We start from the raw sequence: 70,303 nt of genomic DNA, 5'->3' as shown, positions 1-70,303 counted from the left end.
CTGATTACTTCATTAACAAAATGTGTCCCATTGTCTGATCTTATCAGAGTGGGGATGCCATATGTTGGAATGAAATGGTTGCACAAACATTTTGCTACTGAGATGGCGTCTGCTTTTTTCACTGGATAGATTTCTGGCCATTTTGAGAATACGTCTATGATCACTAGAGCGTATTTTGAGCCTTGGCATTCATTTAGCTCAATAAAATCCATGTGGATTGTATGAAAAGGATGAGGTGGTGTGGGAAAGTTACCTCTTCTCGGTCTGAGGTTTCCCTGTGCATTATGTTTTTGGCAAATCATGCATGTTCTGACAAATACTTTTGCTGAAGTTTTGAAATCTTGGGTGTAGAAATGTGTGAGTATATCCAACATCCCTCCTGTCGACATGTGAGTAGAACCATGTGTCACTAATGCTGCTGTTTTGTGTAGGGATTTTGGTAGTATTGGTTTGCCATTACAAGTCATCAAATCATTTTCTAGCTGTGCTCCACATTTTAACCATTTCTTTTGTTCTGTAGTTGGTGCGGCTTTTTGTTCGTTTATAAGCACATCAAGTGGTATTTGCATTGAGGAGTCAGACATTAATGTGTCAATAGTTTGTTGTGCTGCTGCTTTTGCGGCTTGATCTGCGAAGTTATTGCCTTTAGTGACCTCTGAGTTGTCTTTCTGGTGTGCAGCACATTTACATAATGCTAACTGTTTTGGCAATATTATCACTTCCAACAGTGCCTTTAAAAGATTTCCATGTTGCACTGGGTTGCCAGTAGAAGTAACCATCCCTCTATTCTGCCAAATCTTTGCAAAATGATATACAGCTGCAAAGACATACTGGCTGTCAGTGTATATGTTTATGTCTTGTCCCTCATGCAGTTGACAGGCACGTGTAACAGCTGTAAGTTCTGCGCTCTGTGCAGAGTGTGAGGAAGTTAGTGCTTTTGCTTCTAAAATTGTGTCTACTGTGGTTACCGCATAACCTACACAGTTCCACCCAAGGCTATTTTTGGACGCTGAACCGTCTACAAAGATATTAACGACACCAGCCTGTGGGGTGCTGTGAAGGTCAGCGCGTGGTTTTGTTTCCTCATCTAGCTTCTTTATACAGCAGTGTGCATCACCATCTTGCAAAGTAGGGAGAAGTGTGCTGGGGTTTAACCGTCCACACTTCTCAATTCTGATGTGTGACTGTGAAAGCAAAATGCCTACATAGGAAAGTTGTCTTGCATGTGTCAAACATCTAAGTCGGGAAAAACTTTGCATTGCTTACAGTTCATAGCTCACGGCTCTAAAACTAGGCATCACCAAATCATATGCCTAATCATTATGTGTCACTGTGATCCACAAGTATGATCATAAATTTGTTTTCCAAACTTACAAAACCAATAAACAAAAACAAAACAAATTGCCTATGGCATCAAGGCTTTGCGTTCATATTAATTGAGTGTAAGCTGCTTTCTTCATTGCAAGTGTTTGTTACAATAAGGTTTAATTCATGTATCTTATCACTGAGCTCTAAATTCAAACTATCTCACTTCTGACTCTTTCCAAAAATAATTTCACATATAACAATTTGTGTACGTGTTGTCTATTCATTAATATAGTTGTCAATTATTTCTGTCATTATTTTTACCTTCTTTTGTTTATGACATGGCGGACATCTCTAAACAATCATGAGTTCAGCCTTCAATTTCAACCCAATTATACCCTGTATTCTCGCACTCGCACTTTCCCAATTAATCTGTGCTTTTGACGCTGTACTCAAGGTTCCAGGTTGAGAGAAATCCACCTGTATCGACACACTAAAGCATACAATTAATATCATTTTCATTACTTTAGTGTGTTTGACCGAAGTTGTCATTTTCATTACTTTTCTTAAAACATTCATTCGCTTCATCTTCTTAGAGTTTAACTCGTCTGTTTCTCTCTGTGAGCTGTCTTGACACACCACAGGCACACATATTTCCTGTTTCTGCAGACTAATCGAACTCTTTTGTTTTTCTTTGTATTCATAGTATATAAACCCTCTTTAATTCTACTAAATCTTGATCTAAAACCAATACACCTTTATGTCACGCTCACACTTCTAAATAGAGCCCTTTCAGACATCAGGAATCATCACACACACTGCCTTTTCTCTCAAACTTCCACTTGTTCACTCACTCTACTATGAACCTTTGTAGTGTTATTATTACTTATTCTTTATTATTTTTGTACAAATCACACCCAATCACTCAAAACCTACTACTCACAGCATTCACACAGTTAAAATCACTCAAAATATGCTTTCATACGAGTATTTTAGACATGCTTTTCATAATCAGAAAGAGCAAGTCAAAGAAAAACAACTGAAACCTCTAATCATTCTCACAGCACACACATAAACTGGAGAAAAAACTAAAACACACCGGCATCAGTAGTAACCTCAAGAGAGGTTACTACTGAAAGATATATAGTGGCCACTTACTGTACATCCACAGTAATGAATTCAAACTCTATTTATACAATTGTAGTGAGCAAAACCAGCATCTCAGTCACAGGCATTTAGCAACATTTGCAAACAATAGTTATAAAGCTCAATAACACTCTAAACCGAAAGCAACAATCTCCATGCGCGTCACCGCTCCTCATTAGCTTGGTAGTGTCCACATATTTAATTCAGCTTCTCAATCTTGTAGCTTTAGCTGTTGTATACAGGGTTTGTCTCATTAGTTGTTAGTATAGGTTTGCTCTTCATCTTAACAAAGTCTCATCTAAGATGACAGGTTTACAAGCAGGTCAAGTGTCTCTATGCACTTGATTAGATTAGTTGTTTTCCTTATTTTCTTCATCTCATATATCATTGTACTGAGTTTGAGCAAACCTTAAGCTTGAATCAGACTACTTTTAACAATCATCCACCTCACATCATAACTGACTGAGGTGCCTCTTCTTATTAATAGTATGTCATTATTAATGTTATCATTGTATTGTTTTTCCTTTTTTATAACAGCAATAGTATATTACAATACACTACTTTACTACTAATATACAATAGTTTATTATTATATATTTTATTATGTATCCATCGTGGGCCTGTGCGAATCTGCAGCTTCACACCTTCCCAAGCTGGAGACATTTGCTTTTCCTTGGCTGAACAATGACACAGCCGTAATATACCTTATGCATCTCTCTTTTTTATTTGATATATTTTCGTGTGAATTATCTGGTTTCATGCATTCTATTCATTCAGCTTGGTTGTCTTCCCAATTTTGTTTCATTTGTTAGTACCAATTTACAGGTTGTTATCCTTCCTATTAGTAGTTTGAATACATTAGATAAGCTCTAATTTAATTTAACCTTTTGTTTATTCCACTTCATTCCTCTTTCCATGCTTTAAAATATTACAACTCTTGTGTATGCTTTGTTTTCTTTTTAGCATCCTTTCCAGTATTTATTTCTGCTTGGAGGGTTTCTTATAATTTAGTCAATGCGGAGGGGCTACATTTTCCCTCCCATGTGGGACATTTTGTTTTCTTAGGATTTCTCCATCTACATGCACTAATTTGTCCGGCGCCTGGACATTTTTTCTCTAACCACTGCTCGTCAGCAGTGAGTTTTGAAGCTTCGTTACCCATTATAATCCTTTACAACTACACAACTGCGGCACCTTCTCTGGCACGAGAATCGAGAAAGGTAGTTGACACGGCCTTCTACTTTCAAGCTATTCTTGAAAGCGGTGTCACCTTTACGTGATGAAACACGACCTTTTTCTCTTTTCACCAGTACTTGGGTGGCCTACAGTAAACAAATTAGTGAAATAGTTCAGCCTCCTTATTGTGCTGTAAAATCAACTTATTCCACCAACAAAAATAAAACAACAACAATACCTTTTCAACGCGTTCTACGTTCTACCAGTCCTGTCACGGACAAGGTTTATCTAAAAATGCTACCAGCCCTTTTTCAGGCGAGCCTTTACTTTTAGAAATCCTCCTAAAAATGCTACCAGCCCTTTTTCAGGCGAGCCTTTACTTTTAGGACTTCTCCTAAAAATGCTACCAGTCCTTTTTCAGACAAGCCTTTACTTTTAGGAATGCTACCAACCCCTCTGGGCGAGCCTATACGTTTTACGCGAGGTGTCTCAGAGTGTTAATATTCACCTGGTTGCTGATTCACTGCCGGTCTCACAGGTCCGCCTCATCGACCCCCACCGCCGTGGACCACTTTTAAGAACGCTGGCCAGAACCCGAATGTCACGTCTCTGGTCTTTTATCCTCTACCTAGAGAGGAGCTGTCGACAGACTTCAGCGTGGGCTTCTCACGACGTCAGGACTCGATGAGGTTTTCCTGTGGGATCACACAAAAGTGTTGTGTCCCAATCCGGCTCGAAGGACCAAGAAATGTCAGGAGTTTTCCTGTATTGCAACTCAGGTCAGAATAAAGACACTCAGACAGGTTTGCCAGTTAACGTGTACACGGGTGAGACTCAACGGAGACTCACACCCTGGAACAGTTGTCAGGCTTTATTTATACTTCAAGCATATTCGTGTAGCATGTACAGGAAGAGATAAAATAGAACTGTGCTGCATGCAGGCTTCCTGTTGAACAGAGCGTAACTTCTCTATTTAAGCTGAATACTAAAAGAGCAAACACATCTAGATAATGAAATGTACTTTTAAGCATAACATAATAAAAATCCTAAAATCCTAATAAAATCCCTTAACATTCCGCCAACTGCAGGTGAAGAGGTAACACAGCACAAAGGCAACAGCAAATAATCAGCCATTGACTGTAGAAAACATGGACGACACGACTCCGCCTCCTCCCATTGTGCAAAAATGAAGCCAAAATATCCCGCTTGTGGAGGCTGCCATCTTGCAAATTTGGAGCCAGAGTCTGCGCAGTAGTGACTTGAGGTGGAGCGACTGTGTAACGCTCCCGCCCACACACCCGCTGGACGTGACCGCAAACACGCCCCTCTACACTTTTTACGTAGCCCGGCTGCTCCAGTTGTTTTGTTGGTTTACCGCGACTGACGACTCCTTTAATTAAGGTAAATACAACCATGTCACTGTTATAAAAAAAGACACACAGCTTAACATCTTATAGCTCTAAAATCACTCTGTTGTTAATTTGTTAGCTAGATTAGCCGCTAGCATACGCACTGTGTTGGAGGCTTGTTGCTAGCTAGTTAGCAATGCTACACACCTGTTACTCTAATAGTCTGTGTTATTGAAGGATTCAGCCCTTCTTATGTTTGTTATCCATTTTTAGACAGCGATGAGATAAGCTGCACACTCTACAGAGGCCCAGAGTTACTATTAATATCAAAAATATAATGCTGTCCTTTGAGAGTTTAACATTTAAGACTGTGAGTGTCATGGATCTAAAACTGTTTAAATATTCAGAGCCCTCTACAGCCTGGTAACATGGAAACTTTAAAAACATCAGCAGAACGTTTCAGTAGTGTAGTCTAATTTGTTCTTTTCATTTAATAACAGAGTCCATATTATATCAACAGCTACATTCACCCTGGAGAGAAACTAGTGAGGGAGACCACCAGGACCAAGCTGGGTTTCCTGGGTCCAGAGGTTTGGAAAAACTTCTGCCCTTTCTTCATCACAGCTGTCCTCTGCCAGATGTTCTGTTGACCCGCTGAAAGAGGCATCATTTAAGAAACACCAGGAAGACTGAAGCTCATCGCATTGATCAAGCAGGATTCATGATCTTCACCAGCAGCTCCCTCACAGGGAAATCTTCAGCACTCCTCCGTAGGCCCGCCCCAGGAGATGGATAAACCCAGCATTTCATGAACACTGTGATGGAGACCTTTGGTTTGTCTAATGTTATAAATACTCGGATACTCTCCAGAGGCTCCGGACTTTTACATAAAGATATTATATTCAGTCCTGTAGAAAGTTATATATTTAAAAATATATGATCCTCTCTGGTTACTCTGGGATGAATAACTCTGAGTCACTTTATGGTAAATAACACACTATCTGCAAAAAACTGTGAAAGAATTCCAGATGACAAGTTTGTAGTTCAACATACAAGTGATGACCTTTGACCTTCATCAGGTTTTATTTAATTGTGTCAGAGAAAATCTCATATGCTCTTCATGCAGCTGAGTACATCAAGTGTTTAAAACAGAAGCTGTGCAGGTCTGAGATCAGCAGCTTTGTGAAACACCAAACTGAGGTCCTGGTAATGCTGATATATAGTGACACAGTTACAGGGGTGGTTAATCCTTTTGTTTTTTTGTCTTTAACTTTATCAATAAAGCTGCAGCTTTCACTACAGCACGTGTGGTACTTTAACCTTTGTACTGTTTTCATCAGTTCATTTTGCAGTTAACATGTGAACATGTTGGATGATCTGTCTGCTGTCACTGGGTGGTGCTGAGGTCTGAATCTAAGGTCAGCTCCTGTAATCACAAAGAGAACAGAACCATCAAACTCAAATATAAATTTTATCCCTCAAAATTGAAATAAAGCTGATTCTTCTGTCCTCACACACTCAGGATCTGAAGTTCTTCTCTTACATTTTTTTCAGTATTACAGTACACTACAGTACTTTAATCCATAGTTCCTGATTAATGAGGAGTTACTGAAGTACAAGCTTTTAAAAAAGATGTTACTGTCTTTATAGATGTGGCAAGAGACTGAAAACATGCTGTTGTTTGCACATATTTAATATTCAGTTCTGCACAGGAGCTGAAGCAGAGTGCTTTTACAGTATAATACTTGTAATAAAAGTACAGTAACAGTAATTAGTGACTTAGTAGCCCGGGGCGTTTCTCTTGATTTCTTTAGTAAATTCATTCACCTGCACAGATTAGCTGAACGAACCCCGACAGCCGAGTGCTCATTTTAGCTAGCTAGGTCTCAGGAGCTAGCTAAGGACGGTAGTTACGGATTAGCTTACAAACACGTTTAACTTACCGAAAAAGTGCAGCGGGGCCTCGGGTCCTTCTGTCGGGTACTCCAGTTTACTGAAGAACACCTCAGGCTGTCAGGTTAAAACACTCGGTGGTGTTTTCGTAGCGTAAACGCTGGACCTCCTCTCAGAGCCTACGCTCTATCTGCTATTCCCGAACAGAGATACACAAGTTTCTCCGTGACTGCAGCTGCCAGTCAAAGCTGCTATGATGACGTTTCACCCCAATTTAACATCACCGCGGTAGGAATTAGAATCAAACTTATGGGAAAGGAGACCCCTTGGACATCAATCAGCATGATGAGAACTATTGATAACAAAAGAAAGAATCTTTGGAAAAAAATTATCTGAGGAGAATTAATTTATTTTAGTCTGACCCCAGTCCCATCCGCTAACATGGAGGAGGCGGGGTTTATGACCTATACTGCAGCCAGACACCAGTGACGTTTTGGCTTCATTTTTGGGGAGCTGTCGCGTCGTCCATGTTTTCTACAGTAAATGTAATCAGCAGTTTAGAGATATTTCAAACATGTGACACCAAAAGATTTATTTGTTTATTTACTGTAATTTGTGTTTACACTAAAAACTCATCTTTTAAAGTACCACATATTATATTTTGTTTTGATCCTATACAAAGGAAGAGCTTCACTGTTATTGCTATTACTCATATAGTAAGAGAATTTTTTTTATAACTTTCCTTATTTCATTTGCCATATATATGTGTGTAGCTGCTCTTTGACAACCATGCATTAAACGCATATTTGCACAAAGCAAAACAACTGATTAAGTTCCACTGTGCTGCACACAAAAATTTGATAATGGCAATGGAAACCTCTTGAAAATGAGAATGAACAAGTTATAGAAGAACAGGTACTCTTACTGATTTTATCTGCAATGGCATGTAATTCAAATTTCAAACTTCCAGGGTTTGACATAAAATAAAGACAAAATAAAGGCATGCTATGATAACTATATGAACGACTCAATAACCTTTAGCTATCAGTGACTTGGTATGTTTTTTTTAACCTAGTTGCAAACTAAGTAATGAAAATGCATCAGGAAGGAGAAGAAGCTTATTCATATTCTGACAGGATGGTGACGAACTAATTTGGGAAAAATAATAAGAGTAAAATACCATTTTACCAAATTCAATATTCAAAGTGAATTTGGTGCCTTCTTCCCCATCATATTTCTTTTTGTATTTTTCTCTGGTTTCAGTAATATTATATAACATTTGGGTATAAAGATGCAAATTAGCAGTCCAAAACTACATGCAAGTATAGCAAATATTTCTACAGCAACACTGAACTTCCCAGGGGAGCTGACATATGCTGGGATAAATGTAATCCATACTGCACAGAATATCAGCATGCTGAAAGTGATAAACTTGGCTTCGTTGAAATTATCGGGTAGTTTTCGTGCTAAAAATGCAAAAATAAAACATAAAATAGCCAGGAGGCCTATATAACCAAGAACAGCCCAAAAGCCTACAGCCGAGCCTAGGGCACACTCTAAGATGATTTTATCTTTGAATTCTATCAAATTCTTAGATGGAAAAGGAGGAGAAGTTGTTAACCAGATGATACAAATGATAACTTGTATAAGAGTGAAGGCTGTAACACAGAGTCTCTGCTGTGTCTGCCCAAACCATTTCTGAACATTACTACCTGGACGTGTAGCTCTGAAAGCCATTAAAACAACTATTGTTTTTCCCAGAAGACAAGAGATACAGAGGACAAAGGTGATGCCAAATGCTACATGTCTGAGCATACAGGACCAATCAGAGGGCTGACCGATGAAGGTCAGAGAACACAGGAAGCACAGAATTAATGAGAAAAGCAGCAGGAAGCTCAATTCAGAGTTGTTTGCCCTGACAATAGGAGTTTTCCTATACTTGAAGAAAATGAGTATCACACCAATTGTCATGCATGCCCCAAATAAAGATGCTGCAGTGAGCAGTGCTCCCATAATCTCTTCATATGACAGAAACACTGCTTCCTTCTTGACACAGGCATCTCTTCTTTCATTTGACCAAAACTCAGGTAGACATCTCTCACAGGTGACAGAATCTGGAAATTAATATTAATGCAGATGTTACAAGTTGTTAAATTTAATGAGCATAATTTCATAAGTCATCTAAAACATCCATGAAATAGCCTACTGATGCTGTACAATTACAAGATGATAAACAACATGTTTATTGAGTTAAGCACACTGGTATACTGGTTTGTGATCAAGTGAGGATTAACAGATGTGACGTCTACAGAGGAGACGGCATCCATCCCACTTTGGATGGAGCAGCTCTCATTTCTAGAAGTCTTGCCAAATTTATTAATCCCCCCCAAAACCTGACTATCCAGAGTTGGGACCAGGAAGCAGAGTTGCAGTCTTACACACGTCTTTGCAGCATCTCTCCTCCCATTATCCCCCAAAACCCCATCTCCTCAAAGACTGTGTCAGCTCCCAAACAGACAAAAAACAAACTAAAAACCGGTAAAAAACAACTTAAACATAAAAAATCACAAAAAAGGGACAATAATGCGCTTCTGCACCAAAGAGTAAAACAGTAAAATGTGGATTATTAAATATTAGGTCTCTCTCTTCCAAGTCTTTTAGTCTGTTCGTACATTAATTAATAATTGATTAACAAATTGATTTACTCTCCCTTACAGAAACCTGGTTACAGCAGAATGATTACGTTAGTTTAAACGAATCATCACGCCTGAGTCATAGTAACCATCAGTGCTGAGGGGGCGGTGTGGCAGCAGTTTTCCACACCAGCTTATTAATCAACTAAAGACCAAGACAGACTTTTAATTCATTTGAAAGCCTGATGCTTAGCCTTATTCAAAACCCAAAAACCAGTCTTATTTTTTTACTATCTTCCACCTGGGCCTTACACAGAGTTTCTGTCTGATTTCTTTGACTTTTTATCTGATTTACTGGTCAGATCAAATAAAATAATTATTGCTGGTTATTTTAACATCCATGTAAATGCTAAAAATGACAGCCTCAACACAACATGACTGAAACTTCCAGTGCGAGCTAAAGCCCATCACCCGATGAAGCAACAGAACCACATCATCCACGAAAAGCAAAGATGAGATTCTGAGACCACTCAAATGAAAGCCTTCCGCAACTTGGCTACGCCTAGAAATTCTGTCTATAAAAATTACAAACAGTATCTGTGACAAAAGCAGCCCTGGCAGAGCCCATACCCATCTGAAATGAGACCAACTTTTTGCCGGCTATGCGGACCAATCTCTTGCAACGGTTGAATAAGGATTGAATGGCATGTAGCAATGGGAGAGACACCCCATACTCCCTAAGGACCTCCCACAGGACACTCCGAGGGACACGGTCGAATGCCTTCTCCAAATACACAAAACACACGTGGACTGGTTGGGCAAACTCCCATGCACCCTCAAGTATCCTCGAGAGGATAAAGAGTTGGTCCAGTTTTCCATTACAAGATGAAAACTGCATTGTTCCTCCTGTATCCGAGGTCCAGCTAGGGACACAGTCGAATGCTTTCTCCAAATACACAAAACACACGTGGACTGGTTGCAAACTCCCATGCACACTCAAGTATCCTCGAGAGGATAAAGAGTTGGTCCAGTGTTCCATGACAAGACGAAAACCGCATTGTTCCTCCTGTATCCGAGGTCCAGCTAACGGATGGACTCTCCTTTCCAGCACCCTGGCATAGACTTTCCCAGGGAGGCTGAGGAGTGTGATCCCCCTGTAGTTGGAACACACCCTCCGGTCCCCCTTCTTAAAGATGGGAACCACCATCCGGTCTGCCAATCCAGAGGTACCACACAACACTGAAGAGGTGTGTCAGCCAAGACAGCCTTACAAAATCCAGAGCATTCAGGAACTCAGGGCAGACCTCATCCACCCCAGGGACTCTGCCAACAAGTAGTTGTTTAACTGCCTCAGTGACCTCACCCCCGGAGATAGGCGAGTCATCCCCCTCGTCCTCAGTCTCTGCTTCCTCCATGGAAGACGTGCCAGTGGGATTAAGGAGGTCCTTAAAATATTCTTTCCACCAGCTGACAATTTTCTCAGTCGAAGTCAGCAGCGCTTCACCCGCACTATGCAGGTAGAGTACCACTTTCCCCTTCTGAGTCGCCTGACAGTTTGCCAAAATCTCTTCGAGGCAGTCCAAAAGTCTTTTTCCGTGCAGTCACGGACCCCGAACTCTCCGAACTCCGAAGTTTTTGCTTCAGCCACTGCCCGAGCCATGTTCTGCTTGGCCTGTCCGTACCTATCAGCTGCCTCTGAAGTCCCACAGGCTAACCAAGCCCGATAGGACTCCCTCAGCCTGGTGGCTTCTTCACCTCTGGTGTCCACGATTTAGTTCAGGGGTTACCAGCATGACATTCACCAATCACCTTGCAGCCGCAGCTCAGTGCAGTGGCTTTGGTAATGGAGGTGCTGAATATGGTCTATTTGGACTTAATGTCCACAGATTCCCTCAGAATGCTGTTGAAGCTCTGCTGGAGGTGTGCATTAAAGATCTCGTGGACTGGGGCCTCTGCCAGGCGTTCCCAGTGCACACTCACTATATGTTTAGGTCTCTCCAGCATCCTCCCCCTCCACCTGATCCAACTCACTACCAGGTGGTGATCAGTTGACAGCTCAGCCCGTCTCTTTACCTGAGTGTCCAGAACATATGGCCGCAGGTCTGGTAATACGATTATAAAATCAATCATCGACTTGCAGCCTAGAGCGTCCTGGTGCCACGTGCACTTATGAACACTTATGTTCGAACACGGTGTTTGTTATGGTCAAACTGTGGTTTGCACAGAAGTCTGCAGTTAGGTCTAGGGAGGCTTTTCCTCCCAGTTATGCCCCCTAAGTCTCACTGTCATTGCCCTGATGAGCATTGAATTACCCCCCCAAGAGGGACTCCAAGAGGGCTGGGCACTTTGAACTGCCACTTGGCACATAAGCATAGATGACGGTCAGGACCCGTTCCACGACCCGAAGGCGCAGGAGTAAACCCCCTTGTCCACCGGGACAAACCCCAATGTACAGGCAGCAAGCCAAAGTGATACTATGGATACCCACCCCAGCCTGCTGCCTCTCACCAGGGTCAACTCCAGACTGAGACAGAGTCCAGCCCCTCTCCAGGTCCGCCAGAGCCTCCGCTCCTGGCCGCCACCCAGCACACAATGCACCCGACCCCAACCCCATCTCCTGCGGGTGGTGGCCTGCAGGATGGTGGGCCCATGTCCCCTTTTCAGGCTGTGCCTGGCAGGCCCCATGGGCTAAGGCCCATTAACCAGACACCCTCGGGCACCTTCAGACACCCTCGCCCTTACTCCTGGGCAGGGCCCCAGTAACCCTATCCCGGGAAGGGTTAACTGTTCCCTTGATGTTCTACTCACAGGGGTTTTCTGAATCACTCTTTGTCTGGTCCCTCACCCAGGACCAATTTGCCATGGGAGACCCTACTAGAGGATACAAGCCCCCGAACAACATAGCCCCTGGGGTCCCTGGGACACACAAACCCTCCACCACGAAATATAACATTATAACCATTGGAAAAAAAATTACTCATAATCATCTCAAAGATTGTAGCATTATCTACAGCTACTTTCAGTACCACTGATACTTATTTCGAGTCTTTTTCTTCAATTGATCTTTCTGAGTTAACTTCAGTAATTACTTCCCATTTGCACATAGAAGCCCTACCATTAATAATGCATCAGTCTTAAATATGATCAACCTATCTCTAATAATCGGCTATGTACCACAGTCCTTAAAGCTGCCAGTAGTTAAACCTTTGCTTAAAAAGCCATGACTTGACCCAGCAGTCTTAGCTAATTATAGGCCAATCTCGAACCTTCCTTTCTTTTCAAAAATTCTTGAAAGAGTAGTTGTCAAACAGCTAACTGATCATCTACAGAGGAATGGCTTATTTGAAGAGTTTCAGTCAGGATTCAGTGCTCATCACAGTACAGAGACAGCTTTAGTGAAGGTTACAAATTATCTTCTTATGGCATCGGACAATGCATTCATCTCTGTGCTTGTCCGGTTAGACCTCAGTGCAATGTTTGATAATGTAGACCATAATATTCTATTACAACGATTAGAGTGTGCTTTAGACATTACAGGTACTGCATTGCAGTGGTTTGTATCATATCTATCAAGTAAACGGAGAGTCCTCTTCACACAGTAAGGTCAATTATGGAGTTCCACATGGTTCCAATTCTGTTTACATTACACATGCTTCCCTTAGGAGGTATCATCAGAAGGCATAGCATACATTTTCACTGCTATGCAGATGACACCCAACTTTATCTATCCATGAAGCCAGATACCAATTAGTTTAACCGGAAGGAATGTCTTAAAGACATAAATACCTGGATGACCTCTAATTCTCTGCTTCCAAATTCAAATAAAACTGAGGTTATTGCACTGCCCTGAAAATCAAAGAAATATGGTATCTAACCAGATTCTTGCTCTGGAAGGCATTACCTTGGCCTCCAGTAACACTGCGAGGAAAGTTGAATTAATTTTTGAGCAGGATATGTCCTTTAATGCAAATATTAAACAAATATGTAGGACTGCTTTTTACCATTTGCTCAATATCTCTAAAATTAGAAATATCCTAGCTCAGAGTGACACTAAAAAACTAGTGCATGCATTTATTACATCTAGGCTGGAGTACTTTTAATTGGTTGTCATTAGGATGTCCTAAAAACTCCCTGAAAAGCATCCACTTAATCCAAAATACTGCAGCAAGATTACGGACAAGAACTAGAAAGAGAGTGCATATTTCTCCCATATTGGCTTCCCTTCCCTGTTAAATCCAGAATTGAATTTAAAATCCTGCTTCTCACCATTAATTGTATTAACTCTAAGTTTAGAACAAAGGATTGTGGTAAATATTAAACACTGACTATAACTGAGAGGCTAATATAAGAGTTATTTTACAGAAAAAAAGCAGACTATGTATAATCATGGTTTACAAGTTAATCCGATTATTGTGTTATCACTGTTAATGTTTTCAGAATTGCCACACAGTTTTGGCAGATATGCTCCACACCTGCAAAGAAGTAATTTACTGAGTATCCTTGAAGGTGTATTAGTCTAAAACAGGAGTCTCAAACTCAAATGAGCCACTGCTGGCACCACCATCTAATTGGAGGGCCACTTTCATGTTCAAGTAGTACAAAATAGAGCAGGGCGATATGACCAAAAATATTTATCATGATATAAATTGGAAAATTTGCGATAACGATATAACTGACGATATAATTGACACTAGACAAAATACTTTACAACTCCACAACTTTATTAGTGCAAAAAAAAAAAATCAATGTATTTTCACTTAAACAAGCAGCTGTTTTTTATGTGCATTAAAGTTATATAAAAATTTAACAGTGCAAATTCAAATTCCTTGCTGACAGTTTAACCAAAAGGCATTTCCAGTGGAAATTGGCCGACATATCCGCAGCATAACCATGTATAATATCCACAAAACTTAAAAAGAGGTTATATACACACAATACGGTAATATTATGTTGAAGCACAGTACGTATCACTCCGCGAGGCTCCTGACTATGACAGTCGTAATGCTCCGACAATCCATCAAGCGGTGCGGGTTCGTAGCTTAGCAAAATCGTACTAAAACATTTGAGAGATTTTCGACCGCCGTGTACCACATAAAATCGTTTCGAGGTCAATAAACACAACCAGAATACATACATAAGGCACACGGGATTATAAGGGGCACTGTTGATTTTCAGAAAAATCAAAGGATTGATTTTAAGTGTGCCATATTTTCCAAAAAACACGGTAATAACGACGGCCCGCTAGCATGCTCTACCAAAAATAGTGCTTTGTTGTGTATCTGACGGACAAAAGCTAAACCAGTTCCACATCACCAAAGTTGCAGCATTTTTACAAACCAATTCTGGTTCATTCGTTTCATTCAATGATCCGCTTTTGCCTTTCTCATTCTCCGTCGCCGCCATGCTTTTTCCGCCATGTGCGTATGAAAACAAAGGCACTGCGCATGCGCGTTTTACCCATATTCTATCGCGATATTTCATTTTCTTATCGTTGCCCAACATTATACCGGTATTACCGTGAACGGTATGATATGGCTCAGCCCTAATACAAAAAACCCAAACAAACCAGAAAACATCCACTAATATTTCCTAAAATGTCATGTTTTGTTTGTTTGTTTTAAATTTCAAATATTGTATAGCAAGACAAAACTGCAAACTTGAACGCAATTCTTTTTCTCACTCTTAACTGAAGCCTTTCATTGAACTACCAAATAAACAAATTGGTACTCTCTTTCTGGCCAGACACGTGACAGCACTTCTGCTATAATTTTGTTCATATTTAACAAAATAAAAATGCAGACGCAAGTGTACACATTAGTTTTTGACTCTCTCATTGAATTGGCATGGCCAATCCTTCCACATGTGTGTACTCTCTTGCTACCTGTCTGGGTCAACTTTGCTAGTGAGAGACAGAGAGAGGTGTTGAAAGGCTGCTCCAACTGAACTCTATTGTTTCGGAGGAAAACACGAACACAGTGTACAGTCGAGTCTTAACAGCTTACTTACAACTGGGCTCGTCAAGCATTCTTTTTGGCTGCAGTGGTTGTTATTATATTTACATGCTTCCATCTCCTGTTTCTGGTCGGTGACAACTCGTACTTTTTGACTTTCCTTTTTCTCCCTCCCTCACACTCACACACATAACGGAGAGGCAGTCACACACCTTCTTCCTGCAGCACGGACTACACTGGGTACATTCTTAAAGGGCAATGCCTGTAACACTCTGCTCATATTGCCTTCATATTAAATTATTTTTTGAATAATAATTTTTAAAAGAAATTCTTCACATCAATAAGCAGTCTGCAAGTAGAGGGGCCGCAAGTTTGAGAACCCTGATCTAGAGGTTGTTAAGCCTGTCAATTATATCAGCTAGATCTGTAGAACAGAATGTATTACTGTTCCAAATAAACTCATAAACAGAATAACCGACTGTCTCTGTCTTCTGGTGGAGAGACGCTACAATATAAATAAAATGTGTAAAATAAAATTATTATTTCTATTATTATTATTAGCAACAACAAGACTAAATACAAGGTCTTAAATAAACCTGTTCTTTTTTTCCATGTAAACTTTTATCTAATTCTTTTTATCAATTCTTCTTCATGACCGAGACATGGATAAGCAGCAGAAAATGAATGGATGATTTCTTCTTCACCATACTGGTTACTAGTTTCATGTATTTTAAATTATGAGTTAAAAAATGAACATATAGTTCTATGCAACTCTGCAAACATCCAAAACCATCAAGTGAAACAACGCCCAACCTAAATCTGTCTCCTTACTGTTGAAATGTTATTATTCTGTGACTATTAGTTAAATAGTTGTACTTTGAGAAGGAAATCTAAATGCATATTATGTCTGCATAAAAACAAACATCACGATTATTAAATAGTTCTCGTATGACCTTCCTACATGGTTAACTTTCCTTTGTAATGCACCAAAGTTAAAATGAAATGTCACCAGACCTGTAACATTGCTGATCTGTCCCTCTGCACATCTTATACAGTCATAGCAGCAAACAGGCCTTCCTTTCTGGAGAACTTTGCGTGTTCCTGGGGGACATTTCTCACTGCAAACTGACACAGGCACCTGGATGATCAAGAAAATTAAACTGCATATGGACTTTAAGAAAAAAATGAAGTTCTCTGTCAAACAATTTCTTAATTTTGAAAGATCAAAACCAAAATACTGTGAAACAAATTAAATACATATTTATAAATTGATAAAAATAAAACAAAAAAAACCCAATTGTATGAATGTGTACCTGCTTTGTGTTTCTTGCCCAAATTAAAGACTCGTTTTGCAAATTTAGCTGTTTTTCTGGAGTTAATGATGTATCATAAAGACCAGCTGTGACAAACTCCACGATGCCATTTCCTCTTGGCTGCCAGTTTATAATTTCATACTTTGCTGCTGGATCTCCATTCTCATTAAAGTAAACCTCATCTCCTTCCTTTGTTGTGATGTGAATCTTTCGTATGTGTTGCAAAACCTAAGATAACATGCCAAAACTCAGTTACTTGCAATAGAGATATCTTGCACACCTAATGGTCAAAGATTATGAAAGGCAAAATATTTTTTTAATTTTCACAACAATGTTCTTGCTAATGTGATTTAATCTTTTAAGTTAGAGTAAAGCTCACCGTGAATGGGTCTAGCTGCACATTTTTGTTACATGTTTTATTACAGCTGAGGATATTGTGAAGTGCATGGGCCACTGCATACACTCCTTTATAGACATTGTTAAAGATAGGCATGAGAGACATATCAGTGTAGCTGTTTTGAACTCCTGTCATATCTTCACGTCCAGTACACTCTCTCAAAATCTCTGCTGATGATTTCAACTCCTTGAACTTACAACTAAATAGTGTCTCCCAGAACTCAGTAAAGAGTTCATTATTAGATGAATTCAGTGGCTTAACATCCAGTATGAATTCTCTCAGGCCAGTGACATGTGCTTTGGGAATGGAAAGGCCTATGGCACCATCCAGTATGTGATGTATGTCCATTTTTGCTGTTTGTGAATCAAATATCCACGACTCAGTGCCTACCCACTGGTACCCGGACAAGTTATGGTATGAAAACTCATGTAGCAGCACATCCAGATCCGCATGGGAAAGGAATGCAACAATCACCTTGGAAGTTGAAGCCTTTATAATTTCAATTATCTTTTGTATTTTTACATAGGGATCTGTCCTAAAAAAAGATACAGAATACTCCAAACAGATGCCCAGCTGCTGTGCAGTTTCTGTGAATGTGGCCATGCCATTATTTCCATAATCATTATTGGTTCGAATAGCTCCAACCCAAGTCCATCCAAAATGCTTGACCAAATGGCCCAGGGCTCTGCTCTGGTAGTAGTCACTGGGTATTGTTCTGAGGAAGGATGGGTACTTGGTTTTGTCACTAAGACAAGCACATGTGGCAAAGTGGCTGATCTAAGAGAATATAAATGTTTTTTTTAAATGTTATATATATCTTTATATATATAAAAAATGTATAAAGAAAGAAGCCTACCCACCACTGGCAGAACAAATGGTCCAATAACAGTAGCTACTGCAATGGTTGGAGAAGAAGAGGTCTCTCCTATTATCGCCTGCACATGTGCAGGTCTGGTACATGGTGCCTTCAAGGGTACAGACACAATTTCATTTCCATTAGCCAAAGCCAATGTGACGCCTACACTTCTGGCCACAGATCCACAAGTATCATAGATTTTATAGCCCAGAGAGATTCCTGGCAGTAGGTCTGTACTGTTATCAATCTCCTCAATTGCAAAACGCATAGCCTGTGCAAATTGGAAATCTCTGAAATTTAAACTTGAGACATTTATGAATAATTGGAATTGCATCACATTTTCCTTTAAAACGGAGAAAAAACATTTCAAACAATGTTTAAAGCCAAGAATTGATGAATTTCTTAAAAATGACTGTACCTTTGTGGTGTCCTCGGGATTCCCATATGCTTGTTTGCCATTCATCTAGGGACCATTTTTGATCCGAGGACACCACAAGGGTTACATTCATTTCTTATAATTTACCTGGTACATTGTAGTGGCATTGGTTTGTGTGTGTAGTTGTCCATTCTGTCTTCCCAGCTGCTGTGAAAAGAGAACATCCCTCCTAATATAAAATCCCCATCTTTTGATAGGAGTGGGTTCTCAGGATCACCTCTCTGCCTGCACATTGGGTCCTCAGCTTGAGAAAAAGAAGCCATCAATAATAGCTGGAGAAGTGCCCACCCCTGCTCTGGCCACCTGTGTGAGGATGCCAAGTCTAGAGCTAAACCACTTAATGCCATTATAAGTGCCTTCATGTAAATGAAAGACTTACACTGATATTTATACCTTCTGGTGCAGCCTAAGATGTAACAACAGAAGAGAGATGATGTATTCTCAGTAAGTCTAGGTTGAGGAAGAGGAGGAACATGTCCAATTAAACAATTTTATGCAGGTTACTTTTTGTAAAAGAAGGAAATGCAGTTTAGGTATGTATGTATGTAATATGTAGTTACAATACAAAAAGTGATTCACTATAAATAAATATGCACTGAAAAATTATGAAATTATAGTGGCTTCTTCCTACAGTAAGTGACAAAAAAGTTGTTATTATTACTTTCTTAAAAAACACTAACTTATTTATTAATTCAATTAAAATAAATGAGCTGCATACTTTATTTACTTCACTTTATATTGTATTTTTAGGCTGCTCTGAGGGCTTTGTGTAAGTCATATTCACCCATTCACACACCCACATTCATATTAGTGATTCACTAATGCAATATTATATATCAATCTTAAAACAACTGTATTTCTCACAGTTGGGCAACTGATGGGTCAGATCGATTCAGTTTGATGTTTTTCTGTGTTTTCTACAATAAAGATTACCAGCAGTCTACCAGTTGCTAGAAGGAGAAAAGCTAATACTAAAAAATCGACAGTTTGGAGGTATTTCAGGCTGTCAGTATCAACAATTTCACTTTGTCTTTATAGTAATTTATGTTTACAGTGGTTCCCTCTCCAGCTGCAACAACTAGCTACCAATTTGATTTTGTTCACTTCACCTGTCTTTTGTCTGTGTGAGGAAGTAAAATCAGAATGAAACTGAGAAGAGAAAGAGTATAAATTTAGCAATAAAGAGTCACACTCTTAGTTGCAATGAAAGACTTAAAAATAAAAATTACAAAAATGTAATTTTAACAGATTTTTTTTTAAATTTTCTAATCTACTTGTGTTTATAAAGTGTAACAGCAACTGCAACATTTTATATTATTACAAAACAGCATAGTACCTTATTCCAGATCTTAGTTGTATTTCATACATAATGATGAAACAACACTGTTAATGATATTTAACCAGAAAGAAAAAAATAATTCTTGTGTTTAATCCAGGCTAACTTTCAAAAGCACCAAATTCTGCTGCATCCATTTTTCTGTTTTCTCTTTTCTTCTTTCTTTTCCAACAATGCCTAGCACCCTCTTTTGGTCATTTGGAAAATTGCGGTCCTACACCTACTAGCCTAATATAATACATTATAATAATAATATACAATATAATGCTTTATAGTATTTCTAATTCAACTGGTTACACAATGAAAATTGTTAACATAGTCACATTACTAAAGAAAATTTTAACACATACTGTTTTGAATGTGAATAAATCATAAAGCAACAATCTGTTACATTAAAAAAAAAAAAAACTAAAAGAAAAAAAGCATCAAAGGACTTGAAAGTCTGCATAAGACAACTAAACTGCATGCTGACAGAATTATTTCCATGGTAATGAAAAAGTCAAGACAACACAACATCTAACCAAATTAAGAATGCTCTGGAGTAGGTTGGTGCATTATTATTAGTGTCTAGGGACAGGAATAAGAACAGATTCCCAGAAGTCCAGTTCCTTGGAACTGTTAGTTTGCTTGTCTCTTGATCCCGTTTATTGATTCCACTTGTACTTGTGCTACAGTGAGCCAATTTGAGTTTGTGCTCCAGAGAAGGAAAATAGCGGCACAGTCTACAGTATGGATATGTACGTTACTTTTATTTTTATCATGCAAAAAGATGAGAGCACAACAGTAATGTGCAAACAGTTTCAGAAAAAAAAGAACATAATTTTTAATCTTTGCTAGCACCTGCACAGTGAGCATCATAATGCTAAGCTTGCCAAGAACCAAGTGACGATAAAGCTGAGTGAATCGAAATCCCAGCCCAGCTCCCAGACCTGGAACTTCAACAGGTAACAAAAGCAGTGATGAGCAGTTTCTACCTGTTCATTTTTATACAGTAGATAACTCCGCTAGGGTGGAAAAAGTACAGACATTCTGTAATTCAGTAGAAGTACAGATAGTTTGAAAAATACCTACGTAAAAGCAGAAGTACTGATTCAACTTCTTTACTCAAGTAAAAGTTAAAAAGTACACACTCTAAAATTTACTTAAAGAAAGAAAGTAAAAAGTTGCCCTTTGGAGGACGTTTTTACCAGCTATTTTTGTACAAAGCTAACTGACTCTAATGCTATTCACCCTTTTTAACTGAGTAGTCAGAATAATCAAATCCACAATAATCTGTCATCTGAAGTCAAATAAAAAAAATAAATATCTGGAATCTACTCTTGTTGGGTTCAGTTAGGATTGTAAGGAGACTGGCAGTGGTAATGCAACTTAGAGAAGAAAACCTCCACTTAAAATGAGACACTGACAACGACTTAAAAGAAAAAAGTGATTTGAGTGTATTCAAACATTTAAATTGCCAAAAAAAACATAGACATGAACAAAACATTTAAATCATTTCAAACATGTAGTTCACCTCAGTGATTTGACCTTCAAGATGCTCAATACCATCACTTTAAGTGTCCATAAGCATTTCAGGTACGCTGTCCATTTCAGGTGAGTGCACTTAATATTCACTATTTGGTAAGTGTTCAAAGTTATTTGGATTGTCTTTAGTCACAGTTCTGCTTTCTGATGCACAAGTTTGTGTTAAGCGGTATCAAATCTGACCAATGACTGTAGAAAACATGGACGACGCAACAGCTCCCCGAAAATGAAGCCAAATTGGGGTGTAACGTCATCATAACAGCTCTGACTGGTAGCTGCAGTCACGGAGAATCTTGCATATCTCTGCTCTGTTCAGGAATAGTAGACAGGGTGGAGGCTCTGAGAGGAGGGCCAGCGTTTACGTTACAAAACGACGACAGACTGTTTTAACCTGACAGACTGAGGTGTTCTTTAGTAAACTGGACTACCCGACAGAAGGACCCGAGGCCCCGCAGCTTTTTCAGTAAGTTAAACGTGTTTGTAAGCTAATCCATAACTAACGTCCTTAGCTGGTCCAGCTAAGGACGTTAGTTATGGATTAGAAAAAAAAAAGCAGAAAACCTTCTGCTGCTCTTTTTAAAGTTTCCATATTAGGCTAAGATGAGCACTCAGATGTCGGGGAAACTTGTTTTTTAAAGTTTGTTTAGCTAATCCGTGCAGGTGAATGAATTTACCCTGACTGAAGAAATCAAGAGAAACGCCCTGGGCTGCTCAGTCACTAACTAATTACCGTTACTGTACTTTTATTACAAGTATGTCTGTGAAGGTTCTCAGTCATCCAGGTCATCGTAGTCAAAGGAGTTTGCAAAGAAAAGCGTCTGGACTTCTTTAAGTTGCTTGAAGACGTTTCACCTCTCATCCGAGTAGCTTCTTCAGTTCTAAGGTCAAATGGCCGAGAGTCCCAGATTTAAACCCAGTGGGAGTATCCCCCCAAAGAGGGACAAAGGACCCCCTGGTGATCCTCTAATCACATGAGCCAAGGTGTGAAAGCGGGTGTGGGACCTAATCAGCCAGGGTTTCGGGTGAGCTCATTGTGAAACCTGGCCCCCACCTTGTCATGTGAATTCCTGAGGTCAGATGGCCCAGGATGTGAGTGGGCGTAAAGGCGTCTGGGGAGGGAACTCAAAACTGGATTATAGATGGCAGACAGTTGGTGTCGTAAACCACCGCCTCTGTTCAAAGATGGTCGCTCACAGTGGACAAAGATGGCCTCTTTCACTCCTCTTTCAAACCAGCCACTTCACAAGCGCATGGCACAACATAGAAGAGCCACCTCCACAGGACAAGACTCAGCAGTCCATCTGCATCTTAAGGATAAAGGTCACTCTTTCGAGGATGCCAATGTTCACATTTTGGACAGAGAGGACAGATGGTTTGAAATATAACCATGTCAGTTATGGCAAAGATATAACTGACGATATAATTGACACTAGACAAAATACTTTACAACTCCACAACTTTATTAGTGCAAAAAAAAAAAATCAATGTATTTTCACTTAAACAAGCAGCTGTTTTTTATGTGCATTAAAGTTATATAAAAATTTAACAGTGCAAATTCAAATTCCTTGCTGACAGTTTAACCAAAAGGCATTTCCAGTGGAAATTGGCCGACATATCCTCATCATAACCATGTATAATATCCACAAAACTTAAAAAGAGGTTATACACACACAATACGGTAATATTATGTTGAAGCACAGTACGTATCACTCCGCGAGGCTCCTGACTACGACGGCCGTAATGCTCCGACGATCCATCAAGCAGTGCAGGTTCGTAGCTTAGCAAAGTTTTGAGCGCCGTGTACCACATAAAATCGTTTTGAGGTCAGTAAACACAACCAGAGTTCATACATAAGGCACACGGGATTATAAGGGGCACTGTCGATTTTCAGAAAAATCAAAGGATTGATTTTAAGTGTGCCGTATTTTTAAAAAAACACGGTAATAACGACGGCCCGCTAGCATGCTCTACTGAAAATAATGCTTTGTTGTGTATCTGACGGACGAAACTTAAACCAGTTCCACATCACTAAAGTTGCAGCATTTTTACAAACCAATTCTGGTTCCTCCGTTTCATTCAACGATCCGCTTTCGCCCTTCTTATTCTCCGTCGCCGCCATGCTTTTTCCGCCATGTGCGTATGAAAACAAAGGTACTGTGCATGCGCGTTTTACCCATATTCTATCGCGATATTTCATTTTCTTATCGTTGCCCAACATTATACCGGTATTACTGTGAACGGTATGATATGGCCCAGCCCTATATCCAAGTATTTATAACATTACACAAAGGAAAGGTCTCCATCACAGTGTTCATGAAATGCTGGGTGTATCCATCTTCTGGGGCGGGTCTACAGATTTCCCTGTGAGTAGGCTGCTGGTGAAGATCAGAGATAATTTCTTTCAGGCAATTTTTGGGGGAAAATAGAACGTAATGTAATGCGTATTATAATGAATGACTTTCTCCTGGGAGTAATTAAGTAATGTACTGCATTGCCTTTAAGAATTAAGTGTTTTGTGTATTTTGTGTAATACATTACTTTTGTCACGGTCATGGGTTGGTGACCCAGTGTTTTGTGTTATTATTAATATTTGATTTCATCATAGTTTATCATTAATAGTCTTTTTGGTTTATGGTTCTGTTTAGCTATCTAGTTCTTCTTTGTTTGTGATTTTTAGTTCTTGGGTTTTGTTCCTGTGCCCCTCATGTTTAGTGTAGGTGTAGTTCTGTCTTCATGTTTATTTTCTTGTTCCCCAGTTAGTCATGTCTCATGTCGCAGTTTGTTTCTCCTGTCCCTGTGCTCCATGTGTTAGTTTGTGTGCTAGTTTTCCCAGCTTTCTAATTAGAGCTTTCTGCTTTGAGTTTCTAGTTTAAGTTATCTTGTATTTAATGTTTGAGTTTTTCCAGCAAATAAAGCTGTTGCTTTGAGTTTAAGTTTTCCATCTGAGAGTCCTGCATTTGGGTCCTTCCTCCTGCCTGTCACAGAACACACACCACGACAACTTTTTTTGAGCAATGACTCTAACACCACTCACAATAAAGAGGAGAAATACCTCCACATGCACAAACTTGTGTAATGTCTTTGATATCCTGCTTTGAGATGGTGGTGACTCTTAAAGTAGAGCCAGTGAGAACCAATTGATAAGGAACTGATAATTGATAACCAAATATTGATAAGCAATATTTATAATAAAATTGGAATTGCTAAATTCTAATCAATTCCCATGACTGTACATGACTGACATACTGCCAAAAGTATTTCCTCAACTCCTTTCATGTGCATATTAACGTGACATCCCATTCTTAATCAACAGAGTTTAATATGACGTCGACCCAACCGTTGAAGGTATAACAGCTTTAACTCTTCTAGGAAGGCTTTAAATAAGGTTTAGGGGTATATTTATGGGAATTTTTGACCATTCTTCTAGACATACATTTCAGAGATGAGACACTGATGTTGGATGAGAAGGGCTGGCCTTCACTCTAATTCATCCCAAAGGTGTCTTGATCCATGCTCAATAATCCAGGTAAGTAAATCCTAACAGGTTGATTCTGTTCATCTGGACATAGCATTTTAAACCATCCATATAAACCTTATATAAGGTTGAGGAAACCTGCAGTCAGCTGAGAGTGAAAAAGTCACTTGGATGAGTGACAAAACATTTCTCCTACTGAAAACACTATGTCCAATGAACATAATCAACGTTTTGGGGCATCCCAAAGGTGGTTGATCGGGTTGAGATCAGGACTCTATGCAGGCCAGTCAAGTTCTTCCACCTTTATCCATGTCTTTATGGACCTTGATTTGTGCACTGGTATGTAGTCATCCGCAAATTGTTCCCACAAGGCTGGGGTCATAAAATTATTCAAAATTTCTTGATATGCTGAAGCATTAAAAAAACGTCCTTTCACTGGAGCTACGGGGCTGAGCACAACTCTTGAAAAACAACCCCACACCATAAGCCCCCCTCCACCAAACTTTACACTTGGCACAATGCAGTCAGACAAGTACAGTTCTCCTAGTACCCGCCAAACACAGACTTGTCCATCTCATTGCCAGATGGAGAAGCATGATTCATGACTCCAGAGAATGTATCCACTGTTCTAGAGTTCAGTGGCAGCATTCTTTACACCACAGCATCTGACACTTTGCATTGTGCTTAGTGACGTAAGTCTGGTTGTAGCTGCTCTGCCATGAACAACCATTTCATGACAATTGTTGAAATTCACTGAGCTCCTAAGATCGACCCATTCTATAAGAAATGATAGTAGATGGTAGAAGCAGTCTGCATCCCTACGTGCATGTTTTTTTATACCTGTGATTGGAACACCTAAATTCAATTATTTCCATGGGTGAGTGTGAATACTTTTCGCAATATGACCATATTAATTACACTGGCATATTCATATGCATTTTAAAAATAAAATCTTTGTAACCTTAAGGATGAAGTGAACTGTTGTTTGAATATCCAAACCATTGCTTACATTTTGTTTTATTTATGTTTTTCAGAAAGATGACTATGGAGCTCCCTTTCCCATTATGTTCTTTTTTGTGTTCCTTTCTGGTTTCAGTAAGATGATATAACATTTGGGGAAAAAAATGCAAATCAGCAGTCCAAAACTGGAAGCAAGAATAGCAAATATTTCTACAGCAACACTGAACTTCCCAGGAGAGCTGACATACGCTGGGATAAATGTGATCCACACTGCACAGAATATTAGCATGCTAAAGGTGATAAACTTTGCTTCATTAAAATTATCAGGCAGTTTCCGAGCTAGAAAAGCAAAAATAAAACATAAGAGAGACAAAAGTCCAATGTAGCCAAGCACAGCCCAATAACCTACAACAGAGCCCAAAGCACACTCTAAGGTGATCTTGTCTTTAAATTCCTTAAAATTCTTAAATGGAAAAGGAGGCGAAATTGTTAGCCAGATGACACATATGAATACTTGTATAAGCGTGAAACCCGTAACACAGAGTCTCTGCTGTGCAGGTCCAAACCATTTCATTACATTGCTCCCTGGACGTGTAGCCCTGAAGGCCACTAAAACAACCATTGTTTTCCCCAGAACACAAGAGATACAAAGGACAAAGGTGATGCCAAAAGCTGTATGTCGCAGCATGCAGGACCATTCAGAGGGCTGACCGATGAATGTCAGAGAACACAGGAAACACAATGTCAAAGAGAAGAGCAGCAGGAAGCTCAGCTCAGAATTGTTTGCTCTGACAATAGGAGTTTTCCTGTATTTGAAGAATATTAATGCCACACCAGTAGTCATGCATGTTCCAAATAAAGATGCAGCAGTCAGGAGTGCGCCCATAATTTCTTCATATGATAGAAACACTGCCTCTTTCTTTATACAGGCATCTTTTTTCTCATTTGGCCAAAACTCAGGGAGGCATCTCACACAGGTAACAGAATCTGCAAAATGATAATGAACCAGATGTTACACTTAATGAGTAGATTTTTCACTTTTCCCCAAGTGCATAATTTTCTGTGTTGACATCTACTTTATTATCTATTTGAGTGTAGTGTAGAAATCTATTATCCTATATCATTTCTACAATTACTCTAGTAGACTACTGATGTCATACAATTGTAAAGAGGAGAAGCAACATGTTTCCAGATATTTCTTCCCTTTCTCATCAACATAGTAGATGATACATTTCTTACATTGCTCCAGTTTCTACTCTGCACCTAGCCAAATATGGAGCATACAAAAAAGAAAAGAGATCAACCTACAAACCCATGTTATCTGTTGAGTTGACTGTTTTGTTTTGTTTTTTATTTCTATTAACTTTGAAGATTTGGTATCACCTGGACTTGACTCTTGAACTGTGAAAAGAAATCTGGCATAGGTCTTTTTGTCTATTTTTTTTTGGTTTTTCCTGTCTTGATGACAGGCTGATATAAGGTGTATTTTACTGGGTTGGGGGGATATGTGAATTAAACAAAAATACAAAGCCTGTCTCACTAACTTCTAAGGTTTCTGTTAGAGCACAAAACCTGTAATGTTGCTGATCTCTCCATCTGCACATCTTATACAGTCATAGCAGCAAACAGGCCTTCCTTTCTGGAGAACCTTGCGTGTTCCTGGGGGACATTTCGCACTGCAAACTGACACAGGCACCTGTATGGATAAATACACAATGACTACAACAAAAGTGTTTGTATCATTTGAGCTTTATTTTTCATTACCTTAAATTCAAACCAAATTCAAACATTCAAAATCTAAATTGTAGCTTTTAATTATGGTTTTAATTATTTTCTAATACCTTACCTGCTTTGAGTTACTTTCCCAAATTAATGAGTTACTTTGCAGAGTCAGCTGTTTGTCTGGAGAAAGTGATGCATCATAAAGACCAACTGTGACAAACTCCACAATGCTGTTTTTTCTTGGCTGCCAGTTTATAATTTCATACTTTGCTGCTGGATCTCCATTCTCATCAAAATAAACCTCATCTCCTTCTTTTGTTTTGAAGTAAATTTTTAGTATGTGCTGCAAAATCTAAGAAGACAGACAGTCTGTTAATTTATTGAATGTCATTTTGTAACACAGACGGCACAACTTCTACTTTTTGTTCAAATGTAAGCTCACCATGAATGGATCTAGCTGCACATTTTTGTTACATGTTTCATTACAGCTGAGGATGTTGTGAAGTGCATGGGCCACTGCATACACTCCTTTGTAGACATTGTTAAAGATAGACATAAGTGACATATCAGTGAAGCTGTTTTGAACTCCAGTCATATCTTCATGTCCAGTGCACTGTCTCTGATTTTCTGCTGTTGAGTTCAACTCCTTGAACTTACAACTAAATAGTGTCTCCCAGAACTCAGTAAAGAGTTCATTATTAGATGAATTCAGTGATTTGACATCCAGTATAAACTCTTTCAAGCCAGTGACATGTGCTTTAGGAATTGAAAGACCTATGGCACCATCCAGTATGTGATGTATATCCATCGCAGCTATTTGGGAATCAGATATCCAAGACTCACTGCCTACCCACTGGTACCCAGTTACGCCATCGATAGACAGTTTATTTATTAGCACATCCATATCCATGTGTGAAAGAAAGGCAATGATCACCTTGGAGGTTGAAGCCTTTATAATTTCAATGATCTTTTGAATTTTTTCATAGGGATCTGTCCTAAAAAAAGATACAGAATACTCCAGACAGATGCCCAGCTGCTGTGCAGTTTCTGTGAATGTGGCTATGCCATTATTTCCATAATCATCATTGGTTCGAATAGCTCCAACCCAAGTCCATCCAAAGTACTTTACTAAATGGGCCAGGGCTCTGCTCTGGTAGTAGTCACTGGGTATTGTTCTGAGGAAGGATGGGTACTTAGTTTTGTCACTGAGACAAGCACATGTGGCAAAGTGGCTGATCTAATAGAGAAAAAAAGAACTCATTCACATGGGAAAACACAAAGAATGATATATATTGATAAAGTGGAACAATAAAAGCAAATGGGTTTTTTTTTTCAGAAATTCTTACATTTCTACCAATCCTACCCACCATTGGTATATAAAATGGCCCAATTATAGTTGATATTGCCATGCAAGGAGAGGAAGAAGTCTCTCCCAAAATGGTCTGCACTGATGCAGGTCTGGTACAGGGTGCCCCAGACACTGCAGAAACAATTTCATTACCATTCACTAAGGCAAGTGCAACTTTTATACCTCTGGCAATGGAGCCACAAGTATCATACATTTTATAGCCCAGAGAGACTCCTGGCAGTAGATCTGAACTGTTGTTAATCTCCTCAATGGCAAAACGCATAGCCTGGGCAAACTGGAACTCTCTGAAATTCAAACTTGATCCAAACAGTAAATAGTTGATATAATATTTAGTTTCATGTTGAAGAAGACACAGAACATTGTTAAATGTCACTCAGTCATAATCAATCAGTCAGTGACAGAAGTGAAATACATGAATATTTAAACCAGAATGGGACAAAAGGCCTGACACCTTTTTTTTGGAGACCACTTCCTTTTAGATATTTCAAAATTGAATAAATTTTTGCAATGTTATTTACCTGGTACATTGCAGTGGCAGTGGTTTCTGCATGTAGTTATCTTTTCTGTCTTTCCAGCTGCTGTGGAAAGAGAACATCCCTCCTAGAATAATATCCCCATTCTTAGATAGTTGGGGGTTCTCAGGGTCCCCTCTCCTCTTGCATATGACCTCCTCACTCTGAGAGAAAGATGCCACCAATAACAGTTGTAAAAATGCCCACCCCTGTTCTGGCCATTTCTGCGTAGATGTCATGCTGTCTGGAAAAGCTAAACCACTGGGTGGCATTGTATGGCACTGTATACAGTAAGACTTGTATTTATACATTTTAAAGTAGCAAAAATGAATCCCTGTGGAACAAAGAGGTGGGGCGAGAGGAGTAACTCTGTGATATACTATAGTTTTATTAAAAATATATTCTATATGTGCTTAAAGCCCAAATACATATTTGTTATCAATTTTTGTACTGACTGAGATACAGTTTAAACTACAGTTTCTTTAACTTTAATTAGACTCAAGAGAATCTGATTTAGTGCGGGCTCAAAGCAACAACCTGCTTTCTGATCTAGGGTAGGCTCAAAACAAAAACCTGCTTTGTTAACTTATATGCAAAGTTTTTCTACACAAAGTAATATCCTGCTAGTGTTGTAGTTTAGCTTGTACTTGTCTGCTGTCTGGAGGCAGCAGGGTTGCATGTCTGCTAACAATAAATAACTGTATCAGGGATAAATAAGCATGTTTGTCTGTGTTTGAGCCTTGTTCAAAACATGAAGCTTGAGATAAGAAGGAAAATTAAGATGTTGGTAGCCTTGTCTCACCTTCTGCATGATTCTTCATATCTTGAGTCTGAAAGATCAGAGACAATTTGAGAATGAAGGGAACTTCTGTTCTTTAAAATCAATACAACCTGTAGCCACTGCTAACATGTTTCTTTATATATTATAACACACTGGATTACAAGTTAGTTGATTGTTGTGTAATCAGTGTTATTGTGTTCAGAATTGCCACTCACTTATGGCATAGTTGCTCCACACCGGCAGCAATGTGATTTACTGAGTGACCTTGAAGGTGTTATAGTCTAGAGGCCGTTAAACCTGTCAGTCATATCAGCTAACTATGACAGAGAGTCTGTAGGAGAGCATGCTTATGGTTGGCTGAGAGCATTTGGGGGGTGGGAGTTAGAGAGTGTGTTGTTAGTATTTACCAGCCACACCTGTTGCAGACAAAAGATTGTGTTTAAAGTATTCTGTAAGAAAACTGAGACCTGGTTAAAGCGAAAACTCGTCACAGGGCTTTGTGGGGGAAATTAAGGCCTGTAAATGAGTATTCACTGTGTTTAAAGTCGCTTAATTGAAGACAATTATAAAAGCATTATATTGACAATTGTGTGTACCACATGCATTTTAAGTCATTAGGGCAACGTAGTTCCTATAAAAGCAACAAAGTGCTCCAAGTGTATATCTCTGTTTGTCTTTGTTCTTTGTCTGTGTCTTTCTTCCTTTTGTAAAGGCAGTTTAGAAATTGCACAACTTCCAGTAAAAGTTGTAGAGCGCTGAGGAAATGTGAAGCAGTAGCAAGCATGGGTTTATTTAACAAAGGTCGAGACAGGGTGTACAAAAGAGGGTATTGCAGCTAAAAGGTGAGTTAGTGCCAATTAGTCGTGGGACTGAGCTAAAGTGCTATCTGGCTCCATCCAGTGGTAAGAAGTTTGATACTGCAGCTCACAGGTCACACCTGTTGGACGCAGGTAGAACTGACAGCTAATAGAAGGAATACGTTTTTAAAACAAAAAAAACAAACAAAATATATGTATAACAAATAAATAAATAAGACATGTAATTGGAGGATTGGATTAAAAATCCATCCATCCATCCGTCCATCTATCCATCCATCCATCCATCCATCCATCCATCTTCTTCCATTTATCTGGGGCTGGGTTGCGGGGGCAGCAGCCTAAGCAGAGAAGCCCAGACCTCCCTCTCCTCAGCCACCTCCTTCAGCTTGTCTGGGGGAACACCAAGGTGTTCCCAGGCCAGCCGAGAGATATAATCTCTCCTGTGTGTCCTGGGTCTGCTCCGGGGCCTCCTCCCGGTGGGACATGACTGGAAACCCTTACCCAGGAGACACCCAGGTGGCATCCTTATCAGATGCCCGAACCACCTTAACTGGCTCCTTTCAATGTGGAGGAGAATTGGCTCTACTCTGAGCACCTCGTGGATAGCTGAACTTCTCACCCTATCCATAAGGGAGAGGTCAGCCACCCTTCGGGGAAAGCCCATTTCTGCCGCTTGTATCCACAATCTCGTTTTTTCGATCACTACCCACAGCTCATGACCATAGGTGAGGGTAGAACGACTGGTAAATTGAAGGCTTGGCTTTTAGACCTGTGACAATGAGGTGCTGATTTTCATTCTCACCACTTCACACTCAGCTGCAAACTGTTCCAAAGCGAGCTGGAGACCATCACCCGATGAAGCCAACAGAACCACATCTTCTGCCAAAAGCAGAGAAGAGATTCTGAGACCACCCAAGTGAAAGCCTTCCACCACTTGGCTACGCCTAGAAATTCTGTCCATAAAAATTATGAACAGAATCAGTGACAAAGGGCAGCCCTGGCAGAGCCCATCACCCACCAGGAACGAGTCCAACTTATTGCCGGCTATGCAGACCAAGCTCTTGCAACAGTTGCATAAGGATCAAATGGCCCATAGCAATGGGCCGAACACCTCATACATCCTATAATTCTGGAGATGGTGGATGGATCATCTCCAGCATTATATGTGTCGACACAGAAAAAAGGAATATCAAGAGGAAGAAGAAATGAAAAAATTGAATAAAAATGTTCTAAACTACCAGGTGGAAGAGAATGAAAAGGAAATTAACAAAACAAAGGATAAGGCCAAGCAGATGGTCACAAAACCTATGGATTTGAAGACTAAGATAAAAACATGCAGTAGCAGCAGCACTGGCATCACAACAACAGCAACAACAGCTGAATCCACCAGGTGTTTGGGGGCCACCTGCAAACCAGCCCACAATGGATTATCAGCAAACACCATGGCGAGGAAGATGAACTAATGATTTTATATGTTATTACAAATGACTTTTGCTACAGTGATGGAATGTCATTTCTGTTAATCATCAGCCTATTAATTAGGTCTGATCTTGTCATATTTCCTTTTTCCTCAATCATTCATAACTCTGGTTTTGCACATCATAGCAACCTGACTGTCTCATTAACGCTGTTGTTACTGAACATCACCAGCAAATGCTATTGTATCATTACTGAGCGAAATCTTGATGTGTAAAGAATTAAAAGGTTTACACTGCATGATTGCTTTGCACACGAGTCATACCCCTGCTAACTGTAATGTTCTGAGTTCTTTGTTTTCAGAGCGTCCAACATGACCACACCACCTGACTAAATGCCAAAGGGGGGTAATTACACATGTCTAGTTTACTATAATGTCACAGAGGTAGGTGGAGTGCAGCCAAGCCTGCATGGTTTAATAAAATAATAAACATTATGAATTGGTCCAGCACCAGATACCTATTTCCAAGTCTGACCTATTGTGGTTCTGTGGAGGAAAAGACTTGGGTTTCCTGCCTCGGATGTGGTCAGGAACCTGTGCGATGGTAAGATTACTGCTTCCAGTGACTGTAATAGAGGACTGGTTGAACCTAACTCCGATACTTTTGTGGTTAAGATGATTCCTCAATTTTAATACTGATTTAATAAAGATGTTGATACAAATTGGTGTTATTGAAGTTCTAAGAGGTGTGTCTAATGAGCTTGTGTTACCTAATTAAATTGTGAACGTGTTTACATTCATCCTGTTGGGGAATCCCTAATAAAATGTGGACCACACTATAATACCCAATTGGCTAACTTAATCTGAAAATACCATTGCAGGTCTATTTGAAAAATTTGTTTTCAAGTCACTGAGAGTGTTATAGAACAGGAAGGCCTTAGACTTCCCCTCTCCGCTCTTGGTATGTTTGGTATTGTGTGCTGCACTCTCATTCTTAAAAACATAGCTTCAGATGCCATTGTTAGAGTATGGTGGAGGACCTGAAAAGTGAAGGCGACAGTCAAGGAAGCTAGAAGGAAGGTACTGAGAGAGGAAACTTCCTTCCATGGGTTATATGTTTTTTGTTTTCTTTCCCTCCAACATTCGGGAGAACCTCATGTTGCACTCTCCTGATGGGAAAGGATAATGGCCCGTAAGGTCCACTAACTTTTATTAGAAGAGTGACAGATTTTTCTCACATTCTCGGGACCTCTGAAACAGGTTTAAGAGAGGAAGACCACTCTGGTCCAATATCACACTGATACCAAGAAGGGACATGAGGCTTTAAGCTGGATTATGGATTTACATGTTAAAAGGTGTGGAAAGTAGGGATTTGTTAGATTTTTTTAAACAAATCTTTAATATTTGTGTGCCCCGTTGACTTATATATTACAATAACCTCACAATTTTTATCATGCACTTATATTTTATCTAAAATAACACATTTATATCTTATCTTTTATTACACAAATCGGTGTTGTAGAATAGAGTGTTGAAAAGATAATGTCATGCCCATCCAAAACCAGACTGTTTGAAAAATACCACAGGGAATAAGTTCTCTGTTTATACAGTGGGTGGTTGTTTTTCTGTTCTTCTCATTACAGAAGGAGATATCCGTAACAGGGGGTAAGATGACCCACAGAATGGACCCAAGGTAAATAATGGGAAACAAGTCCAAGACCACAACCTCCCCTGAAAAATTTTAACCAATCAAATTAACATTTTAATAATAATAATAATAATAATGATGATAATAATAATAATAATAATAATAATAATAATAATAACTTTATTTATAAAGCGCTTTCAAACAAAGTGCTGTACAGCTATTTGAAACTAAAAAGATGAATAAATAAAAGCGATAAATAGCAGTACAAGAAAAAACACAATACAAGTTAAAAACAATAAGAATTTAAAAACTAAAAGGCATAGAATTAAGACATGTAAGATAGGGTGAACAAATGTGTCTTCAACTTAGTTTTAAAAACCTCCACAGAGCATGCCTGCCTAATATCTTGAGGGAGGTTGTTCCACAAGAATGGGGCACGAAAAGAAAAAGCACGCTCTCCAACTGTCTTTTTTCTGGCTCTAGGAACCTTTAGAAGGCCAGAGTCCTGAGATTGTAGAGCACGGGATGGAACATAAAGGTGTAAAAGGTCGGAGAGGTATGAAGGTGCCAATCCATTTAAAGCCTTGTAGGTGAGCAGCAGGACCTTAAAATCTGCTCAAACCTGACAAGGTAGCCAATGAAGAGATCTCAGTACAGGGGTAATGTGCTCAAATTTCCCAGTTCTTGTTAAAATGGGAGCAGCTGCATTTTGCACCATCTGTACACCTCTGAAACTTTTCTTTGGAAGCCCAGAAAGAAGTACGTTACAACAATCAACAAACAAGAAGAGCGTTACAATAATCAACACATGAAGACACAAATGTATGGACAAGAACCTCTGCCGTGTCACTTGACAAAACTTGTGTGATTTTGGCTTTTGTTTTTATGTCTCATAATAAAAGTGTTTACTACCTGGGTGCTCTTTGTTCGTACAGATTGCTGAACGGAGGAAGAGATAGGGTGCCATTAATAATTTGAACCTTTAACTGCTTAATAAGATGAGGGAAATAAATAATGAAAGTTTTTTTTGTCTTCTCTCATAAGATGAACCCAACAGTAGTGAGAACTGTGCACTGTGAATTAAGTGTGCGTAAATCATAATATACTCAATAAAATTTCTTTTATTAAATCATAAATGCTAAAGTCAGGCATTGTCTGAATATTTCCTTAGTCATTCTGACCAAGCACTAAACACCTCAGACAAGATCTGAGCAATATGCTACGTTTGCATTTTTGCATTCTCCACTGGTACAAACAAATCCAGCACAGAAGCACACACACACACACACCAAATAATTATTTATTTATTTATTTTCATGATGGTGATCGTGGAGCACCCTTCCCCATCATGTTCTTTTTCGTGTTCCTTTCTGGTTTCAGTAAGATGATATAACACTTTGGAAAAAAAATGCAAATCAGCAGTCCAAAGCTGGAGGCAAGAATAGCAAATATTTCTACAGCAACACTGAACTTCCCTGGAGAGCTGACATATGCTGGAATAAATGTGATCCACACTGCACAGAATATCAGCATGCTAAAGGTGATAAACTTGGCTTCATTGAAATTATCAGGCAGTTTTCGAGCTAGAAAAGCAAAAATGAAACATAAGACAGACAAAAGTCCAATGTAGCCAAGCACAGCCCAGTAGCCCAGAGATGTGCCCAGAGCACACTCTAAGGTGATCTTGTCTTTAAATTCCTTAAAGTTTTTAAATGGAAAAGGAGGCGAAACTGTTAACCAAATTATACACATGATAAGTTGTATCACAGTGAAACTTGTAACACAGAGTCTCTGCTGTGTAGGTCCAAACCATTTCTGAACATTACTACCTGGACGCGTTGCCCGGAAAGCCATTAAAACAACCATTGTTTTCCCCAGAACACAAGAGATGCAGAGCACAAAAGTGATCCCAAAAGCTACATGTCTCAGCATGCAGGACCATTCAGAGGGCTGACCAATGAATGTCAGAGAACACAGGAAACACAATGTCAAAGAGAAGAGCAGCAGGAAGCTCAGCTCAGAATTGTTTGCCCTCACAATAGGAGTTGTCCTGTATTTGAAGAATATTAATGCCACACCAGTAGTCATGCATGTTCCAAATAAAGATGCAGCAGTCAGGAGTGCGCCCATAATTTCTTCATATGACAGAAACACTGCTTCCTTCTTTATGCACGTGTCTCTTCTTTCATTTGACCAAAATTCAGGGGGACATCTCAAACAGGTAACAGAATCTGCAAATTAATGTTAATGCAATGTTAGAATTCTGGGGATTTATTAGATTTATGCGTTTGAATCTACTTTACAACATATTATACTCACTAGCACACTAACTATTACTCTACGTTGGTCAGGCTACTGCTAATGCTGCACAATGAGAAGATGAGAAAAAATGTGTCGACAATGCCTTTGTGCAGTCAATATGAAAAATGGTAAATAAGTAACTTCAAACATCATTGGCCATGTTTCAGTAAAACTGACACTGATTCTGAACAAATTACATGCTGTGGTATATAGCAACTGGTGCTGGAACAACAGCATCAGTTCTGATAGACAGGGCATATTACAGCCTGTCCCACACTGCTCAGCCGTTCTTTTTTGTCATCTTAAAAAAAAGAAAGAAAAGATATAGAAAAACACAGAGGTTTGAAGCAGGGAGTGTGCTCATATTATTCACAGTAGGCTAAAACAGCCCCATATCTCACTCTTTGTTTGCTTTATTTATAGAAAGAAAGAGCATAATTACTAAAATTTCTGAGGGGTTTCCTCAATTTTGCAAAAGAATGAAAAAATATACTGGAACATGAACAGTCATATTGCTTGTAGTTCATTAAAGTTCTAAAGTTTTTGTGGAAATATTACTCAACCTGTAATGTTGCTGATCTCTCCCTCTGCACATCTTATACAGTCATAGCAGCAAACAGGCCTTCCTTTCTGGAGAACTTTACGTGTTCCTGGAGGACATTTCTCACTGCAAACTGACACAGGCACCTGTATGAATAAATGTACAATAATAACCATGGGTAAACTGCATGTATGATTATCTTTACAATCCTTTCTTAATTTTGTATGCATGAAATTCAAATGGTTTAAAATAATAACACCTGATTATAACTAATTCTTTATTCTTAATAATCTCAATATTTGTATTTATTGTTTATTGATCACTCACCTGCTTTGAGTTTCTTGCCCAGATTAAAGAGTTATTTTGCAGAGTCAGCTGTTTGTCTGGAGGAAGTGATGCATCATAAAGACCAACTGTGACAAACTCCATGATGCTGTTTTTTCTTGGCTGCCAGTTTATAATTTCATACTTTGCTGCTGGATCTCCATTCTCATCAAAGTAAACCTCATCTCCTTCTTTTGTTTTGAAGTAAATTTTTAGAATATGCTGCAAAATCTAAAAACATATGTAATAAGTCAGTTAATATACTGAAGGACATTTAATAGATCTACTGGCTAAATGACATGATCAACACATTTTGTCTTCAAATTTAAATAGTTCTTGTTACTCGATTTGAACAATATAATTTTAGATAGGCTCACCATGAATGGATCTAGCTGCACATTTTTTTCACATGTTTTATTACAATTGAGGATATTGTGAAGGGCATGGGCCACTGCATACACTCCTTTATAGACATTGTTAAACATAGGCATGAGTGACATATCAGTGAAGATGTTTTGAACTCCAGTAAGATCTTCATGTCCGGTACACTCTCTTGGATTTTCTGCTGTTGACTTCAACTCCTTGAACTTACAGTTAAATAATGTCTCCCAGAACTCAGTAAACAATTCATTATTAGATGAATTAAGAAGTTTCACATTGAGCATGAACTCCTGTAGGCCAGTGACGTGTGCTTTGGGAATGTAAAGGCCTATGGCACCATCCAGTATGTGATGTATATCCATTTTTGCAGTTTGAGAATCAAATATCCAAGACTCACTGCCTATCCACTGATAACCAGTCAGGTTGTTGAGAGAAAACTCATGTAATAGCACATCCATATCAAAGTGGGACAGAAAGCCAATAATCACCTTGGAGGTTGAAGCTTTTATAATGTCAATGATCTTTTGAATTTTTTCATAGGGATCTGTCCTAAAAAAAGATACAGAATACTCCAGACAGATGCCCAGCTGCTGTGCAGTTTCTGTGAATGTGGCTATGCCTTTATTTCCATAATCATCATTGGTTCGAATAGCTCCAACCCAAGTCCATCCAAAATGCTTGACCAAATGGGCCAGGGCTCTGCTCTGGTAGTAGTCACTGGGTATTGTTCTGAGGAAAGATGGGTACTTGGTTTTGTCACTGAGACAAGCACATGTGGCCAAATGGCTGATCTAAGAGAAAAAAAAAGGCCATGAAAAAGACAAAGAACAAGATAAAATTTAAGATGTTAAAAGGAATACTATTAATAATAACAGTCACATTGACCATTAAAAAAAAAAATGTTGCACACATCCACATTTAATTTCAGTTTTTACTGTGTTAAGCACATTATATCCCCGCAAAGAGGCCTATCTAAAATGGAAAAATACAAGAGTCACATTTGTGTTTCCAGAAAAAAATATTTTTAGCTATCCTACCCACCATTGGTATATAAAATGGCCCAATTACGGTAGCTATTGCCATGCAAGGAGAGGAAGAAGTCTCTCCAATTATAGCCTGCACTTGTGCTGGTTTGGTACAAGGGGCCTCAGGTGCTGTGAAAATAATTTGATTACCATTCATCAAGGCTAGTGCAACTTTTATGCTTTGGGCAATGGAACCACAAGTATCATACATTTTATAGCCCAGAGAGACTCCTGGCAGTAGGTCTGTACTGTTATTAATCTCCTCAATGGCAAAAAGCATAGCCTGGGCGACCCGGAATTCTCTGGAATTAAAACTTCATTCAAACAGTGAAAAAGTTACAACAGTTACTAACACATAAAATGCTGAAATCAGTCAGTTAAATGAATATAGAAAAAGAAGAGAAAGCAAGAGAAAAATTATTGATTTTTTTTCATCTTAGATCATTCATCCATTGTAAATTTATTTTTATAATGTTATTTACCTCGTGCATTGAAGTGGCAGTGGTTTCTGCATGTAGGTATCCTTTCTGTCATTCCAGCTACTGTGAAAAGAGAACATCCCCCCCAGTATAATGTCGCCATCCCTAGATAACTGAGGGTTGTCAGGGTCCCCTCTTTGTATGCACACAGGTTCTTTAGCCTGAGAGAAAGATGCCACCAGTAACAGTTGGAAAAGTGCCCACCCCAATTCTGGCCACTTCTGGGTAAATGACATGCTGTCTGTAAAAACTGAATCACTGGTTGGCATTGCAAGTAACCTAGTCCTACTCTAAGTGAAACATGCAGACTTTATTTATACGTTTTGAAGCAGCAAACATGAATAACTGAACCATCATGCTTCTTCTATGTGGAAGGAAAAGGTGGGGGCAGAGGAGTGGCACTGCAAAACACTACACTACAGTATCATTATTGATTGATTCAGATGCAGTATAACATTTATAGTTTCAATAGGTCCATGAAGATTCAAGAAAACCTTTATTATCTTTTAAGATGATATTTGGAAATGATAAATGAAACCATATGATCTCCTTTCCTTTCACTGTGGTATTTTCAATTGGTTTTTCCAATATTTGCACAACAGGCAAACAGGAAGAAAAAAAAATCAGACATGTCTATATTCTGGTTTCAGTTTGTGTACAGTGAGGAAAAACAGCCATCTACAGTTTTTGAGGAGTGAAGCTATTCAGTTCTATTCAGTTCAGTTGATATTTATTCATACTCTTTCTCTGCAATTGATCTCTCTGGGTTAACTTTAGAAATCACTTCTTCTTTCTAGCGTTTATCCCGCATGGCAGGGTCTGCTTTGCGGCAAATTCGTCTCCATTTGGCAAGATCAAGGGCGTCTTCTGGGGTAGCATTGACGATCTTCATGTCTTCCTTTATTCTATCCATCCACCATTTCTTCGGCCTGCCACGGGGTTGCTGGCCACCGGGCTCAACCCATATGGAAAAGATATATATAAATCTTATAATGTTTGTATCTGTCTTGTGTGAAACTTGTATGAAAAGCATACAAGAGTGAAAAAATATAAAATCCCTTGAAAAAGTATATAAATGAAACTTGTATGTTTTGGATACTTAGTAAAACAATATATGAAAGTAATGAGAAAGTGGCCACTTTCATGAGTATCATATAAGCCTTATATGACTCACTATATGAAGTAGGCCACATCTTATGCAAGTCTTTTATAAGTTTTTACTATTTCTTTTCCATATGGGAAGCCTCATTGCCGTTTTCGCCACTGAGCTGACGTCTGAGCGTAATATGTGTCCGTACCACCGTATCCGTGCCTCGCGCATTTTCTTTGTGATTGGTGCGATGCCGAGCCACTTTCTGACATCTTCATTCAGGACTTGGTCCCAACGCATGAGGCCTAGACACCACCTGAGCATTCGCATTTCCTACAGTCTTATAAATCTTCGCCTTGAGATGGTCTGGCATTTGACGGTTGCATAGCACACCCGTCACTTGACGCCACTTCATCCATGCGGCATTGACCCTTGCTCGCACGTCCGGAAGGATATCCCTGTCGCCACTGATCATTGATCCCAAGTACTTGAATTGGTCGGCCTTCTTCAGGTCTTCCCGGTCGATGTTAATGGTGCCATCAGTTTGGGGGCCAGCTTCCATGTACTCGGTCTTCTTGATGTTGAGTCTCAAATCATGATCGGCCAGGCGCGTCTTCCATTGCTGCGTGTGCGGTTGCACCTCACTTCTAGATTGATCTGCTAGGAATACGTTGTCGGCGTATAAGGTTAGGGTATTGATGGGATGACCTTCGTGTCAGTCACCAAATTTAGGTGTCGCCTCCGGGTAAGCCAATAATCGATCTGGGTGTCTCTACCTCCACTGGAGTACGTGACTAGGTGTGCCAGTCTCTTCTTGAAGAAGGTGTTGGTTATAGTGAGATCGTATGCCTCAGCACAGTCGAGGGCGCGCTCTCCATCCTCGTTTCGGCTTCCAAATCCTTGGCCACCGTGAAACCTCTCATAGCCACTTCTGTCTTGTCCAACATGACTAGGGATGGGTACCGGTGTTCTGACATAAACGGTAGTAACCAGACCGAAAAGCAGCGTACATTTCGGTGCTTTATTTCGGTGCTTTTTTTTTCCTGAGCCAATTCTAGCCAATCGTTTTACATTTCCGAGGATAGTAGGCGGGGCCAGGTACGTACGTTCTTTTAGAGCAGAGCTACAGATTAAAAATGCCCAAGGCGAAGCGATCAGAAGTGTGGCTGTACTTCACAGCAAAAGATGCAAACTCAGCAGCCTGCAACAAGTGCTTTAAGCTGATACTGTGATACTGTCAAAGGAGGTAACACCTCAAATCTGATGAAACACCTGGCGATGCATAGCGTTTTTTTTTAAAGCCGAGAAATGCGCCGTGTTTGATAGCTTGCTGCGAGACCTCACACCGTGCACATCTACTGAGGGTGTGGTGCCTGTTATCAGACCCGGAGTTAGCAACATCCCCCAAAAACCCGACGAGTAGAGTCCTGGCCCCTAGCCCTGCCAGGGTAGCAGAAATGATGACGGATGATGATGGCAGCAGCAGCCGTTCTCCTCTGCGTGAGTAGCTTCATGTTGTTCGTGTGTAATTAACGTTGAGTACGCTAACCACATTAATACATCAATGCATGTAAGGTGAACTAGCAAACACCGTCGTAGTTACATGCGGCTGTCTTCTTGTTTGATGGCAGATACTCCCTTCACCCTGGCCAAAAAGGCTAAAATGACCAAAGAAAAAGTGGAAAACAGTTAAACATGAGAGGTTTTTGGACAAAGTTTGTGTTTTTTCCATTGTTTAAGCACTGCTTCCAGCCAAGAGTGATACCATATATGCCCTATAGCTGCAGAAAAGGCTAACATTGTTATCTTTTTATAAAAAAAACAGCTGAACATGAGAGGTTTTTGGACCAATTTTGTGTTCTCCATTCTTTAAGCACCGGTTTGAGCACCGTTTAAGCACCGGCACTGTTTCAAAAGTACCGGTTTGACACCGGTATCGGATAAAACCTAAACGATACCCATCCCTAAACGTGACCATTGAGATCACCACCAATAACGTCATATTCTTCTAGTTCGAAGGTTTGTAGGTGGGTTCGAGGCTGGCCCAAAACTCTTCTTTCTCTGCGTTGGAGCAGTTCGTCTGGGAAGCATAGCATGAGACCATTCGCAGGGTGATGGCACCAGTGTCGATTATGAGTGACATTAGCCGGTCCGAAATTCGCGTCACTTCAACCACGTTATCTCGTAGCGCTTGGCTGACCACTATTCCGACTCCGTTCTGGGCTTTCTTCCCATTGTAGAAAAGCTTGAAACCATCACCAAACCATATCCCCCGCCTTGGCTCCTGTCCACTTGGTTTCCTGAATGCACTATCTCCATTAGCGGGTTATATACCACAGGCATTTTGGGGGGCAGTGATTAAACCATTACTTTAAAAGCCATCACATGACCCAGCTGTCTTAACTAATTAGAGGCCAATCTTCAACCTTCCTGTTTCTCAGTTTTATTTAGTGGTGTGCGATACTGCATATTTTGGTATCGATCCGATACCAAGTAAATTCGGGCCAGTATCGCCGATACCAATACCGATACCGATACTTTTCAATAAATAGGGTGGATGCCTCATTAATTGCTAAATCGCAATTAATTTTCATGACCTTAAGTGTTGGAGATGGAGGTCGAGGTGCGCGGGGGTCCTGCCTGAGGGCGGCATGCTGTCCACTTCGGCACGCAGGCTGCATGGTCCTGCGTGCCCAGCTGCCTCTGAGCCCCGGCTCACTTCCACTCCTGCTCCGCCGCCTCTGCTTGCCATATGGGTGGCCATCAGGCCTCCGCTGGAGGCACGGGCGACCGCCAGAGTGGACACTTCCCCCGTCGCTGGGCCGGGGCATGGGGCGCCAATGGTCCGGGCTGATTCCCTCGCCTGCTCGCGGGGTGGGGTGAAGTTGGCGATGGGGGTATGTGGCAGGGCGTGTTCTGCGATGCCGCTGCAGGTTCGGTGGTGGTGATGTGTACGGCTTCAGCGGGAGAGCTGCAGCCGTTGAATGTACCGTTACAGCAACCGTGTGATTATTTTAAGAATAAATGATGCGGCGAAGCATGAAAATGCCATCGGGTCTGCCGTGGTGGCGATCTCTTTTTTTTTTCTTCTTTTTTTTAAATCTTAAGTGCACGCAAACCAGTAAACAAATTAAAACAAATAGTGTTGATAAACTATAATACGAAAATTACAATTAAAATTCTCAACAACAAAAACAATTGGTAAAAATATAATTAATATGTAAACAACTTAATAACCCCCAAAGTGTCTAAGTCACGTGACGTGTCAGCGCAACACCGAAACATAAGAGAGGGGGGCCGGGGGGAGCAAAGTGTGCCTGCTCTCCGCTGACACAGGAGCGACTAGTCCAGCGACCTGGCTGTTTCGTTTTTGCCGAAAGCACAGCATAACAAACAAGCAGAACTCAAAGTAAAGAATCGATCTAACCAGGCTAGTATCGATCCGATACCGATCCCGACTTGGGATCGATACTATCGATATTTGGATCGATCCGCCCACCACTAGTTTTATTTTAAAGAGTAGTTGTAAAACAGCTAACTGATCATCTGCACACAAATGGCTTATTGAAAGAATTTTAGCCAGGTTTCAGAAGTCACCACAGTACAGACAGCATTTTTGAAAGCATTTTATCTTCTTATGATGTCTGATAGTGGATTTAGTGCTTGTCCTGCTACATCTCATTTTAGTGCTCGATGCTGTTGATCACAGTATTTATTACAAAGATTAGACTATGCCGTAGGAATTAAATGTACTGCATGGCAGTGGTTTGAATCATATCTATGTAATAGACTCCATTTCGTTTTTATAAATGGGGTGACTTCTTTACACTCTGAAATAAATTATGGAGTTCCACATGATTTCATGCTATGACAAATTCTATTTATATAATGCATGCTTCCATTGGACAGTATCATTTTAAGGCATTGCTATGCAGATGATACCTAGCTCTGTCTAGCTATGGGGCCAGATGACACACGCCAATTAGTTAAACTGTAGTAATGTCTTAAAGACTTGAAGACCTTGATGAGCTATAATTTCCAGACTTGAATTTCTGTTTATTATAATGGGGAATGTTCGGTTGCTAGCAAATAAGATGGACATGCTAACAGTGGTAGCATGGAGTCGGAGGGAATATCGGAAGTGTAGCTTAATATGCTTCACCGAATCATGAATGCACCCAATGACAATGCATCTGTGAAAGGCTTCCACACTGTTCAGGCCAACAGGGAAAGCACTGCGAGCAGTAAGCAGAACGGAGAGGGGCTTGCCATTGTTGTTAACAATCAGTGGTGTAACCCTGCTCAAATAAAAATCAAAGAGCAGATTTGTTGCCCAGAAATTGAACTGTGCACTGTTGGACTCAGGCCGTATTATTTGTCCAGGGAATTTAGCCTTAATCTTGGTGGCTGTTTATGTTTCTCCCTCTGCTAACCCACAGCTGTATGTGAGATTATCCACTCTGCTATAGCCCAGTTACAGACTCAGCACCCGAGTACCTTCATTGCTATCTTTGGTGACTTCAACCATGTCACCGAGGGGAATACTCTGCCAACTTACACACAGTATGTGGTTTGTCCCACCAAGAGGGAGAGGATTTTAGACCTACTGTATGCTAATGTCAAGGACGCATGCAGTTCTTCCCCCGACTGGGTAGGTCAGATTAAAACCATATCCACCACTATGTGCTTATTGTGAAGAGGGAGCCTGTGACCACTAGGAGTATTAGGAGGTGGTTGGGAGAGGGAGAGCTACAGGGCGGTTTTGAGATGACAGACTGGGAGACACTCTGTGAACCCCACAGTGAGGACATCAGTGGACTTAATGAATGTATCACTGACTACATAACCTTCTGCACCAACTCCATTGTCGCAGCTCAGACTGTCCATTGTTACCCAAATAATTTTATAGAATTCAACATTAGGTGAGAAGGAAGATGGTGATATTTTATTAAGCTGCAAGTGGCATTGTCTCCTACCTTCTGTTTGTCTCTTCATACCTTGAGTCTGAACAATCAGTCACAATTTGAGAATGAACGGAAATTCTGTTCTTTAAAATCAACAAAACATGTAGCTACTGCTAAAAAATTTCTTTAAATATATTGTTGACCTGTGAAACCAGCACCCCAATACAGGAAGTCTGGATTGACTCTGTTTAAAACCTACTGTGTATTACTCAGTAGGTTGTGCAGACCTTAGAGCCGATGGGTGAGGGGACTTACTCAGGTCTAACTGCCTCTAACCCCCAGGTTTCTACCCTGCCTACTCTGATAAAAAAAACTGGAGCTAAAAGTAGCCTTGCAGGCCCAGTACTTACCAGCAACACCTGTTGCGGCAGCTGTCAATGCTCTTGGAATATGGCTGGGTTCGTTTGGTGGCCTGAACAGTAGACCCCAGGGGTCTGTTACTTTTAAAAGGTTAGAGTAACGTGTAGTATTTATACTAATGTAGATTAATACTCAGATTGTTACTATAACTGTTTCACAGTGTGCTAAAAAGGAAATGTCTGCAATTTACTTTTTAAATGTGGGATATTTTTATTAAAGCAATTCAGCAGGAGGAATGCAAAAGCAGGTTCAAATAATTGGCCACCGCACTTATCTCTTCAGTGTAGGTATAACCAGTGATGGGAATAACGGCATTACAAGTAACGGCGTTACTTTTTTCAGTAATGAGTAATGTAACTAATTACTATTCCTATCGTTACAACGCCGTTACCGTTACTAACAAGAAAATGCGGTACGGTCGCGTTACTATTATTCAACAAACTGGCGGTTGAAGCTGTGTTCAGCTTACAGCACCTTATATCAGTTGCACTGAAGTAGCTGTAAGTAATCTGGGCGCTACAGCTTTAAGCAGCTGTGCGCGCTCCCGCGGACGGCAATCACGATCACTTTTTGGCACAACACCTGGAGCTAAGGGGGCAAAACAATCGCATGAGTGCTGCTGTTTGACTGAGGAAGAATAAAGTAGTCATGGTAAGCCAATCACATGACCACTTCAAGATTACAAAGCAACAAGGTGATATATACCAGTTTTTGAATTGTGTTGATAGGCCACGTAAAACCAGAGTCATGATAAACAATATAGACGCGGCGTTTTTTCCTGAATAGTTTTGTCATGTTTAGACGGCGCTAGCAACCACTCTCTGCTTATGAGCAAAAAATAAAAAAACAAAACAAAAAACAGCCTGTTCGTGTTGGTGGAAAAATGTACCATGTCGACCAATCAAAAAATGATATGGCAACATGACATTTGGTTTAGGAAGAGGGGGAAGTTTTAGAAGTGACGGCAAGAGAGAGAGAGAGAGAGAAAGAAAGACAGCAGAAAAAGAGAGAGAGCGAGTTGTGAGATGTGAGAGATTTGTGACGTTTAGCGTGTTTGGAGTGTGTAGTTAATGTGTTGTCTTGTGTAGTTAGTGTGTAGTGTTGTGGATAGTTTTGTGTTGTGTGTCAGAACAAGGAGGCGACTGCTGAAAGAAAACAGGAGGAGTGATACACCTGCTGTTGTCAGACCTGCAGGTATCAGGCTGTGATGTTCTCCTTTATAGTGGACAGAAATTATTTTTTTGGAGTGGCACAAATAATTTGTGTGGCATCTTATTTAATGCAGAGCAGCTGATTGTTATGTAAGTAGTTTGAAGTGGTTATTTTAAAAAAGGGTAAAAGATATATGGCTGCAAATAATTTGTTGTTTGCAAAACTTGTGCATATGATTTTAAAATTGACAATTAATATTTGCATTTAAAGTTATGAAATATGATTCAATTAACATGTTTTTACAGTAAAAAATATAACTTTTTCTTCTCGGATTTTATGTTTTTTGTCTGATTTTAGATCAATTGTGTTAATACAGTACATCAAAATGAAAACATAACTGTAAATTCAGATATTTGAGGTTGTGCTGAAAAGAATGATACCAAACAAGCTAAAGTAAATAGTTTTTAAAGGTGAAATGTAGAGGTAAAATCAAAAGTAGTCAAAAATGGCCAATTATAACCTGGACCCGAGAGGGTTAAACATTTTTTTTAAAGTAACACAATAGTTACTTTTCAAGTAATTAATCACTTTTAGAATCTTGTAACTCAGTTACTAACTCAGTTACTTTTTTGAAGAAGTAACTAGTAATTATAAGTAATTACTTTTTCAAACTAACTTGCCCAACACTGGGTATAACCCATTAGGAGAGCAGCCAAGTCCAGTAGGAAACAATGGAAATGCAAATCCTCTTGAATTTATACTATAACACAACAAAAATAAACAGAAAAAAGTCAAAAATTATCAATCAAATTGCTGAGTCCACAGACTGAATCTTCAGATGATGGTGTCTGCTCATCGCAAGAACTAGAGGAAGAAACAACTCCAAATATTCCTCGGTACCCCCTTTTATAGTCATTTGTCCATTTGCGTACCCCTCACTCCCCTCCTCTCTCTCTCCCTCTCTCTAGACATCCAATCACAGCTTTTGACATACAATCACTCAATGTCAGTCTCTCTGAATTTTACCCACTTTTAATGAGGACAAAGGTTACTTCATTAATATGAATTCATCTTTTCTATTTTCTGCTTTAATATGAAAAGTCAATAATTCCATCACATATGAATGTTCAGTTACATATGAATATTCTCATTTCATGTCTCGTTCAATTTATGCTATTTATCTTCAGTCAGATTTATCATTAGCTCAATCTCACATGAGCGTCCATTTCAATATGATCTAGTTTTAATTCATTTACAAAGGAATATTTTTTGTCGCTTTTTCTCTTAAAAACTCTTTGTTTGTCAATCATAATATACTCATTTTTTTTTTAAATTAAATCATGCGTATTAAAGTCAGACATTGTTTAAATATTTGCTTAGTCATTCTGACCAAGCACTAAACACCTCAGACAATGTCTGAGCAGTGTGCTATGTTTGCATTTTTGCATTCTCCACTGGTACAAACAAACCCAGCACAGAAGCACACACACACACACACACACACCAAATAATTATTTATTTATTTATTTTCATGATGGTGATCGTGGAGCACCCTTCCCCATCATGTTCTTTTTCGTGTTCCTTTCTGGTTTCAGTAAGATGATATAACACTTTGGAAAAAAAATGCAAATCAGCAGTCCAAAACTGGAGGCAAGAATAGCAAATATTTCTACAGCAACACTGAACTTCCCTGGAGAGCTGACATATGCTGGAATAAATGTGATCCACACTGCACAGAATATCAGCATGCTAAAGGTGATAAACTTGGCTTCATTGAAATTATCAGGCAGTTTTCGAGCTAGAAAAGCAAAAATGAAACACAAGACAGACAAAAGTCCAATGTAGCCAAGCACAGCCCAGTAGCCCAGAGATGTGCCCAGAGCACACTCTAAGGTGATCTTGTCTTTAAATTCCTTAAAGTTTTTAAATGGAAAAGGAGGCGAAACTGTTAACCAAATGATACATATGATAACTTGTATAAGAGTAAAACTTGTAACACAGAGTCTCTGCTGTGTAGGTCCAAACCATTTCTGAACATTACTACCTGGACGCGTTGCCCGGAAAGCCATTAAAACAACCATTGTTTTCCCCAGAACACAAGAGATGCAGAGCACAAAGGTGATCCCAAAAGCTACATGTCTCAGCATGCAGGACCATTCAGAGGGCTGACCAATGAATGTCAGAGAACACAGGAAACACAATGTCAAAGAGAAGAGCAGCAGGAAGCTCAGCTCAGAATTGTTTGCCCTCACAATAGGAGTTGTCCTGTATTTGAAGAATATTAATGCCACACCAGTAGTCATGCATGTTCCAAATAAAGATGCAGCAGTCAGGAGTGCGCCCATAATTTCTTCATATGACAGAAACACTGCTTCCTTCTTTATGCACGTGTCTCTTCTTTCATTTGACCAAAATTCAGGGGGACATCTCAAACAGGTAACAGAATCTGCAAATTAATGTTAATGCAATGTTAGAATTCTGGGGATTTATTAGATTTATGCGTTTGAATCTACTTTACAACATATTATACTCACTAGCACACTAACTATTACTCTACATTGGTCAGGCTACTGCTAATGCTGCACAATGAGAAGATGAGAAAAAATGTGTCGACAATGCTTTTGTGCAGTCAATATGAAAAATGGTAAATAAGTAACTTCAAACATCATTGGCCATGTTTCAGTAAAACTGACACTGATTCTGAACAAATTACATGCTGTGGTATATAGCAACTGGTGCTGGAACAACAGCATCAGTTCTGATAGACAGGGCATATTACAGCCTGTCCCACACTGCTCAGCCGTTCTTTTTTGTCATCTTAAAAAAAAGAAAGAAAAGATATAGAAAAACACAGAGGTTTGAAGCAGGGAGTGTGCTCATATTATTCACAGTAGGCTAAAACAGCCCCATATCTCACTCTTTGTTTGCTTTATTTATAGAAAGAAAGAGCATAATTACTAAAATTTCTGAGGGGTTTCCTCAATTTTGCAAAAGAATGAAAAAATATACTGGAACATGAACAGTCATATTGCTTGTAGTTCATTAAAGTTCTAAAGTTTTTGTGGAAATATTACTCAACCTGTAATGTTGCTGATCTCTCCCTCTGCACATCTTATACAGTCATAGCAGCAAACAGGCCTTCCTTTCTGGAGAACTTTACGTGTTCCTGGAGGACATTTCTCACTGCAAACTGACACAGGCACCTGTATGAATAAATGTACAATAATAACCATGGGTAAACTGCATGTATGATTATCTTTACAATCCTTTCTTAATTTTGTATGCATGAAATTCAAATGGTTTAAAATAATAACACCTGATTATAATTAATTCTTTGTTCTTGATAATCTTATTATTTGTATTTATTGTTTATTGATCACTCACCTGCTTTGAGTTTCTTGCCCAGATTAAAGAGTTATTTTGCAGAGTCAGCTGTTTGTCTGGAGGAAGTGATGCATCATAAAGACCAACTGTGACAAACTCCACGATGCCGTTTTTTCTTGGCTGCCAGTTTATAATTTCATACTTTGCTGCTGGATCTCCATTCTCATCAAAGTAAACCTCATCTCCTTCTTTTGTTTTGAAGTAAATTTTTAGTATGTGCTGCAAAATCTAAGAACACAGGCAGTCTGTTAATTTATTGAATCCTATTTTGTAACACAGACAGCACAACTTCTACTTTTTGTTCAAATGTAACCTCACCATGAATGGATCTAGCTGCACATTTTTCTCACATGTTTTATTACAATTGAGGATATTGTGAAGTGCATGGGCCACTGCATACACTCCTTTATAGACATTGTTAAAGATAGGCATGAGTGACATATCAGTGAAGCTGTTTTTAACACCAGTAAGATCTTCATGTCCGGTACACTCTCTCGGATTTTCTGCTGTTGACTTCAACTCCTTGAACTTACAGTTAAATAATGCCTCCCAGAACTCAGTAAACAATTCATTATTAGATGAATTAAGAAATTTCACATCCAGCATAAACTCCTTCAGGCCAGTGACATGTGATTTGGGAATGGAAAGACCAATGGAACCATCCAGTATGTGATGTATATCCATTTCAGCGGTTTGAGAATCAAATATCCAAGACTCACTGCCTATCCACTGATAACCAGTCAGGTTGTTGAGAGAAAACTCATGTAATAGCACATCCATATCAAAGTGGGACAGAAAGCCAATAATCACCTTGGAGGTTGAAGCTTTTATAATGTCAATGATCTTTTGAATTTTTTCATAGGGATCTGTCCTAAAAAAAGATACAGAATATTCCAGACAGATGCCCAGCTGCTGTGCAGTTTCTGTGAATGTGGCTATGCCTTTATTTCCATAATCATCATTGGTTCGAATAGCTCCAACCCAAGTCCATCCAAAGTACTTTACTAAATAGGCCAGGGCTCTGCTCTGGTAGTAGTCACTGGGTATTGTTCTGAGGAAGGATGGGTACTTGGTTTTGTCACTGAGACAAGCACATGTGGCAAAGTGGCTGATCTAAAAGAGAAAAAAAAAAAGATTATAGTCACACTGACCATTAAAAATAGAAAAAAAAATGTTGTACACATCCACATCTAATTTCAGTTTTCACCGTGTTAAGCACATTATATCCCCGCAAAGAGGCCTATATAAAATGGATAAATACACAGACAGCAGAACATTTAAAGAGTCACATTTGTGTTTCCAGAAAAAAAACTATTTTTAGCTATCCTACCCACCATTGGTATATAAAATGGCCCAATTACGGTAGCTATTGCCATGCAAGGAGAGGAAGAAGTCTCTCCCATTATAGCCTGCACTTGTGCTGGTTTGGTACAAGGGGCCTCAGGTGCTGTGGAAACAATTTGATTACCATTCATCAAGGCTAGTGCAACTTTTATGCCTTGGGCAATGGAACCACAAGTATCATACATTTTATAGCCCAGAGAGACTCCTGGCAGTAGGTCTGTACTGTTATTAATCTCCTCAATGGCAAAAAGCATAGCCTGGGCGACCTGGAATTCCCTGAAATTCAAACTTCATTCAAACAATGAAAAAGTTGACATAAAGACAATAGATTACTAACACATAAAATACTGAAATCAGTCAGTTATTTGAATATAGAAAAACAAGATAAAAGCAAGGAATAAAAGGATGAATTGTTTTATGTCTTAGATCATTCATCCGTTGTAAATTTATTTTTATAATGTTATTTACCTCGTGCATTGAAGTGGCAGTGGTTTCTGCATGTAGGTATCCTTTCTGTCATTCCAGCTACTGTGAAAAGAGAACATCCCCCCCAGTATAATGTCGCCATCCCTAGATAAATGAGGATTCTCAGGATCCCCTCTTCGTATGCACACAGGTTCTTTAGCCTGAGAGAAAGATGCCACCAGTAACAGTTGGAAAAGTGCCCACCCCTGTTCTGGCCACTTCTGTGTAAATGACATGCTGTCTGTAAAAATTAAACCACTGGGTGGCATTGCAAGTAACCTAGTCTAAGTGAAACATGCAGACTTTATTTATACATTTTGAAGCAGCAAAAATGAATAACAGAACCGTCATGCTTCTTCTATGTGGAAGGAAAAGGTGGGGCCAGAGGAGTGGCACTGCAAAACACTACTGAATTATTGTACATATCCTCTCTGTATTACCATGCCCATAAATTCATTGTTTTCACTTTTCATTGATTCAGATGAAATATAATATTTATCATTTCAATAGGTCCATGTAGACTCAAGAACAACAGACTTTTGTGAGCCTGATAAAGTTAACCATATGATTCCGTTTCCCTTTTGACATTTTCAATTGGTTTTTCAATTATTTACACAATGGGCAAACAGGAAGAAAAAAATCAGACATGTTTTTATTCTGGTTTATACAGCTTTTGAGGAGTGAAGCTGTTCAGTTCACTTCAGTTTAACTCAGTTGATACCTATTTAGTCTCATTCTTAGCTTGATGCATTAAATTTTGTAATCCCAAAAGGTGGTTTCTGTTCAGTGGGAGAAATGTTTCGTCACTCATCCAAGTGACTTCAGTCTCAGCTGACTGCAGGTTTCTCCAACCTTATAAACAGAAATATGGGTGTGCTATGGGTTCCCCAGTTTCACCTATTGTGCCCAATTTGTACATGGAAGAAGTGGAAAAGAGGGCTTTGTTATCCTCCCCTAGAACACCACCAAGTCATTGGCTCAGGTATGTGGATGACGCCTGGGTGAAAATCAAATCTCAGGACTTACCACAATTCATGGATCACATTAACTCGGTGGACCAACACATCAAATTCACCAGGGAGGATATGAAAAGTGGCAGGTTAGCCTTCTTAGACTGTGAGATTTCCATCAGTAGTGGGGGGCATTTAAAGGCTGATCAGTATCATAAACCTACGCATGTGAATCAGTATTATATATATTTTAAGGTTTGACTCTCATCATCCACTGGAGCACAAACCGGGTGTCATCAGGATGCTACAACACAGAGCGAACATCATGGATGTTCGTTGCCTCATCCTGGACTGAGGTGCTGACACTCACCAGTCCCCGGCCTCCTTCCTTCCGCTTAGCATCCAGCCTCGGGGTGCTGGATTTGGGGTGAAACCCTCCAAGTATGGTCAGAGGTTTCCTGGTCTTGATGTCAGTGGCTTCTATCTCCTCCTTTTGCCAGTTTTTTATCCCAGGAGGGTACCTGATCACAGGCAGGGCATAGGTGTTGATAGCCCGGATCTTGTTCTTACCGTTCAGCTGACTCCTCAGGACTTGCCTGACCCTCTGCAGGTGGTTGCAGCTTTCCTAGTGGCCTCTTCATGGTTCCCATTTGCTTGTGGGATCCCCAGGTACTTGTAGCAATCCTCTATGTCTGCAATGTTGCCTTCTGGTAGTTCGATCCCCTCAGTTCTGACTACCTTACCTCTCTTCGTTATCATCCGACTACACTTCTCTCGTCCGAAGTGGCTGTGCATTCCGATGTCATTGCTGTATATCCTGGTGGTGTGGATCAGTGAATCGATGTCTTGTTCACTCTTGGCATATAGCTTGATGTCATCCATGTATAGGAGGTGGCTAACAACTAGTCCATTCTGTAGTCGGTATCCGTAGCCAGTCTTGTTAATGATCTCACTGAGAGGGTTCAGGCCTATGCAGAACAGCAGTGGGGGACAGAGCATCTCCTTGGTAGATACCACACTTGATAGTGACTTGTGCTATGGGCTGGAAGTTGGCCTCTAGTGTTGTACGCCACATCCCCATTGAGTTCCTGATGAAGGCTCTTAGGGTCCTGTTGATCTTGTATAGGTCGAGGCATTCCAAGATTCAGGTGTGGGGCATTGAGCCACCAGCCTTCTTGCAATCAGTCCAGGCAGTGCACATGTTGGTCAGCCAAGTCTTGCTGTCTCGGCTGACTGCTCAGTCTACCACTAGCTGGTGTTTTGCGCCTCTGGTTTTCTTGCCAATCCCTTTCTGTGCCCCACTCGTGATTGTATCTTTCAGGTCATGTGCCAGTTCATCTTAGCCGCTATGATGCGTGCAAGGAGCTTCCATGTGGTACTGAGGCAGGTTATTGGCTGGTAGTAGGATGGGACCGGCCCCTTCTGGGGGTCCTTGAGGATCAGGACTGTCTGCCCTTCGGTTTTGGTTTTCTGGGTGTCTCTCATCAAATAGCAGCTTGTTCATTTGTGCTGCCAGACGCTCATGGAGTGCAGTCAGCTTCATGGTTCAGTAGGCGTGAACCATGTCGGGGCCTGGTCCTGTCCAACTCTTCATACTGGAGACCCTGTCTTGGATATCTGCCACTGTGATGGTTACTGGTCCCTGTCTCAGATCCCCTAGCCACTGAGCGTATTATAAGTTGTGCCCTTCTCCTATATGCTCTTCCAGTATTGTTCCGTCTCCATCATCCTATCTTTCAAGTCAGTTCCTCTTGCACTGATGTCTTCTCCCTGACCTGTCATCCTGGCTACCCCTTGCCATAGCATGTGCTTTGTACCTCGTCAATCTCTAATGGTAAGTATGCGGTATGCTTCCTTAGCATTATTCTTATAATTCTCAATTCTTTTATTTTGCTTTGTTTCTTATGTTTCTTGTATTTTGCACACCACTGTTCCTTGTGAAGTTTGCACACAAGAATTTCACTCACATGTACAGTGTACCAGTAATGTGATGTGAAAATAAAAGTGACTTGATTTGATCCTGGACAGGCAGGAACGCTGGTTTGAGTGGGAAGTCAAGGGAGGCCATTTACGTGAAAAGGGAAAGACCATCTCTGAATAAAGGAGGGGGTACATCTTTCACCATCTTACAATGCTGTGATTGCAGCCATTCCCCAACTTTCATGGCCATTGATCCTTGGTCTTTGATCAATGGTCTTTGATCAGTAGTTGTTGATCAATACAATTTTTGTAATAAACCATCAAGATTTCTATTGGACCCTATTCCCACAAGACTGCTCACAGAAGTCTTACCACTACTTAATGCTTCAATCTTAAATATGATCAATCTGTCTCTATTAATGGGCTATATGCCCTAGTCATTTTTCAGGGCAGTAATTAAACTATTACTTTAAATGTCATCACGCAATCATTTGAACTAATTGAATGCCAATCTCAAGCCTTTCTGTTTTCAATTATTTAAAAAAGATTAGTTGTTAAACAGCTAACTGATAATCTGCAGTGGGATAGTTTATTGAAAGAGTGTTAGTCATGTTTCAGAACTCACCACAGTAAAGAAATAAACTTCGGCTCCGGGTGGCTTCCCATGATGCATGTAGTGTTTTTTCTGCACACACCTTTTTTCACTCACTATGTGTTTATATACCACTCTGCATTTAATCATTAGTTAGAATGAATCTCTGGCTCTCTTCCACAGGTTGTTTGTTAAAGAGTGTTTTTTCCTTATCATTGTCACCAAGTGGTTGTTGAATTGCTGGGGTTTTCTCTCCATTATTGCAGGGTCTTTACATTATATTATATAAAGTGCCATGAAGTGACTGTTGTTGTGATTTGGCACTATATAAATAAAACTGACTTGAACTGAACTGAAGTTTGATACATACACAGTTTTGGAGTCTGTCATTATTCACTTTTTATAGGTGTGCAAAATAACACAACGCAACATTCAGAACATTCAGAATTTAACAAAACTTTATTTGTACAAATATTAATTTAGGGAAAAACAATGTTAAAAAAATCAGCTGAACTTTTTACATGGAAAAGAAATTACAGATTTTGTTGAGAATATTTAATATGCGATATACAGCTTCTAGGAAGGACCATAGTTGTTTGCTTCTTTCTTTCCTTCTTTCATGTAGTGAACCAGCATTTGTTTTTGAAATAATTAATTGGTGTGTTTTCTTAGATCTCAGTGGATTTTAATTATTTGAACAATATAGAAGGGACAGATTCAATTTTGTTGTTTTTTTTTAGCAACCTCTCAGATCGTTCTTGAGGTCCCTTTACTCATCAGGTGTTTCTTTGTATTGTTTTCAGGTTTTAATAACATAATGTAACACTTTGGCAAAAAAATGCAAAATAACATTCCATAGCTTGAGGCCAGAATAGCAAATATTTCCACAGCAACTGTGAATTTCCCAGGAGAGCTGACATAAGCTGGTATAAAGGTTAACCACACTGCACAGAATATTAACATGCTGAAAGTGATAAATTTAGCTTCATTGAAATTATCAGGCAGCTTTCGAGCTAAAAAAGCAAGTACAAAACATAACATAGCCAGCAGCCCTATGTAGCCTAACACAGTCCAGAACCCTACAGGTGATCCCAGGGCACATTCAAGTATAATTTTTTCTTTGTAGTAGTTCATATTTTTGTAGGGGAATGGTGGGTTTATTGCTAACCAAGCTATGCAAATCAAAATCTGTATGAGAGTGAATGTTAGAACACTCAGTCTTTGCTGTACAGGCCCAAACCACTTCTTAACATTACTGCCTGGAAGTGTAGCCTTGAATGCCATTACAACCACTATTGTTTTCCCCAGAACACAAGAGATGCAGAGCACAAAAGTTATGCCAAATGCTGTGTGCCGTAGCATGCAGGACCATTCGGAGGGCCGGCCAATGAAGGTCACAGAACACAGGAAACACAGAGTCAAGGAGAAGAGCAGCAAAAAGCTGAGCTCAGAGTTGTTTGCTCTGACAATAGGAGTGTGTCTGTATTGGAAAAATATTAGGGCTACAGTCATTGATATGCACGCACCAGAGAGAGAAAAGGAGACCAACAGTATACCCAATATTTCTGTGAATGTGAGGAACTCAATAGCTTTCATTTCACACTTATTTCTCTCTTCGTTGGACTTGAATTCAGGAGGGCATTTGTCACATTTTACTGCATCTGAAAACATAAATATCTTCATGATGTACAGCACATACATCTTTAAATAGACCAGTAAAGTGCTGGCAGTGATTTTGCCCAACAGAAACACAATGAGCACAAGAGTAAAGGCTAGAAATCCAGCTGTCTCACTTGTTGTGTTGCTGAACTCCCCATCAGCGCAGGTGATGCAATCAAAACAGCAGATTGGCTTGCCCTTAACAAAAGCCTGACGGGTCCCAGGCAAACAACTCTTACTGCAAACAGACCTTGGCACCTGCATTATAGTGACAATATTAAAAACAAATTACTTCCAGATTTACAATTGTATACATTTAGTGTGATTGTAAAACATCAAGCGTCAGAACTTTAGGGTTAGAAAGGAAGAGTATTATCTGTGTTGTTTTACCTCGAAATTCTCTCCTGCCCAGATGGCTCTCACACCGGCTTTCATCTTAAACTCCTGACCCTCAGGCTGGGCTGCATCATAGTAACCAATTGTCTTAAAAAGTATGTAACCTTTTTCATCCATCTGCCAGTTCACCAATGCATAACGTGCCACAGGTTCACCTAACTCATTAAAGAACACTCCTTCACCAGTCTTAGTTGTAAAATTGACCTGGGTTAGGTAATGCAGTACCTACAGACAAACACTAATGTTATCTGACTATGTAACAATAGTCATTAAAAATAACATTTTGCATTTAGGCACAGTACTTTGTTTTTATGTTTACCTGCCATGGTTGTACATTTTTCGTATCAGCACAAGTATTGTTCTCAAAAGGCTCCCTTTCATCTTTGCAAGTAAATAGCATATGTAGAGCATGAGCAACAGCATACGTGGCTTTGTACACATTATTTAGCAGGCTGGCATCTGACACATCTGTGAAACGTGTCTTCACATGCAGGAGAGACTCCTTTCCAGTGCAGGCTATTGTCAGATCTTCAGCATGAGTCTCTGTTTGAGGAGACAGGATGCACCTGAACACTGTCTCCCACAACTCCACAAGGCCCTGATTCCCCGGTACGGTGGAAGGCCTGCTGCTGGCTAGGAACTCTTGCAGTCCAGGAATGTGAGCATTTAATGCTGCAAAGCCAACTGCCCCCTGAACCACAGCGTAATTTACTGGAGAGGCAATATAACGGTATGTGATCCAGCCTTCACTCCCAACCCACTGCAGGCCTGTCACGTTCTGAGCATGAAGCTCTTTAAAAAGTATGTCAAGGTCTGTGCCATCAGCAAATGCCACTATTACCTTAGAGGTGGATTTCTTTATAATATTTACCACATCTAAGAACCACTTCCTTGGATTAGTTCGGTAAATGGCAACTGAGTACTCAACACACACACCTTCCCTTTCTGCTGCTTCCAAGAAAGTGGCCATACCACCATTCCCATAATCATTATTAGTTCTGATAGCTCCTACCCAGGTCCAGCCAAAATGTTTCACAAGCTTTGCTAATGCTTTGCTTTGGTAAATGTCACTAGGTATGGTTCTAAAAAAAGAAGGATAGTCTCTTCTGTTGCTAAGACATGCACAAGTAGCTGAATGACTGATCTGGAAAACAATAACATAGTTATTGAGCATTGAAGACATTTAATGAAGATTACTGCATCTCAGGAAGTTTATGTGTGCATAGAGCATGCATGCCCCCAACACTCACCACAGGTATATGGAATGGTCCCATGGTCCGTGCAATGCCTATCGTGGAGGTGGATGTGGTTTCTCCTATGACAGCATGTACGTTGGAAAGTTTGTTACAGCTTCCTGCTCCACTTTCATATCTATTCATCAAGTTTAGTGATGCCCTAATGGACAAAGGTATACTGGGGCAGGAATCAAAGATTCTATAACCAAGTGTCACTCCTGGCAGCAACTCTGAGCTGTTATTAATTTCTTCTATAGCAAACATCATAGTGTACGCATACTGAAGCTCTCCTGGGTCCAGTCTGAACAAAGAAGAAGGACCAAAGTTTTCATAGCAGAAATAAGGAAAGATGAAGATTATATTTAAAATATAAACAAACAACCCATATTGGAATAGGATTTATAGATAAATTATTTCATCCCAGTCTTACCCTTCACACTGGATTGTTCCTGGATTGACTTCAAAAGTTGGATAAACAGTGATGGGGTTCTGATGGAAAGAAAAAATTCCTCCAATGTTGATTTCTCCCTCCTTAGAAAACTGAGACAGTTCTTTTGTCCCATAGGTGTGACACACAGGCTTCCCTTCTCTCACAGCCAGAAGGGAAAGAAGTAGTAGGTTGGCTATCAGCAGCATAGTTCCTCAGCTGAATGCTTCCTCACAAATGCTCAAAGATAAACCTCCTTAACACTGCTTTTAATATGACTTTTATGTCACAAAGCCACAGGGACTTATGGGTGACAGCTGTGAATATTGTCTTTGTCTCTACCAATGATATTGCTTCTGCTGTGACTGACCAGTGAATAGGCATGTTAATTGGCTTAGAGGGCCTCCTACGAAAGTAATATCTTTGCATTCAACATAACCACTCCTTATACTAAGTTATTATTGTTTATTACATATTCCATCTATAGTTCACATTTTAACATCGTACTAAAGAGTAAAACAAATGCTATACATATTTGAATTACTGGTTTACAGGACCAATATATAAAGTAATAAATTGATCAATGATTGTATACAAATTAAAATAAACAAATCTTAAAGATGGAGTAAGCATACCCTTGTGCATTTGCTATTTTTTAATGGTTTCTCCCCATCATATGTCTTTTTGTATTTCTTTCGGGTTTCACTAATAAAATATAACATTTTGGAGCAAATATACTGAAAAATAACCCAAAGCTTGAGGCCAGAATAGCAAATATCTCTACAGCTACAGTAAACTTACCAGGAGAGCTGACATATGCTGGGATAAAAGTGACCCAGACTGCACAGAATATCAACATACTGAAGGTGATGAATTTGGCCTCATTAAAATTATCAGGCAGCTTCCGAGACAGAAAAGCAAGGATAAAGCATAGCAAACTGAGAAGTCCTATATATCCTAAAACAGCCCAGAATCCTAAAGGTGAACCTAAATTACACTCTAATATAATCTTTTCAGTGGCATGGACTGTGTTTTTGTAGGGGAATGGTGGAGCAAAAATTAACCACAGCACACAAATCAGCAGCTGGAGTAAAGTACAGCTGAGCACACTTGTTCTCTGAAGTGCAGCAGAACACTGAGGAACTGTTTTTGCTGGCCTTGTAGCCTTAAAGGCAATCACCACTGTTATAGTTTTAGCCAAAATGCATGACATACACAAGGCAAAGCTTGCGCCAAAAGCTGTGTGGCGCAGCATGCATGACCACTCAGTAGGCTGGCCAATAAAGGTCAGAGAACACAAGAAACACAGAGTTAAGGAGAAGAGCAACAGGAAGCTCAGTTCAGAATTACTGGCTTTGACAAGAGGTGTGTGACGAAACCGAAAGAAAACACATGACACTGCCAATGTTAAACTTGCTCCAAACAATGAGAAAGCGGCGAGTAGGCCCCCCATAGTTTCTCCAAAAGACAGGAACTCAATCACCTTTGGAACACAGTGGCTGCGATCTTCATTCGACCAGCACTCCAGCGGACATGGTAAACACACTGCAGAATCTGAATAGAAAGTGTCAAACATAAAAAAGTATTTTGATAGACCTAATACTGAAATAAACACTTCCTAGTAGTGTATCAACCTATTATCACTTTTTTACATAGTAAAAATGACAGGAAAATTTCTACACACTGTTTGTGCTGCTAATCTCTCCAGCAGCACAGGCAATACAGGAGAAACAGCAGATGGGTTTGCCTTTAATTGCAGCCTGGCGGAAACCTGGCGGACAGCTTTCACTGCAGACAGACAACGGCTTCTGTAACAACACCACAACTCAAAAGTCACAGTTTGTTCCTCTTGTAATCCACATACTTAATTTAGATTGTTGAATTTATTTCACGTTAATAATACTGAAGAAAGAAAAACATACAAACATGCAGTTAACCTTCAGACAATTATTTTACTCATTATTCTGCATCAGAGGGGAAAATTAACATAAAAATAGTTCTGAAGCTGTTATGTTAACATTGTTACAATTGAAAATTAAGGATTATGCATATCTGTGTGGGAGAGATTGTTTTTATTTGCTAGAGTTCAATATTAAACAACTTTATGAATGTCAGTTTTTATTAATAAAAAAGTGTTACTTGTATTTCTCATTAACAGAGTTTTGAACAACTACAATTTATTTCATATTTTGTTTCTGCATAATTTTAATCAACCTGCAAAATAAGTCTTAAATAAATATTCCCTGCTCTCAAATAGACTTACCATTTGGGATTCAGAAACCCATGTTATATTGATTCCATTCATGGCAAGCTGCCTTTCATTTGGTAGTGAAGCATCATAGCTCCCTACAGCCACAAAAATTATATCTCCTGCTTGGTTTTTCTGCCAGTTCACAAGTTCATAAGTTGCTGAAGGGTCTCCATTTTCATCAAAATATACTCTTTCTCCTGACTGAAGAGTGAAATTGACATCTTGGAGGTGTTTCACAATCTACTAATCCAAAACGAGGGTTGGTAACTTAGAATTCTAGATCATATAAATAATTTTTCTACGATTTTTAAGGTAATGTCTTACCTTTTTTGGCTCTAAATGATCCTTCCATATACATGACTGATTTATGGCTTTAGGACTTTGACCACAATTTAATAAGTTATGCATAGCATGAGCTACGGCATACACAGCCTTGTACACATTGTTAGATATCCTTAGCTGTGATACATCTGTAAAAGGATTGTTTATGTCCTCTAACTTCTCAGAGCCAGAGCATTGAATCTGACCGGGCAGCCTGGATTGAAAACTGCAGCCAAAAACCGTTTCCCAGAACTCTCTTAGCACATTATTCTGAGGATCCTGACTTGGGTTAACCTGTAAAAGAAATTCTCGCAGGCCTGCAATCTTTGCCTTTCTGATGGTGAAGCCCAGAGACCCTGTCAGTATGCCAGAGTACCTCTTTGTAGCCAAATGACTTGCTGTTATCCACGATTCACTGCCCACCCACTGCAACCCAGTCAAGTTCTGCTTCAGAGCTTCCTCCAGCAAAATGTCCATCTCACCCTGGGCAAGAAAGGCAATCAAAACTCTTGCACTGCCACTACGAATCACTTCAATCACCCTTGCAACCTCCTCACTAGAGTCAGTCCTTGAAATGGCCTCTGAATATTCAACACAAACCCCTTCCTGACTTGCTGCTGTGATAAAAGTTGCCATCCCATTGTTGCCATAATCATTGTCACTTCTGACTGCCCCAACCCATGTCCATCCAAAATATTTTACCAGTTTTGCCAGGGCCCTGCTCTGATAGTAATCACTGGGGATGGTTCTGAAGAATGAAGGGTAATCCTTTCTGTTACTCAGACAAGCACATGTGGCAAAATGGCTGATCTGAAATAAAGTAAAAGAGAAAAACAAAAACAAATTGACAAGTAAGTGGGAAGAGATTTACAGTTGGGTCTTCAGAGACAAAACAAAATGTTGTTTCTGGCTTGTAACTAAATCTAATGTAAAGCTGGGAGCCTTAAATTTAAGATTAACATAAACCTGTAAGTGACCAAAAAAGTTACTAGACTTTAATTTTTGGAGACAGTTACATTATAAAATATTGACACAAATATTGTAAATACTTACTACTGGTATTTGGAAGGTCCCACAAATTTGTAGCATCACAATGGTTGAGGAAGACTCAGAAGCTCCAATGATGACATGAACAGATGAATGACTGCTGCAGGTTTTCTCCGCTGTCCTTTCCTGTCCATTTATTAGACCCATCACTGCACGTGTTGAAGGCAGTGTTGAACCACAGCTGTCGAATATCTTATAACCAACTGAAATATTAGGCAGTAAAGTGCTGCTATTGTTGATCTCTTCTATGGCAAAAATCATTGTTTTGGCAAAACGAAATTCTCTCAAGTTTATCCTGAAAAGAGTAAAAACAAGTTTTAAAAAGTGTAATGTAAAGTTCTTCAAGTCATGAACCCTGCAAAGGGGAAAAAAAAGACAAACCTGGAGCATGTGAGAGGTTCTGGAGTATGAGTCAGGGAGAACGGAGGCTTTGAGATTTGGCTATGGATAGAAAAAGCTCCTCCAATAGTAATATCCCCTTTCTTAGTCAAAAGAGGAACCTCTGGACTTCCTAGCATTTCACACAGAACAGCATTTTCCTCTGCTCTGCAGACTCCCATAAATAAACCCCAAAATAACACTCTGAATGTGCAGTCATACATCTTTTACAGACAACCACACTCATGCATGTACAGCCCTGTACTCTGACCATGCATGTGTATTCTTTAATGGGCAGAGCTTTATAGAGCTATAATTAATGAAGCCTGAGGTCCTCCTATCATATCACAGTATGACATACATTGTCACACTGTTTTGCTATTTTTGTGGGAGACAACTATTTTTTTTTTAATCACCCTTACCAGAAAATGCATGTATTTTAAGCTGTCTTCTTTGGAAACATTTTATATAATAATAGTGTAAATTGTTTTGTAAATTATGTAAATTGTTATAATTGTGGTAATCGAAACAATTTAATACTTTAAAAATATTTAATTTTTGAATGACACAAGACTCCACATGGGGCCATACAACTCAACACACACAGAGCTAGATATTCTAATTCAGCTGCACAGTTTGCTTTATTAATTGATGGTTCAAAACAGGAACCATTTGGCAGTGTTATAAAATCAACACAATTTAAAATAAATACTTAATACTTAAACAACTGTCAAATTCCTTTTTAAGATATGTGGCAACATTCCATAACCTTTGTGGTAACTAAATAAAGACTCTAAACAAGTCATATATGTAAATATTTGTTTTGTAAACACACACACACTCACACACTTATATAGACTGATTAGTAACCCACTGGCAACCAACAGTTGCTAGTGAAATCTGAAATTCATGGGTAGTTACTGGAGGTTGCTGGCAGTCATGAAACTGGTCACAAACCGTTATGGCACTGCAGCATACTACTACATAGCTACGGCTAGCTAGTTCCCACATTTGAAAGTTAGCATCAACGATAAAGATAAGCAAGTGACTTGCCAAGCTCTAGTTACACTGGAAAAGGGTGAAGCAAACCAGTATGGGGTGTCGTTTGTAAACTGAAACATGCTGAAATTAACTGCAACATTTTTCCACATTTAGCTCAAAACCTTACAAAAACATGTTTTTCAAGACAGTTTTTACAACATTTACTAAAATATTTATAACTTTTTATATTTAAAACACAATTTTAAATGTTGAATCTAAATGTTAAATATTAAATCTAAATATTGTATTTAAATCTAAATGTTACAGGAAACTAAATATTTAGCTAACATGCAAATTTATTGTACAGGTCAACAGAAAAGCCAAAATAAAAGCTTTACGAAAACCTCCAGCACTAAAGTGTGCCGGTAGTGGTCAGGTTGTTTGTCTGCTCTCGCCTGACGGTCACGTCTCACCGCCATAAGCTGCTTCACTTCTTGCCTACCACCATGTCCAGCGATTTAGCTGAAAAGATCGGAAGAGCCATTTTGTTGGCCATCCAAAGGTTCAGCAGTAGTGCACACTAAGCAACTGCAGTCTCCACTTCACAATCGCCGCAGCATATGTCCAGCTAAATCGCTGGACATGCTGGTAGTTTATTTCAGGATGTTTCAGTTTACAAACGGCGCCCCATAAACCAGAAACAGAGAACATTCACCTTCAAAGTTTTACCTCTTGAAACATGTTGATTATAATTATGAAGCACAACTTTTACTAACTTTTACTAATAGTTGTGGGCAAATATTCTACATTTTTGGCCTGCATCACACTTTTTCAGGTTTCACTGTATGTCTGAGAGTACATGGTAAATGACTGCTAACAGGTTGGTGCGTTTGATTCAAAATGTGGGTGACTGTGGCAATCAGCTAGAGAAAAAAGCAATCACAAGGAGCTTTACAACTGAAATCATGTTTATAAGTGAGTACAAAATGTATTGTTGACATTTTTGGATTTTATTGTAACTCATTCACATGGATACTGTAGTTAGTTGCATAGCCACTTTGACTGACAGGTGTCCTGACAGCAGTGGTGAGTGAAATGTTAGTATTATTATAGCATTAGCACAGAAGTCACATTAATCTTGAGGTTTTAAAATGCAGTCCAAAACTAATGGGTGACATCATGGTATCATAGTGCTGATGTCTATGGCTGACATTTTTTCTCTCTCTCTTTCCTCTCTGTGTGGACATGTGTGTGATGGTATCATATAAACCCATACTTTATCCACAATAGCGTAAGCAAATTTTAAACAGATTTTGTACAATATCCCAATATTTTCAGAATTGGGCTTGTATGATAAATACTGACACTGAATATGGTCCGTAAACTGTTGTCTGATATGCCTTGCACTTTTCTGTCAGTGAGGCTGTACAATGTCCAACAAACTTGATCAATGCTGAGGACTGATTGTTTTTAAAAGGTTGAGTGTGAACAGGTCATGCCTGAGAAAGAGGCCTGGTTCACAAGTGCATACTGCAATAATTAGAATAAATTACTTTTAACATATTAAACACAGAACTCAGTTCAAAACAGATTAAATTCAATTTTATTTATATAGCAGCAATTCACAATAACAGTTGCTTCAAGGCACTTTATATGGGAAGGTAAAAAGACCCTGCAATAATCCAACAATTTGCAGGATCAGGTTCAGGTTTATGTGTTTTTTCAAGCATTTTTATTTTGTAATGACAAAGCTTTTTGACTCATGTGTACATGATAAAGGTTTGCAAAGCAGAAGGCCATTGTCTATACTGTAGACTATACCTATGCTAATAATAAAGTGTGTTTTTTTTAGTTTAATTTATTCATATAAAACTAAACAACGATATATACACTTAATTCCCACTTTAATAATGAACCAAAAAAAGTGTATCAAATATTTATTACACCTTTTTATTGTTAATTGGTATTGTTAACATTACTGACAGTGTTAGAACTGGTACAAAATAAAATTATCAAAATGAATACAAAAAAGAAAACTGTAAACAGTGTAGTACATTCACTTTGTACAATTTTTGAAGATTTTTTCAAAAACTAGAAAATACAAATACAATACATGTGAAAATTAATATACACAACAAAACTTAAGGGTAAGTAGTGAAATCAAAAAGTATACGACTAAATGCATTTGAAATAAAACTGGTGCCTTGATTTATTTTGATTGAATTTTTCCCATCAAATGTTTCTTTGTGTTCAGTTCAGGTTTAATTACAATAATATAGCATTTTGGTGCAAAAATACAAAAGAGTAGCCCATAACTTGATGCCAGAATAGCAAATATTTCCACAGCAACTGTGAATTTTCCAGGAGAGCTGACATAAGCTGGTATAAAGGTTAACCACACTGCACAGAATATTAACATGCTGAAAGTGATAAATTTAGCTTCATTGAAATTATCAGGCAGCTTTCGAGCTAAAAAAGCAAGTACAAAACATAACATAGCCAGCAGCCCTATGTATCCTAGCACAGCCCAGAACCCTACAGGTGATCCCAGGGCACATTCAAGTATAATTTTCTCTTTGTAATGGTTCATATTTTTGTAGGGGAATGGTGGGTTTATTGTTAGCCAAAGAATGCAAATCAAAACCTGTATGAGAGTGAAAGCTAGAACACTCAGTCTTTGCTGTACAGGTCCAAACCATTTCATGACATTAGTCCCTGGAAGTGTAGCTTTAAAGGCCATCAGTACTACTATTGTTTTCCCCAGAACACAAGAGATGCAGAGCACAAAAGTTATGCCAAATGCTGTGTGTCGAAGCATGCAGGACCACTCGGAGGGCTGACCAATGAAAGTTAGAGAACACAAGAAACACAGAGTCAAGGAGATGAGCAGCAGGAAGCTCAGCTCAGAATTGTTGGCCTTTACCAATGGAGTGTCCTTCTTGATTAAGAATAGAGCAGCCACTATTAAAGTAAGGAGAACACCAAACAAAGTAAAAAACATAATAATTTTACCCATAAATTCTGTGAAGGAAAGAAACTCAACATTTTTTAATATACATGCATCTCTGTTTTGATTGGACCAATATTCTCCAGGACACTTTTTGCAGTCATTAGAATCTGTAATGAAAATAGTGTTGCCGTTATTGGTATTAAATCAGTGTAACTGTAAATCAGTGACTGTACCACAGAAGACTTAAACATGACACATAAACTGTAGAAAGCAAACAGTGTATGCATGTTGCTGTAATTCAGGACTGTGATACCTGTGGTGTTGCTGATTTCTCCTTCTGCACATGGCATACAGTCATAGCAGCAGACTGGCTTTCCTTTTTGAAGAACTTTATGTGTTCCTGGACGGCAGCTGACACTGCACACTGAGACAGGCAACTTCAGATCCAATAAAAAGAAATATGTGTAAGTTTTTGAAGAGAGACATTTTTAACTATGTTGTGCTATCAGTTAAAATATTTACCTCTTTGCTTCCTCCAGGCCACATTATGGCTTCAGTTTTAAGAACAAACCTCTGACCAGGAGGTAGAGAAGCATCATAATAGCCAACTGGTATAAACTGAACAGATCCATCTCGTCCATGCTGCCAGTTTACCACCTCGTACCTGGCAACAGTTGCTCCAGTGCTGTCAAACCACACTCGATCCCCATTCTTAATAGTAAAGTTCACTTGCTTTAGGGACTCCACTACCTGAAGACCAGAAAACTACAGTGTGTCATATATTGCCATTATATTAATATCATTATTTTGATGTAGAAAACAAAGAAAAGTTTAGTCATTAGTTTAGTTTACCTGCCTATGAGTAACATGAACTTTCTTGTCACACCCTTGACTGTTTGAGCACTTTAGGATATTGTGCAGAGAATAGGCTACAGCATAGACTGCTTTGTAAATGTTACTGGAGTATCTCAGCTCTGCCACATCATCATCATAATCTATCAGCTCCATTAGATCCTGATTTTCTCTGCAAAATGTAGTATTTATCATACTGTCCTGGTTTGCCTCCTTACACTGAAATTCTGTCTCCCAAAAGCCTTTGACTAAAAAATCTTCCATGCCACTGATATTAGCCTTTTGCACTGCAAAGCCCAGTGAGCCTCCCAATACAGCAAAGCTGGTAGGAGTCACAAGGCTGTCAGCAGTAATCCAGGCCTCCACTCCAATGAATTGTCTGCCAGTGATGTTGTGCAGACTCAATTGGTCCAGAAGGTTGTTCATCTCTACATGGGCCAGGAAACCAACAATAACCCGGGCAGTGCTCTTACGGATCACATCAACCACTTTTAGAAGTTTTTCTGGTTCTGCCCTGTGAAACTTCTCTCTGTATTCCACACAAACTCCTTCTTCTTGGGCCGCAGCTAGGAAGATAGCCATGCCATTGTTACCATAGTCACTATCACTATTGACTGCTCCAACCCAGGTCCAGCCAAAGTGCTTGACCAGTTGAGCGAGGGCTCGACTTTGATAAAAGTCACTGGCAATGGTTCGAAAAAAAGAAGGATATTCTGTCCTGCTACTCAAACACTCACAAGTAGCTGAATGACTTATCTGAGTACACAAAATAGAAAGATGTAAGAGAGAGAGACAGAATAAGGAAAGTTTACATTTCATATGGATGCATGGAATATCCATCAACATTCCTCTTACCACTGGTATTTTAAATGGTCCAGTAGTTTGTGACAGCACAATGGTTGAAGAGGATTCAGACTCCCCAATAATAGCATGTACAGCTGATTGGCCAGAGCAGCTCTTTCCCAGCATCCATTCATCACCATTAATCAGGGCCATAACTGCACGCATTGAGGACAGTGTTGAGCCACAGTTGTCATAAATACGATATCCAATAGAAACATTGGGAAGAAGAGAACTGTTTTTGTTTATTTCCTCAATAGCAAATATCATCGTCTGTGCAAATCGAAACTCCCTAAGGTTGACACTGAGAAATGAAAAGCAAATATAAACTTGTGTTTACTGTCACAAAACTCAGTATTTTTGTTAAGAGCATAAAATTACCTGGAACACCTGAGGCGTTTTGGTTTCTCTGTAAAGACAAGTGAAGGCTGTGTTATTTTGCTGTGGATGGAAAAAGCTCCACCGATGATAACATCTCCTTCTTTTGAAAGCATAGGAAACTCTGGACTCCCCAGTATCTGACACAGAGAAGCTTCCTCCTCTACAGTTTGAAATGCAAAACATCCAATGAACACTAGCCCTGTTATCAGTGACAACATCTTCTATTTATGCATTATGGTGGGGAAAAGCTACTCTTGTCTGGGTTAGAGCAGAATTTTATCTTAGACCATGACAGGGTACGTTGGTTTTTACCAACCAATCAGAGACAGGAAAACTTTCATTGGGCCTTGCCATGATATTATGTATGAAATGATTTTTTTTTTATGCATATCAATGCACAATTATACACAAGTTAAGGATTTAACATGAAATATTAGATAAAACCTGTGCACTTTGAAATTGTCCTAATTTTTTTTAACAAGGAAAAAAATACATAAATACTTAAAATTTTAATTAAATCCCACTATGCAAAGTGATGTCAGAGTAACCTTTTTAATATGTCACTTTTGGATGTCCAGTTTTGGTCCAATGGAGGGGTTGTTTTGTAACGCCAGGCGACATTTTGTTCTCAACGTCTACTGAACATCTAGTGTAGATGTCTGTAGGACCTCCATGTACAGGCTATTTATAGTCAAAATGTGGTTGTTGTGGATATCTTTTCAATGGCAAACATAACAAAACTTAGCCTAAAGCCTGTTTAAATGTCATTTTTATACTGTTCCTATAGTGCCAGTAGTCACATATTTTCAGAGGGTCAACAACATGTTTTCTACAGACTACCAGTTAATCTTTGTGTTGCTTTGTTTACACTTTTGTATCTGTCTCCAGTTATCATTTGTGGCTGAGACAATCAAATGAAGTTACTGGAAAATGATCTGGAACAGTATGCCACCTTCTGAAATGGGACTAGATCATAACATTTATATGCAAAGGAATGCAGAGTGATCAGCGCACATCTCCAAGATGCCGCGATCTCTTGAAGCTAAAACAAAAGTGAGCAGCTGCTCGGTGGATTTCGAGCTTCTCACAGTTTGGAAAATATGCGCATTGACAAAGACTGTCCAGCAGATTAGGGCTGCCACAAACGATTATTTTGATAGTCGACTAGTCACCGATTATTTTTGCGATTAGTCGACTAATCAGATCATGCATCCATTGGACGTAAAATGTACACCTGAAAATATGTTAAACGTTTATTTTGTGACCCAGAAAGAACTAGAAAAATTTGCATTTCCT

General features: G+C 39.4%; 7 protein-coding genes and 1 pseudogene across 7 annotated transcripts; all 8 read right to left on the bottom strand.

Annotated features, from left to right (window-relative positions):
- Window positions 1–10,991: 10,991 nt before the first annotated feature.
- Window positions 10,992–18,383, bottom strand: LOC100708671 (extracellular calcium-sensing receptor-like). Its single transcript, XM_025898373.1, has 5 exons — window positions 18,024–18,383; window positions 17,146–17,940; window positions 16,767–16,994; window positions 16,407–16,591; window positions 10,992–11,259 (listed from the first exon to the last, which is right to left on the bottom strand). The coding sequence occupies exons 1-5, from the start codon at window positions 18,351–18,353 to the stop codon at window positions 10,992–10,994; spliced, it is 1,806 nt and encodes a 601-aa protein (XP_025754158.1). The 5' UTR covers window positions 18,354–18,383.
- A 7,449-nt stretch (window positions 18,384–25,832) lies between these two features.
- On the bottom strand, window positions 25,833–30,183 carry LOC100708396 (extracellular calcium-sensing receptor-like). Its single transcript, XM_003458890.4, has 7 exons — window positions 30,156–30,183; window positions 29,360–29,517; window positions 28,840–29,137; window positions 27,915–28,709; window positions 27,597–27,824; window positions 27,323–27,446; window positions 25,833–26,737 (listed from the first exon to the last, which is right to left on the bottom strand). The coding sequence occupies exons 1-7, from the start codon at window positions 30,162–30,164 to the stop codon at window positions 25,833–25,835; spliced, it is 2,517 nt and encodes an 838-aa protein (XP_003458938.3). The 5' UTR covers window positions 30,165–30,183.
- Window positions 30,184–35,331: 5,148 nt separating this feature from the next.
- On the bottom strand, window positions 35,332–39,304 carry LOC109204981 (extracellular calcium-sensing receptor-like). The gene is made up of 6 exons (XM_019367262.1): window positions 39,072–39,304; window positions 38,606–38,903; window positions 37,561–38,355; window positions 37,187–37,414; window positions 36,882–37,005; window positions 35,332–36,248 (listed from the first exon to the last, which is right to left on the bottom strand). Exons 1-6 carry the CDS (start codon window positions 39,302–39,304, stop codon window positions 35,332–35,334), a joined length of 2,595 nt encoding a protein of 864 aa, XP_019222807.1.
- A 482-nt stretch (window positions 39,305–39,786) lies between these two features.
- On the bottom strand, window positions 39,787–45,045 carry LOC112842170 (uncharacterized; annotated as a pseudogene).
- Window positions 45,046–48,163: 3,118 nt separating this feature from the next.
- Window positions 48,164–51,965, bottom strand: LOC100708128 (extracellular calcium-sensing receptor-like). The gene is made up of 6 exons (XM_019367263.2): window positions 51,831–51,965; window positions 51,353–51,650; window positions 50,337–51,131; window positions 50,019–50,246; window positions 49,714–49,837; window positions 48,164–49,080 (listed from the first exon to the last, which is right to left on the bottom strand). Exons 1-6 carry the CDS (start codon window positions 51,905–51,907, stop codon window positions 48,164–48,166), a joined length of 2,439 nt encoding a protein of 812 aa, XP_019222808.2. The 5' UTR covers window positions 51,908–51,965.
- Window positions 51,966–55,955: 3,990 nt separating this feature from the next.
- Window positions 55,956–58,861, bottom strand: LOC100707858 (extracellular calcium-sensing receptor-like). The gene is made up of 5 exons (XM_019367459.2): window positions 58,595–58,861; window positions 57,664–58,488; window positions 57,339–57,569; window positions 57,083–57,206; window positions 55,956–56,950 (listed from the first exon to the last, which is right to left on the bottom strand). Exons 1-5 carry the CDS (start codon window positions 58,844–58,846, stop codon window positions 56,037–56,039), a joined length of 2,346 nt encoding a protein of 781 aa, XP_019223004.1. The 5' UTR covers window positions 58,847–58,861; the 3' UTR covers window positions 55,956–56,036.
- Window positions 58,862–59,661: 800 nt separating this feature from the next.
- On the bottom strand, window positions 59,662–63,164 carry LOC100707583 (extracellular calcium-sensing receptor-like). Its single transcript, XM_003458887.2, has 6 exons — window positions 63,007–63,164; window positions 62,632–62,920; window positions 61,582–62,388; window positions 61,270–61,497; window positions 60,691–60,814; window positions 59,662–60,560 (listed from the first exon to the last, which is right to left on the bottom strand). The coding sequence occupies exons 1-6, from the start codon at window positions 63,141–63,143 to the stop codon at window positions 59,662–59,664; spliced, it is 2,484 nt and encodes an 827-aa protein (XP_003458935.2). The 5' UTR covers window positions 63,144–63,164.
- A 4,519-nt stretch (window positions 63,165–67,683) lies between these two features.
- On the bottom strand, window positions 67,684–69,225 carry LOC100707321 (extracellular calcium-sensing receptor-like). The gene is made up of 3 exons (XM_025898372.1): window positions 69,008–69,225; window positions 68,642–68,930; window positions 67,684–68,542 (listed from the first exon to the last, which is right to left on the bottom strand). The coding sequence occupies exons 1-3, from the start codon at window positions 69,223–69,225 to the stop codon at window positions 67,778–67,780; spliced, it is 1,272 nt and encodes a 423-aa protein (XP_025754157.1). The 3' UTR covers window positions 67,684–67,777.
- Window positions 69,226–70,303: the final 1,078 nt, after the last annotated feature.

This window comes from Oreochromis niloticus, linkage group LG14, assembly GCF_001858045.2.
Source record: "Oreochromis niloticus isolate F11D_XX linkage group LG14, O_niloticus_UMD_NMBU, whole genome shotgun sequence".
NCBI lineage: Eukaryota > Metazoa > Chordata > Actinopteri > Cichliformes > Cichlidae > Oreochromis > Oreochromis niloticus.
Note: the sequence above shows the minus strand (reverse complement) of the source record. Positions and strands in the feature narration are given on the sequence as shown.

Excerpts from the sequence above, each read along its gene's own strand:
- LOC100707321 (XM_025898372.1), bottom strand. The coding sequence starts at position 69,225 with ATGTTGTCACTGATAACAGGGCTAGTGTTCATTGGATGTTTTGCATTT. Across the intron at positions 68,931-69,007 it reads AAACGCCTCAGGTGTTCCAG|TGTCAACCTTAGGGAGTTTC; the intron begins GTAATTTTATGC and ends TTCATTTCTCAG. Across the intron at positions 68,543-68,641 it reads GACCATTTAAAATACCAGTG|ATAAGTCATTCAGCTACTTG; the intron begins GTAAGAGGAATG and ends TTGTGTACTCAG.
- LOC100707583 (XM_003458887.2), bottom strand. The coding sequence starts at position 63,143 with ATGCTAGGAAGTCCAGAGGTTCCTCTTTTGACTAAGAAAGGGGATATT. Across the intron at positions 62,389-62,631 it reads GGACCTTCCAAATACCAGTA|ATCAGCCATTTTGCCACATG; the intron begins GTAAGTATTTAC and ends ACTTTATTTCAG. Across the intron at positions 61,498-61,581 it reads ATCATTTAGAGCCAAAAAAG|ATTGTGAAACACCTCCAAGA; the intron begins GTAAGACATTAC and ends TTGGATTAGTAG.
- LOC100708671 (XM_025898373.1), bottom strand. The coding sequence starts at position 18,353 with ATGCAATTCCAATTATTCATAAATGTCTCAAGTTTAAATTTCAGAGAT. Across the intron at positions 16,995-17,145 it reads TGCAGCTAGACCCATTCACG|GTTTTGCAACACATACGAAA; the intron begins GTGAGCTTTACT and ends ATGTTATCTTAG. Across the intron at positions 16,592-16,766 it reads GGGCAAGAAACACAAAGCAG|GTGCCTGTGTCAGTTTGCAG; the intron begins GTACACATTCAT and ends TTGATCATCCAG.
- LOC109204981 (XM_019367262.1), bottom strand. The coding sequence starts at position 39,304 with ATGTCATTTACCCAGAAGTGGCCAGAATTGGGGTGGGCACTTTTCCAA. Across the intron at positions 38,904-39,071 it reads CTGCCACTTCAATGCACGAG|TTTTAATTCCAGAGAATTCC; the intron begins GTAAATAACATT and ends GTTTGAATGAAG. Across the intron at positions 36,249-36,881 it reads AGAGATCAGCAACATTACAG|ATTCTGTTACCTGTTTGAGA; the intron begins GTTGAGTAATAT and ends ATTAATTTGCAG.
- LOC100708128 (XM_019367263.2), bottom strand. The coding sequence starts at position 51,907 with ATGTTCTCTTTTCACAGTAGCTGGAATGACAGAAAGGATACCTACATG. Across the intron at positions 51,651-51,830 it reads CTGCCACTTCAATGCACGAG|TTTGAATTTCAGGGAATTCC; the intron begins GTAAATAACATT and ends GTTTGAATGAAG. Across the intron at positions 49,081-49,713 it reads AGAGATCAGCAACATTACAG|ATTCTGTTACCTGTTTGAGA; the intron begins GTTGAGTAATAT and ends ATTAATTTGCAG.
- LOC100707858 (XM_019367459.2), bottom strand. The coding sequence starts at position 58,846 with ATGATGTTTGCTATAGAAGAAATTAATAACAGCTCAGAGTTGCTGCCA. Across the intron at positions 57,207-57,338 it reads GGGCAGGAGAGAATTTCGAG|GTGCCAAGGTCTGTTTGCAG; the intron begins GTAAAACAACAC and ends ACTATAATGCAG. Across the intron at positions 56,951-57,082 it reads GGAGTTCAGCAACACAACAA|ATGCAGTAAAATGTGACAAA; the intron begins GTGAGACAGCTG and ends TTATGTTTTCAG.
- LOC100708396 (XM_003458890.4), bottom strand. Across the intron at positions 27,825-27,914 it reads TGCAGCTAGATCCATTCATG|ATTTTGCAGCACATACTAAA; the intron begins GTGAGCTTACAT and ends CTGTCTTCTTAG. Across the intron at positions 26,738-27,322 it reads AGAGATCAGCAACATTACAG|ATTCTGTTACCTGTGTGAGA; the intron begins GTTTTGTGCTCT and ends ATCATTTTGCAG.